Source organism: Ovis canadensis, chromosome 17, assembly GCF_042477335.2.
Source record: "Ovis canadensis isolate MfBH-ARS-UI-01 breed Bighorn chromosome 17, ARS-UI_OviCan_v2, whole genome shotgun sequence".
NCBI classification, from domain to species: domain Eukaryota; kingdom Metazoa; phylum Chordata; class Mammalia; order Artiodactyla; family Bovidae; genus Ovis; species Ovis canadensis.
Window position 1 is genome coordinate 48,600,835 of NC_091261.1, and position 72,089 is coordinate 48,672,923.

The window sequence follows — 72,089 nt, forward strand, 5'->3', positions numbered from 1 at the left end:
GGTTAATAACCATCCTACTACAGAATTAGATTTTTCTAAATCTTACTGTATAAGGTGTGTATAAAGAACACATCTTTACCAGTGTGTTTTATACTTCATGCGTTTATGCTGCTAATTACCATCTTGTTATTTCAGCTTGAAGAGCTTTTTTTTTTAGCATTTCTTGCAAGATTCGTCTAGCTGTCATGAACACTCTGAGCTTTGGTTAGTCTGTAAAAGTCTTTATTCTTCCTTTATTTCTCCTTTATATCTGAAGGATAACTTTACCAGAGTATTTCTGACTGATGACTTGCTTTTTTTTTTTTTTTACCTTTCAACACTTTAAACATGTCATTCCATTCTTTCCTATCTTATGGGGTTTCTGCTGAGAAATCTGTTGATGACTTAATGGACATTTCTCTTTAGATTATATCTTTTCCCATTGGCTTCTTTAGGATTCTTTCTTTGTTTTTTATTTTTTACAGTTTTATGATAATGTGTCTTGGAAAAGATTCTGTGGTTTTGTTTTCATTGAAATAATAGGGTGATATGCTATCTTCATGAACTTGTGTGTCAAAGTACCTCCCTATATTTGGGAAATTCAAGGTTCCTCCCTTCTTCCTTTCATCTCTGGAATCCCAAATGTTTTAATATTTTAATATTTGATGGAGATCCATATGCTGTATAGATTGTCTTGATTCTTTTTTATTCCTTTTTCTTTGTTCTCCTCTGATTAGTTCAAAGTTTCAAAGTATGTTCTATTTGATCTATTCTACTATTGATATTCTCCATAGCATTTTTCTTTTTTCTTTTTTTACTGAATATTTCAGCTCAAGAATTTTTTTAAGTTCTATTTTTTTTAATATTTCTAATATTTTCATGTTCCTGCTTTTTGTGTGTGTGTGTAATTTATTGAGTTTTCTCAAAGTGGGCATTTTTAATTCTCTATCAGCTGGATTTCAAAATGCCATGACTTTGAGGATTGGAGGATTATTATTATCTTTCAGTAATGATATTTTTCATTGATTTGTCATATTACTTGCTTTTCACTGATGCTCTTGCATGCACAGTAGCAGGCAACTTTACAAGTTACCTTCAGGTGGAATTAACTATGTTTGTCCTGTTACATCTGGTGTTTTATCTGACCTTGTGTAGATACACCTGCTCCACACTTCTCACTCTTTCTTATGGTAGAAATGTTAAGCTTACATGTCTCTTTTTGGTTCCTACAACTCAGTAGCCAGCTGTTAGAAAATTATTTTTGTTTTACAGAAAGTCATTCTACAGCTTAAGTTTGTGGCTTCTCACTTGCCCCCAGACTCTAATCTGTTTTTCCAAAAGCTGCCTATTTATTGGAGTTCACTTTCACCTGGGCACTTGGGGCCACACATAAAGGAGCCAGTTTCATATTTGAGGTAGTTATCGGTTTAGCACTGAGGTGGTAGGGATGCCCACAGGCCTTGTGAGAGAATCCTCTTGTTAGGTTCCCTCAGAGGCTCACGTGCAGACTTTTTGCCAAAGTCCTGAGTGAAGTCACCAGAAAATGGATCCCTTTGAAACTCTTTGATGTTTCTACCTGCTCCTTCCACATCTTCCTCCTTGTAGGCAGGGCCCTCTCATCTCTGTGTTCAGAGTGCTGCTGGAGTAGGGACACTGGGTCCTGCACAGTTGGGGATGCTGGACACTCACTCACTGCTTTCCCCTTCCCCAGTGTGAGAGGTTGTCATTGGCTACTTCAGTCCCACACCATACAGCCCTGGGGAAGATGCTCATCATCAAAGTTCCTCTTACCATCTCCAATAATTTCAGGTCTTGCCCCCTTCAAAACAGTGTTGCAATCTCCCCCTAGGAAGTGGGACTTTTACAAAGTCTTTTCCATTTGTGGATTTTTCCCAAGTCAGAACTCTCCATGTGTTTTCTGATCACGGCTGAGACAGGGGTAGCACAGGTCTTATGGGTCATGCTGATTTCAGACCCTGTACCAAGGTCTGTTCCTTATTGCCAAATTCAAACTTAAACTGAAGAAAGTAGGGAAAACCACGAGACCATTCAGGTATGACCTAAAGCAAATTCCTTATGATTATACAGTGGAAGTGAGAAATAGACTTAAAGGACTAGATCTGATGGACAGAGTGCCTGATGAACTGTGGACGGAGGTTCATGACATTAGATAGGAGACAGGGATCAAGACCATCCCCATGGAAAAGAAATGCAAAAAAGCAAAGTGGCTGTCTGAGGAAGCCTTACAAATAGCTGTGAAAAGAGGAGAAGTCAAAAGCAAAGGAGAAAAGGAAAGATATAAGCATCTGAATGCAGATTTCCAAAGAATAACAAGGAGAGATAAGAAAGCCTTCCTCAGCAATCAATGCAAAGAAATAGAGGAAACAACAGAATGGGAAGGGCTAGAACTCTCTTCAAGAAAATTAGAGATACCAAGGGAATATTTCATGCAAAGATGGGCTCAATAGAGGACAGAAATGGTATGGACTTAAGAGAAGCAGAAGATATTAAGAAGAGGTGGCAAGAATACACAGAAGGACTGTACAAAAAAGATCTTCATGACCAAGATAATCAGGATGGTGTGATCACTCACCGAGAGCCAGACATCTGGCAATGTGAAGGCAAGTGGGCCTTGGAAAGCATCACTACGAACAAAGCTAGTGGAGGTGACGGAATTTCAGTTGAGCTATTTCAAATCCTGAAAGATAATGCTGTGAAAGTGCTGCCAGCAAACTTGGAAAACTCAGCAGTGGCCACGGGACTGGAAAAGGTCAGTTTTGATTCCAATCCCAAAGAAAGGCAATGCCAAAGAATGCTCAAACTACCACACAATTGCACTCATCTCACACGCTAGTAAAGTAATGCTCAAAATTCTCCAAGCCAGGCTTCAGCAAGACGTGAACCATGAACTTCCAGATGTTCAAACTGTGTTTAGAAAAGGCAGAGGAACCAGAGATTAAATTGCCAACATCCGCCAGGTCATCAAACAAGCAAGAGAGATCCAGAAAAAAAACATCTATTCTGCTTTATTGACTATGCCAAAGCCTTTGACTCTGTGGATCACAATTAATTGTGGAAAATTCTGAAAGAGATAGGAATACCAGACCACCTGACCTGCCTCTTGAGAAACCTATATGCAGGTCAGGAAGCAACAGTTAGAACTGGACATGGAACAATAGACTGGTTCCAAATAGGAAAAGGAGTGTGTCAAGGCTGTATATTGTCACCCTGCTTATTTAACTTATATTCAGAGTACATCATGAGAAACGCTGGACTGAAAGAAGCACGAGCTGGAATCAAGATTGCCAGGTGAAATATCAATAACCTCAGATGTACAGATGACACCATCCTTATGGCAGAAAGTAAAGTGGAACTAAAAAACCTCTTGATGAAAGTGAAAGAGGAGAGTGAAAAAGTTGGCTTAAAGCTCAACATTCAGAAAATGAAAATCATGGCATCTGGTCCCATCACTTCGTGGGAAATAGATGGGGAAACAGTGGAAACAGTGTCAGACTTTATATTTTTGGGCTCCAAAATCACTGCAGATGGTGATTGCAGCCATGAAATTAAAAGATGCTTACTCCTTGTATGGAAAGTTATGACCAACCTAGATAGCATATTCAAAAGCAGAGACATTACTTTGCCAACAAAGGTCCATCTAGTCAAGGCTATGGTTTTTCCGGTGGTCACATATGGATGTGAGAGTTGGACTGTGAAGAAAGCTGAGTGCTGAAGAATTGATGCTTTTGAACTGTGGTGTTGGAGAAGACACTTGAGAGTCCCTTGGACTGCAAGGAGATCCTATCAGTCCATTCTGAAGGAGATCAGCCCTGGGTGTTCTGTGGAAGGACTAATGCTAAAGCTGAAACTTCACTATTTTGGCCACCTCATGTGAAGAATTGACTCATTGGAAAAGACTCTGATGCTGGGAGGGATTGGAGGCAGGAGGAGAAGGGGATGACCGAGGATGAAATGGCTGGATGGCATCACCGACTCGATGGACATGAGTTTGAGTGAACTCCAGGATTTGGTGATGGACAGGGAGGCCTGACGTGCTGTGATTCACGGGGTCACAAAAAGTCAGACACGACTGAGCGACTGAACTGAACTGAGCTGAACTGGCCAGAATTGCACGTGTTCAATTCTCCACCCGTGTTCCGTGGTGTTGGATTCTACAGCTCCCACATAGTCTCTTCTGATTTTGGATGGAGGCCTAATTAGTCATTAAGAAAGATAGACTAAAAAGAGGCATGCCTTTACACTGCTACAACACTGACCTCATTCTTCCTAGATTTATATTATTTTCATTTATCTCAGTTTTTATCTGAAGGGAAATCTAAGTAAGTTACAACTAGGTGCATATTTCAAAATGTTGCAAAATTCATTAAAAATCACTTTTATTTGTCTGAATATCTTGAACACTAGAGCCACTACTCTATAAATCCTGATACTTTCATAAGAATTTAGCAGTTTATTCATTCTTCCTATAATCTCTGTCTCTGAGGAAAGGCTACATGTTATGGACTGGCTATGCAAGTTTTCAATTCTATTTTGTCTAAGCATAAGTGTAAGATTGGTTTCATATAAATGTAGAGTGTTTATAGTCTGAGTTGTAATAGTCATCAAATATGTCAGATGAATGAATTGCTCCAATTTCATTATTATATGTCTCTCTTTTGGGTCCATGATGCTGCAAAAATACAAAGATCCACATGTGTTATAATTAGAAGATAATGATGGTAGTGAGGGCAAAACATAACTGGAAGGAATAAATTTATGCTGAACCTCAATTTTTTTTTCCCTGAGTGATATGTATCTTTTCCACATTACTTTACGCAAATGAAGAAACTGATTCAATAATCCTAGTTAAAATTGCAACCAGTGTGCTGTGTATTTTGCTGAGCTATTCCAATATAGCACTGGCTGTTTCCCAAACCATATTTTACCCAGTCAGACTTAAAATATTGCTCTGCTCTGCCTTTATTCCTCTGAAGTGACACCTTGAAAGTGATGCCTTGTGTGTTATAGAAGATGGACTAAAAGTAGATTCAATAAACTGTCTGTCTAATTTATACCACACACAACATCATCTGGGGACAGTGTGCAATAAGGCAAAAAGGGAAGAAATAAATAGTGCTTTTGGCGTTTCAGAGAGCAGTTGAGGTTTAGAAGCCATAGGGACTATATTTTGTTGGCTGTTTGTGCCTCAATTCCAAGAATTTCTCAGATTTTAAGTCTCTCCACCTACTTCAATTTGTACTACATCACAAATTCATCTTGAAAATATTTACTATTAAATTTCACCTTACTTTGTTTCCAACATTTCAAAACTGGGATATTCTTTAAATGATCTGTGGATTTAGAAAACAATGCAATGTTTTCTTTTAATATTAAGTTAAAGAGTCAAAGATATATTTTATTTAATGCACGTATAAAACACATTATAGCAATTATACATATTTGACTGGTTCTGAGATGAAAATATGGTACGTCAATATGTTATTCAAGTTTGCAATTCTCCCAGTGCTTTACAATGTATTGTCTCTGTTATACAGCAGTTTATTTATCAGTAATAAAAAATGATAAATGGTTATTTATCAGTAATGTTTTATTATATCAAAGAGAAACTCCATTTCAATCTGCAACACAGTATATAATCAATTTCATAATATTTCAAGAAATAACTCATCATTTTCCTGACACATTACATATCCAAGTAGAAGATACAAGTGAAAAAAGAGGATACTAAAACTAAGTAGTTTAATACTTTAATAATTTCAAATATTAAGAATGGCTAATTATATCAGTATGCACACAACCAATAAACAGATTTAGAAAACATGTTACTGTTCATATGTGATTTTTGCCAAAATCAGAAGTTATATTTTAAAGTACATAAATCTCACAAAAGCTTTTGATCTTACTACAGTCTTGTTTATCTAGGTTTTAAAAAATGGCCTCTATGTAAGGACTGTATTTCTTGGTATTTCCAATTGATTGAGGATTTACACTGGATGATAAATTTGACCTTTCTTTTTGAAGTGAGAAATGCTTTATGATTCTCATATTCACCTTCTGATACCAAACTGTAGCCATAAAATGGAATAGAACCATTGCCCTCAGGTAAATGTCATATTCTATGACCGCATTTTTAGAAAGTTATAAAGATGCTACAGGGAACATTGCAAAAATTTAAAGGATATATTTATTTATAGAATCAGTTTAAGAATTGATGCTTTTGACCTGCTATGTTGGAGAAGATTCTTGCGAGTCCCTTGGACTGCAAGGAGAACAAACCAGTCAATCCTAAAGATTTATTGGAAGGACTGATGTTGAAGCTGAACTCCAGTATTTTGGCCACCTGAAGCAAAGAGTTGACTCATTGGAAAAGACACTGATGTTGAAAAAGATTGAAGGCAGGAGGAGAAGGGGACAACAGAGGATGAGATGGTTGGATGGCATCATTAACTCAATGGACATGAGTTTGAGTAAGCTCCAGGAGTTGGTGATGGACAGGGAAGCCTGGTATTCTGCAGTCCATGGGGTAGCAAAGAGTTGGACATGATTGAGTGACTGAACTGAATTGAATGCTTTAATATGATCTATTTTATAATTGATATAACTGAAGATAATCATGCTCCTCTAATACTTTACACATTGTAAGTTTTTAAATACTTTAAATTTGCTAGCTTAGAAAGATTCTTCTCAGGATGAAACCAATTTAGAAATTATTTTGCAACATGTGAATTATAATTCATATGTGCTCATTCCTTTGTTAAGATGAGTGTTTGAAAAATGTTTAATGGTTAATAGGTTAAGAAATCATTTTATTTAACAGAAGTTATTTTTAATAAACTACTTAGATTTAGAAGGAAAATTGATTACTAAAACCAAGTAATTTTTGACTTTGTTATTTAAAGGAGTCTTTATTTCACAGCCAATTTGAGAGGGAGATACTGAGCTTTTCCATGTACCTACTGCTCCCTACACATGCATGCCCGCCAAGTACCAATATACCCCAACAATGGTATATTTTTAACAACTGATGGGCCTACACTGACATATCATTATCACCCAAAGTCCACTGTTCACATTAGAATTCAATCCTAGTGTTGTATATTCTACTATTGATTTGGACAAATGCATAATGACATATATGTGTAATTATTGTTTCTTATAAGATACTTTCACTGACCTAAAAATCTATTTAAAATATCTTAAAGTTTTTAAACTATTATTTATTCCTAAGCAGAAAATATTTCATATAAGAAAAGATTTGACGAAGTTCTTTATCAATGAACACCAACACATTAGTTTGTGTTGATAATATAATATCCTTCCACCCTCACGCAACTGACCTGGATTCCCCTGAGGTTGTTGGTAAATCTGATACTTAAGAATATCCAGCTAGAGTGGTTATTGCTAAAGAAGCCAGAGATAAAGCCTATAGAAAGCTGTTGACTCTGCAGTTATTGCCTTTGTGTTCTGAAGATGTCTCACCATATCTAACCGATAAAGCAGATCTTTTTGCTGCTTCGTTTTACCTCCTTAATCTTACACAACTTTAAGTGAACCCTAACCCACTGCTGTATTCAGAAGGGAATTCTGAAAAATAAAGTTTCAGCATAACCAAACTGAAATTGAAAAATCTAACACAAATGTAGTAGGATATAAACCTCATCATTTAAAACAACATTGTTTATATATTTAGTCAGTTTGTTGCTATCTTTTTTGGCTGTGCTGGGTTTCCATTGCTGCTCAGGCTGTTCTCTAGTTGCAGCAAGATGGGCCACTTTCCAGTTGCTGTGTATGGGCTTCTCAATGTGGCAGCTTCTCCTATTGCAAAGCACAGGCTCTAGTGTGCATGGGCTTCAGTAGTTTCAGCACATAGGCTTAGTAGTTGCAGCCTGCAGGCTCCAGACCACAGGCTTAGTTGCTCTGCAGCATGTGGGATCTTCCCAGACCAGGGATTTAACCCATGTCTCCTGCATTGTCAGACTGATTCCTTACCACTGAGCTAGCAGGGAAAATCTGAACCTCATTATTTAATACTCCCTCTGCCTTGATTTCTATTTATGGGCCAGTTCCCTCTGCATAATGCAGGGTGAATCTATCTACACAGAAGCTTTTGACTCAGTGTCCAACCAAGATTCTCACAGAGATAGAATGTGGGACTCTGAGTCATCCACCAGCACTTTGAATCAGAACTTGGGAACATGAAGGGGTACAGAATGAGAACATTATTTCAAGTTGAAATGGGCATGAAAGAGACGGTTGGATGAAACAGTGGACCCTGCATTACCTTTCTGGGTGCTGCAGACACAGAGATTATATCAACAGCTTTTATTGTGGAGTGCCTTGTCTCTAGCAGTAGACATGTAATCTGTGACTCCTATAACTAGAAATTAATTGAATTTCATTGAAAGATTAAAACTCCATCCTATGAACTTCACATGGATAATAAGGGCTACACAGCATGTTTTATTATGATTTACTTTAAAATAATTCATTTTAAATAAATTTAAATTATAATTTATTTTAAAATCCTTTTGAACCTAAAACTCTAACATTTTTATTTTTTAATTTCTTATTGAAGTATAACATCCATGCAAAAAAAAATGTACCTAACAAGAGATAACATTTTTCATCACTCACAACTGACACACAGGTCAGGAATAGAACTAGCATTACTAGTAACAACCACAATTCCTGTGGTGCCTATTCAGTATCTCCTGCTAAAAGTAAAAGCTCTGTGTAATTCTTATAACAGAGGTTAATTCTTCCAGTTTTTAAATTATACAAAATATGTGCTTCAGCATCTGGGTTTTTTCCCTCAGCACAATATTTTCAAGTTTTCCAAATTGTTGAGTGGCTGAAGTTAATTTATTTCCTTTGCCAAGTAATAATGAATTGCATAAATATATATTGCAATCATTTATGCATTCTATTCTTAGTGACCATTGGGTAGTTTACAGTTTCTTGCTATTAGAAATAAGTGAATATTCTAGTGCATGTCTTTGGTGGAAAAATATATATACATCTTCTACAGAGTATTTTCCTGGGAGTGGAGTAAAGAGGTGACAGGAAATGTGTACGTTGAGCTGTTGAACTGTAGTGCTTACTGCCAAGTCATTTTCAAAATTGATTTGTAGTGAGATCCACTTATGCAAGTTAGGTACACCTGGTTAATTATGTTCTTCAAATGCACTATATTCTCACTGATTTTTTTTTTTCTGTTTGTCCTATCAGCTATTAAGAAAAGTGTGTTAGGTTGCACCACTATCTTTTAAGTCCTGTCAACGTTTGCTTTACGTAGATTATTCTTACAGATTTATAATAGTGATTTCTTCCTAGAGGATTGGTTCTTTATCATTATATCATTTCTGTATTATCTCTAGCACTCCTCTCTTTTTAATGTAATCAGAAACTCAGCTATGTTCAAGAGAACTGAGCTACCAGGTGTTGGAATATCCCACTAAGACAATAAGCCAACATGAAATTAAAATTTAAGCCCTTAAGTGCTTTCTGTTATTGTCTGTATAAGCAAAAAGGCTAAATCAGAGGAAACATTGAGTCCTTCCCTCCCTCTTCTGTTCTATTCCCCTACACAGAATAGTGCAGTTTGATAAGCACAGACATGAGGTTGCCTCACAGCAGATGAAGTCCTAAACAAAGGGCTTCTGCAGTTTTATGGGTCTGAATGAAGGTTGGGAGATAGGGAAGGAGGCAGTCATAGTGAAGAGAAAAAACTGGTTACTGAGTGAAGAAGAAAAGCACCTTCCACTATACCCCTCTCCTGTAAAGACATCTAAGCAATGACACCCAAAGAAAGCTTCCTCCAAAGACACCAAGTAAAGAAGCCTCTACATGAAAATTCCTCAGTTGGAATTGCAGTGGTGTGCAAGAGTAGGGCTGGCTAGGAGATGCTGAGTCTTGACTGCAAGTCAGACCTGAGATGTGTGCTGGAAGTCTGATATACTTAGGGCAACTCTCCCAGTGGAGCCTGCCAGGTATAGCCTTTGTAAATGCCTGTGATCAGGCCTGAAACATTGCACATAAGGCTGGACTCCTCAAGGACACATTGAGTTAATATAGCTCCATGATGCTTTTTGGCTTTTGTGGGAGTTTTTGTTTATATTTATAACAAAGTACAGACCTGACTCCATATTGGATCTGTCCCTTTAGTGGTAACCCATGTGCTCTGTTGCCTGTGCTTAGTCCTGATGGCTCTGACCTTTGTGAAAGAATGTTGTCTACAGACTGAAATATAGAGGAGAACTCATTCTCCAGGCTCTAATCTTTAAATACATGAAACTTTTAACAGAGAGTAACATTTGTCTTCCTGGAGGTTTATAGGAACACCTTGAAATGATGTACATGGACACTTGCAAGAACAAGGGATTCCAGCACTAAGAAATTTGCAACAGCTACCACAACCCCTCCCCTTTTAGTATAAAAGAAGCCTGAATTCTACCTCAGGGAAGATGGTTCTTTGGGACAAGAATTCACAAATCTTCTTGCTCTACTAGCTTTCCAAATAAAATCACTACTTCTTGCCCCTCAAGTTCTCTCTTGATTTATTGTCCTGTCATGCAGGGAGTAAGTGGATCACAACAAACTGGAAAATTCTTTAAGAGATGGGAATACCAGACCACGTGATCTGTCTCCTGAAAAACTTGTATGCAGATCAAGATGCAACAGTTAGAACCAGACATGGAACAACGGACTGGTTAAAAATTTGGAAAGGAATACACCAAGACTGTATATTGTCATCCTGCTTACTTAACTTATATAGAGTACATCATGCTAAGTGCCAAGCTGAGTGAAGCTCAGGCTGGAATCTAGATGCCAGGGGAAATATTAATAACCTCAGATACACAGATAACACCACCCTAATGGCACAAAATGAAGAGGAACTAAAGAGCCTCTTGAAGAACGTGAAAGAGAAGAGTGAAAAAGTTGGCTTAAAAACTCAACACTCAAAAAACAGATGATGGCATCTGGTCCCATCACTTCATGACAAATAGTTGGGAAAAAATAGAAACAGTGACAAACTATTTTCCAGGGCTCCAAAATCACTGTGGATGGTGACAGCAGCTGTGAAATTAAAAGACACTTGCTCTTGGGAAAAAAGCTATGACAAACCTAGAGAGCATATGAAAAGGCAGAGATATCACTTTTCCAACAAATGTCCATCTAGGCAAAGCTATGGTTTTTCCAGTAATGATGTACAGATGTGAGAGTTGGGCCATAAGTTAAGTGAGTCCAGAAGAATAGATGCTTTTGATTTGTGGTTCTGCACAAGACCCTTGAGTCCCTTGGACAGCAAGCCGACCACAGCAGTCAATCCTACAGGAAATCGACCCTCAACATTCACTGATATTGAAGCTGAAACTGCAATACTTTGGCCATCTGATGTGAAGAGATGCCTTATTGGAAAAGATCCTGATCCTGAGAAATACTGGGGGCAGAAGAAGAAGGGGGCAGCAGAGAGTGAGATGGTTGGATAGCATCATCGACTAAATGGACATGATTTTGAGCAAACTCTGGGAGACGGTGAAGGACAGGGAAGCCTGGTGTGCTGCACTCCATGGGGTACAGAGAAATTCACTGAGTGACTGAACAACAAAATACAAAGAGATGGGAGAGCTTAGACTAGGTAATGTATTTATGTGGTATCTTCTCCCCTCAACTTACTTTCAATATTTCTGTGTCCTTATATTTGAAATATATCTCCTTTTCACTTCATTTTTATAAGTCCAATCTGACATTCTCATTGTATTATTTGTAGTATTTAGTTGAATTACATCTTGCATAACAATTGATGACATATGAATTGAGAAACATCTTGCAGTGAATTTACTGTCAACTTTATGCTCTTTATTTCAACTATAACTTTTATTGTTTCATTTTTATCTCTGTTAAACTATAGATTATACAGTGTTCTCTTGGAATCATGCTAGAGATTACAATCTGTGTCCTTGACATATTGCAATCTAATACAACAATTAATATTAATTATCCCTTGAAGAAAATGGGTATTTTTTACCTTTACTGCTTTTCTTAATTATTCACCTTGTCTCTAGTACTCAGCACTTCCATTCTGCTGTGCCTGGTGTGCTACTTTTTTGCAGCTATTCACTAGGTGTTTATTATGCTTCTTGAATTTGTATAAGTTGCCTCCATTTTGAAAAATGCTTGATTGTTATTGACTATTGTTTCTGCACTTTTCATTGTCTCTTCTCACAGGCTTTTCCAATCTTTTACACATGTCTCTCTCTGTATCTTTTTCTCTCTCCCACTCTCTCTCTTGTTTTTTAGGATGTGACTCTCTTTTCATTCCCACATAATAATGTTACATGTTACATTTCCTAATAACCTGTCTTACAGTGCAATAATAAATCTTTTGTTATATCTAATGTGTTCTTAAACTGTTTTAATTGGATGTCCTTGTTATATATTATAATTATACTTTCTAGAAGTTTCTGTTAGCTACATGTGTAGTTTCCAAGGCTTCCCTGATAGCTCAGTTGGTAAAGAATCTGCCTGCAGTGCAGGGGACCCCAGTTCAATTCCTGGGTGAGGAAGATCTGCTGGAAAAGGGATAGGTTACCCACTTCAGTATTCTTGAGCTTCCAATTCATTAAGCAATTATCCAGTTAGCAAATATATTTATAGATTATAAATCTTCCAATTTTCTAAAATTCTACATTTTTTCTATTTTCTCTAAACTTTTCTATATATAATGATTATGTTACTCACAATTCTCTTATAGTCCTAATTGTCGTTCAGTTGCTAAGTTGTGCCCAACTCTTTGCAACCCCAGGTACTGCAGCATGCCAGGCTTCCCCGTCCTTCAATGCCTCCCAGAGTTTGCTCAAACTCATGTTCATTGAGTCGGGGATGCTATCCAACCCTTTCATCCTCTGCCATCTCCTTCTCCTCCTGCCTTCAATATTTCCAGCATCAGGGTCTTTTTTAGTGAGTTGACTCTTATCAGGTGGCCAAAATATTGCAGTTTCAGCTTTAGCATTAGTCCTTACAATGAATATTCAAGCCTGATTTCCTTTAGGATTGACTGATTTGAGCTTCTTGCTGTCCAAGGGCCTCTCAAGAGTCTTTTTCAGCTCCACAGTTCAAAAGCATTGATTCTTCAGCATTCAAACTTCTGTATGGTCCAACTCTCACATCTGTACATGACTACTGGAAAAATCATAGCTTTGACTATATGGATGTTTGTTGGCAAAGTAGTGTCTGTTTTTTAATACACTGCCTCCCCCCCCCCCACCAAGGAGCAAGATTCTTTCAGTTTTGTGCTAATTTCAAAGTCTAGATAGTTTGTGAAATTCTTTATATTGTCTGTTTATACATTTAATTTAAAAAAATCAGATTCCTCTGTCATTTGGCAAGTCTAGTAGTTTATTATATAGAAATCATTGTTTATACATGTTGTGTTTATGCATACTCAGCTGTGTCTGGCTCTTTGTGACCCTAGGGACTGTAGCCCACCAGGCTCCTCTGTCCATGACATTTTTCAGGCAAGAATACTGGAGTGGGTTGCCATTTCCTACTCCAGAGAATCTTCTTGACCCAGGGGTTGAATCCATGATTCCTGTGTCTCCTGCACTGCATGTGGTTTCTTAACCATTGCGTCATGGGGACTCAAATGATAACCTTTCTCTTTACTTGACTGACTCTTCTGTTAAGCAGATAATGTGGTTTCTGAACTCTGTGATAAAATTGGGGACTTTGTTAAGTCAAGTCTAGGCTTCAGTTTTTGCCAAAATTCAGCAACTTTACTAAGGGAAAAACTACTAACATCCAAGAAGTTTCCTGATTTATTTTTTTCCAAAACTCTTCTGATTTCTCTTTCCCTCCATTGTCTATATGTGGTTTTATGCTCAGATCCTTTACTCCCTGCCCACACACAAATCAGAAAATGCCCCCAGGGTAAAGTGACTGCAAAAATCTGATTACTTCTATGAGGTTCTTTAGTTTTGTAGCACCTATAGTCCAAATCACAGCACTTTGGTATCAGTTAAAGTCAATATATTCTGTCTGGGGCATGGGCATTCTTCATTATTATTGACTAGAATACTTGACTAGTTTTCTGTGAGTATGGTTTCATTGTGTCTGCCCTCTGATCCCCTCTTGCAACACCTACCGTCTTACTTGGGTTTCTCTTACCTTGGATGTGGGGTATCTCTTCATGGCTGCTCCAGCAAAGTGAAGCCACTGCTGCTTACCTTAGACGAAGGGTATCTCCACACTGCTGCCCTTCCTGACCTCGAAAGTGGAATATCTCCTCTAGGCTCTCCTGCACCAGCTCAGCCACTGCTCCTTGGACGTGGGGCTGCTCCTCCCGGCTGCCGCCCTTGGCCTCAGGTGTGGGGTTGCTCCTCTCAGCCGCCGCTCCTGACCTCAGACGTCGGGTAGCTCCTCTCGGCTGCTCCTGTGTTGTGGCAACCTGGTACTCTTTGGCTGCCGCCCCTGACCGCTGATGGAGGGTAGCTCCTCTTAGCCACTCCTGCGTCATCTCAGCCTGGCATTCTCGGACGCTGCCCCTGACCTCAAATGTGGGTAACTTCTCTTGGCTGCCACCCCTCAGGCATGGGGTCCTCCTGGCTTCTGCCCCTGACCTCAGATGCAGTTGGCTGAGACGGTGCACAGAGCGTGGCTGAGAGAAGCTACCCCAAGTCCGAGGTCAGGCTTCTCTCTGGATCCTAACAAATCCACCTCTTACTGCTTTGTCTCTCAATGAATTTTTGCAATGAGACATCAGAGCCTGAGTTTCATTCGTTTTGGCTGGGCTTGAGTCCCCGGAGAGAGCTGAAGGACAGGAGGAAAAAGCAGTCAGAAAAACGTGCCAAGGAATCCCCTTCATAGCCCACCAGAAAATTTGTTAAATATCTGACCTGTGCTCACAATTTAATTGGCCTGATCCTTGGCACAGAGATGAGAAAGGACAGAGAACCCCCACCAGCTTGTGTAACAGCTACTGGGGCCCAGTAGATAGCGCCTTTGGGACATGCTGAAGAGTAGCCTCTCCAGAGTCCCTCAATTGTGCCCCCTGCCACCTGCCTGTTCGTGGGAGGTTCGAGGGAACAAGAAATGAGAGATTGTAAAGGAATTAAGATTTCATTAGGCATGTCCCTCCAGCCATAGGAGCGAAGACCTCTTACCTTAACTGAAGGTCTTCTGGAATCCGAGACAGGGCCGCTTGACCTGACTTGCCTCTTGAGAAAACTATATGCAGGTCAAGAAGCAAAAATTAGAACTGGACGTGGAACGACAGCCTGGTTCCAAATAGGAAAAGGAGTACGTTAAGGCTGTATATTGTCACCCTGCTTATTTAACTTATATGCAGAGTACATCATGAGAAACGCTGGGCTGGAAGAAGCACAAGCTGGAATCAAGATTGCCAGAAGAAATATCAATAACAGATGACACCGCCCTTATGGCAGAAAGTGAAGAGGAACTAAAAAGCCTCTTGATGAAAGTGAAAGAGGAGAGTGAAAAAGTTGGCTTAAAGTTCCACATTCAGAAAATGAAGATCATGGCATCTGGTCCCATCACTTCATGGGAAATAGATGGGGAAACAGTGGAAACAGTGTCAGACTTTATATTTGGGGGCTCCAAAATCACTGCAGATGGTGATTGCAGCCATGAAATTAAGACTCTTACTCTTTGGAAGAAAAGTTATGACCAACCTAGATAGCATATTCAAAAGCAGAGACATTATTTTGCCAACAAAGGTCCATCTAGTCGAGGCTATGGTTTTTCCAGTGGTCATGTACAGATGTGAGAGTTGGACTGTGAAGAAAGCTGAGCACCGAAGAATTGATGCTTTTGAACAATGGTGTTTGAGAAGACTCTTGAGAGTCCCTTGGACTGCAAGGAGATCTAACCAGTCCATTCTGAAGGAGATCAGTCCTGGGATTTCTTTGGAAGGAATGATGCTAAAGCTGAAACTCCAGTACTTTTGCCACCTCATGTGAAGTGTTGAAACATTGGAAAAGACTCTGATGCTGGGAGGGATTGGGGGCAGGAGGAGAAGGCGATGACAGAGGATGAGATGGCTGGATGGCATCACTGACTCGATGGACGTGAGTGTGAGTGAATTCCAGGAGTTGGTGATGGACAGGGAGGCCTGGCGTGCTGTGATTCATGGGGTCGCAAAGAGTCGGACACGACTGAGCGACTGAACTGAGCTGAGAATACTTGAATGCCACAAATCATTTAATCTCATTTGTAAATTAAAGTTCTCATCTAGGGAGCTTTATGGTGTCAATGTTTAGAGCACCCTCTTCTTCCATTAAAATCCAGGATTTAGCTGGCTGGTTTGGAGGATTCAAATTACTGTATTTTAAAATAATCATTCCTGTGATGCTCATCACAGATGTAGTAGATTCATGTGGTCACATTTTCACTTTCCTTTAAAATCTACCTAAAATTTTACATAGATCTAATTAAGTTTATAGATCTAGTTTCACAGAAAAAAATGAGTTTAAAATACAATGAGTTTTAAATCCTTTTGCCCAGTTTTGCTTTCCACATCACAATAAGCAAAAGTTATGACTAAGCAGCCCAACATTCAACTGAAAACTCTGTCTGAAGAGACAAGACAGTCTCTTCTAGATAAAGGTTAATCTTATTATATTTTATTTTTAAGCAATAGCACCATTACTTTTAGAACTTTAACCTCTGAGAAGGTATCAAGATATGGATGGATCTTTCAATAATTTTAGTATTGTTATTTTATATGTAACTTTTTGATATATCTACTGCCTTTACTTATGTATTTCTGGTTAACTTTTAAAATTTTATGATTTTGCCTGAAAATCAAAAATGAAATTTACATTAATTATAATAATAGTAACATCTGATGTTACCCTTAACTACACAGGCAATAAAAATGTTAATTTGTAGACTTTCCACGACCATTTATTTAAATATTCCTGATCAGTGAATAAATTGTATAATTCTGGGTGTTGATACCCTAGGTATGGATTTGCTTTTAATTTTCTTGCTTTACATTTATGACATGACATTTCTTGGAACACACAAGGTGTTTCTGATCGTAAATAAAAGTTTAACTTCTTGTTAACTTTATGGGACTATAATGTGCCTTCCATTATTCTTTGGAACTAAAATCTGTCTTATTCTCAACCGCTTGGCATGGAGCCTAGGAGTATTCTGCCTTGCTTTACCACATCCTTTCTCTCTCCTTTTCTTTCCCTCTCTGTCTCTTTTTTGTTAACTAGTCATCTTTCTCTTCAGATTTTTACAGATTCAGGCTACATTTTCCTCCAAATTGTATTAATCACAAGAAAATGTAACAGGAAATATGATTCAATACAAACTATTAATGGGAGTGATATCAGAAAGATTGAAGAATGAAACCAAGTGGGGCCCTTTGGGGCTCTCAGGCATAGAGTCTTTTCTGTACCCTATTTCTTGTAGGCAAGGCTCCAGCCTCCATGACCTTCCCTGAACTCCAAAGGGTGGATTCAAACAGTTGCTGATCAAGGGAGAAGCAGTGGAGAAACCACCTGAGACAAAATTAAAGGAATCAGAGCATCTCATCAAGACTAGGAGACTGACCACTTAACCCAAGATTAATGGAATGCAAGCCCTGCTCACAGTCTAATATTATCAGAGACCCTTTTGACCAACTGTTATAAAACCCCTCATTAAATTCTCTGGGAATCAGACACAGTTTCTTGAAGCAAAAGCCTGATTTTTCTCCTTTTTACCTGGAAAAGTAACAAAAATATGCTTTTCACTTCATTCAAAATTCTGTTTCCAAGATTTGATTTTATAACAGTGTACAGAGAGACATGACTTTCGATAGTGAGAATAGGAAACACTACAGTCTTCTTCAACCATGGAGATTAAATTTTGTGATTCAGCTGATTCAACAGCAACTTGTGGACCAAAATCCATTGTGAGAAATCTATGAAACAGTTAAGAGACTCTTGCACCTCAGGCAAGCATGAAAACAGCTGCATCAAAGCCAGTAGGAAAATTCATGGCAGTAAAACTTGCCAGAGCCCTTCAGCTGGCTCAGTGCCAACATAATCAATAAGGCAGAAACCCAATTCTCAGCATCTCCCTGGGGAGGGAAAAAGAAGACGTAAACATAAGTCTAACATTCAGACTTTTCTGGAAGTTTCCCAAGGGATCAGTTTCTATCTTGCTTGAATATAAATGCTCACAGGTAAAGGTGCCAGTCAGGGGCCAATGAAAAAAAAGAGGGCAGCTTGAACTATCATACACTGAGTCACCATTATCCCTCCTGCTGCTCAGTTCAGATCCCAAGGAAGAAAGCCTCAGGCTGAATGAAGCATGCCTGCAAGCAATTGTTCAGCTTCAGGGAACGCTGCCAAGGAGCTGGTTTCTGGCTTTTCTGTCTCAGAGTGCTGACAAACTTGAGTATGTGCTGATAGTAGAGTATGCTGACATACCCTACATGCTTCAGAACATACAACAACAACAAAACCGGGCCACTTATGTTACTCCAAGGAAACCAATGTGCAGCAGCCAAAGGCTGATACAGATTGGTTGCTTCTCCGGTAGACAAAAAAGAGAAGAATGAAGCACTCATCATTCCAGCTATGGGTGACTGCCCAAGTGACTGCTTTTATTTTATTTATGTTGTTTTCTTTTTTTCCTCTCACCAGACTCAGAGCACTGATGGGTCCAGGCATGCTTTAGATATCTGGGTCTTCTGGGAACCAAATGTGCTGGGAGTTTTTAGGAAGCTCCAGAGAGCATGCAGTTCTGCACACAGACATCAGAGAGAGCAGGAGATACAGGGTTCTGGGGAAAAAAAAAAAAAGCTAATAAAACTTCTCTAGTTAGGAATTTACAGGTAAAACTGCAAGGAAGACAAATACACAGAAAAATGTGGGACATCCTCACATTTCTGGTGAATATCTTCCCTTTTAAAAATATCCAGCAAACCTGGAAACTGTAGCTGTTTTTTTTGTTTGTTTGTTTATTTTTTAAATGTTCAGTCCCCAACACGAAAGTAACAGGGCACATAAATAAAGATGGAAACTTAAAGTAACAAAATAAATCATCAGAAATTGGCCATAAAGAAGCAGAAGTATATGCATTACTTGGAAAATAATTAAAAATAACTGTCATGAAGATGCTCAAAGAACTCTGAAAAATTAGGCAGGAATTAAATGAGACTATCAACAAAGAGATAAAAATAATAAATACAGCCAAACAAATTTTTGTGTAGGCAATGAAATAACTGACTTGAAAAATTCACTAGGGGAATTAAACAGTGGACTTGATCAAGCAGAAGAATCATCAAGTTAAAATATAAACCATCTGAAATTATGTAATCAGAGGAAGAAGAAATAAAAAAGAATGAAGAGAGCCAAAGAGACTTACAAGAAAGCAAACCATTATGCACATTATAGGAGCCCCAGAAGAAAGAGAGAGAAAGTGGCAGAAAGTTTAATTGTGGCTGGAAACTTCCTAGATCTGTCAAATGAAATGAACATCCAGATTCAAGAAGCCTGTGTGTGCATGCTAGGTCACTTCAGTCATGTCTATCTTTTTGTGACCCTATGGTCTATAGCCCACCATGATCCTCTCATGGGACACTCCAGGCAAGAATACTGGAGTGGGTTGCAGTGCTCTCCTCCAGGGATCTTCCCAACTCAGGGATCAAACCCTCATTTCTTACATATCCTTCATTGGGAGGTGGGTTTTTTACCACTAGCACCACGTGGGAAGCCCTTAAGAAACCCAGTAGAGCCCAGTTATTGTGAATCTAAGGAAGAACACACTTAGTTATATTGTAATCAGTTTATCAAAAGTCAAAGAACAAAAAGTAAATTTTGAAAGCAGCAAGAAAAAAACAACCCATCATAAATAAGGGTGTCCTCATAAAAACTGTCAGTGGAATAGAAGGAAATTATTTCAATATAATAAAAGTGATACATAAAATCCCTACAGTTAATATTATATTCAACTGGGAAAAATTAAAAGCTTTTCCACTAAGATAAGAAATGCCATGAATGGCTACTTTGCCATTTTTATTTAATATCAGTGTTAGAATTTCTAGCTAGTGCAATTAGGCAAGAAAAAGGAATTAAAGATATACAAATTGGAAAGAAAGAGTATTTATCTCTGTTCACAGATGGAATTGTCCTATAAGTTAAACAAGGAAACCAGCTAAAAACACAATAAAGAGAACTAATAAAATATCAGCAAATTGTCAGGATAAAAACTCAATGTACAAAGTTATTTGCATTTCTATACACAAACAATGAACAATCCAAAAAAAGAAATTAAGAAAACAATCTAATTTATGATAATATAAAAAGAATAAATTATTTTAGAAAAACCAATTGAGGAAGCAAAATACTTGTACACTAAAAACTACAAAACATTGCTGAAAGCAATTAAAAAAGGTTACCAGAAAGACATTCCATATTCAATGGTTGGAAAACTTAATTAGCACTCAAGCTTCAGAACTGAAAATTATATACAGATTCAATGCAATTCCTATTAAAATTCCCATTGCATTGAAGAAAATCACAAAATTCTAAAAATAAATCAATTAGATAAAACAATTTTCAGAAAGAAAATCAAAACTAGAGATGTCATATTCCTGACTTCAGAATATATTGCAGTGCTATAGTATTCAAAACAAGATAATATTGATATTAAGGCAGACACATAGAATAACTGAACAAAATAGACATCCCAGAAATAAATGTTTGCATATATTGTCAACTGATCTGAAACAAGGTTGCCAGGACTAAACAGTGGGAAAGAACAGTATCTTCAACAAATAGTACTGGGAAAACTGGATAGTCACAAATAAAAGAATGCTCGTAAAGCCTTGTCATACACCATACACACAAATAAACTCCAAATGTACTCAAGACTTGAACATGAGTCCTGAAGTTATAAAACTCTTGGAAGAAAACACAGGCATAAAACTTCATGATATTCATCTTAGCTATGATTCCCCATGTATGATACCAAAAGTACAGTCCATATAAACAAATATAAAGTGGAACTACCTAAAATTAAAAAACTTCTATGCCACAAAGAAAACAGTCACAAAGATTGAAGGACAATATGTAGAATGGGAGAAATATTTGCAAATCATATATCTGATAAAGAATCAATATCCAGAATATATAAACAACTCATATAATTCAATAGTAATAAGCAAATGATTACTTATTGAGCATTTAGTACCATCACTTCATGAAACAATGAAAACAGTGCCAGGCTTTATTTTCTTGGGCTCTAAGATTGCTGCAGATAGTGACTGTGGCCATAAAATTAAAAGATGCTTGCTCCTTGGAAGAAAAGCTATGACAAACTTGGACAGCATATTAAAAAGCAGAGATATTGCTTTGCTGACAGAGGTTCATCTAGTGAAAGTGATGGCTTTTTCCAGTAGTCATGTATGGATCTGAGAGTTGGACCATAAAGAAAGCTGAGAGCCAAAGAACTGATGCTTTTGAACTGTGGTGTTGGAGAAGATTCTTAAGAGTCCCTTGGACTGCAAGGAGATCAAACCAGTCAGTCTTAAATATTCATTGGAAGGACTGATGATCAAACTGAATCTCTAATATTCTGTCCACCTGATGCGAAGAACTAACTCACTGAAAAAGACCCTGATGTTCGGAAAGACTGAAGAGTGGAGGAGAAAGGGACGACACAGGATGGGATGGCTGAATGGCATCACAGACTCGATGAACATGAGTTTGAGAAAGCTCTGGGAGTTGGTGATGGACAGGGAGGCCTGGAAGGCTGCAGTCCATTGGATTGCAAAGAGTTGGACACAACTGAAGGACTAAGCTGAACTGAACTGAATAAGCAAATAACCTACCTAAAGAATCTGAGCAAAGGACTTGAATAGACAGCTCTTCAGTGAAGACAGGGAAATGGCCAACAGGTGTATGAAAATGTGGTCAGCATCCCTAATCATTAGGGAAAGAAATACCAAAACCTCAAAGATTTAGCATTATTAAGGTGACCATTGTAAACAAACAAACAAACAAAAATCCAGAATGCAAAATGTGTTTGCAAGATTTAGAGAAATTTGTACTCTGTGTACTGTTTATAGGAATATAAAATAATCAGCTACTATCTAAATAGAATAATTCCCCCCACCCAAAATTAAAAATAGAGCCACCATATGATCCAACAATTCCACTTTTAGTTATTTATTTAAAAAAAAAACTTAAAACACAATCTTAAAAATATATCTACACTCCCATATCATTTAAACATTATGTCCAGTACAAGTGGAAGAAACTACATAAATATGCATTAATTCATGAAGAAGTAAAGAAAATGTGATATATACTTAAAATTAACTACTATCTAATCTTTAAAAAAGATCAAAATCCTGTCATATGGTACAACTTGTATGAACTCAAGGACTGTAAGCTAAGTGAAATAAGCCAGTTACAGAAAGGAAAATACTGCATGATCTCACTTATGTAAGGTATTTGAAGTAGTCAAACTCATAGAAATGTAAAATAGAATGATATTGTCCAGGGTTGAGGGGAGGGGAAATGGAAGTTGCTGTTCAATGGATACAAAACTTCAGTCATGCAAGATGAGAAGATTCTAGTTATCTCTGTGCAATAATTCACATATGGTTTATAGGACTGTTTTGTACACTTAAAATGTTAATAGGGCAGAAATTTCATATTTTAATTATATTTGAAGAATTAATAGTTATTGGTATAATATCTCTGATCTCTATTCATACAATGTTTAGTTTTAGTCACTATAGGATTACAATCAAGTTCTGGTCAAGTCATCTTGACCAAAGTCATCTTTTTTAACATAAGTTCAATAGTGAATTAACTTTTCTTAGTTTTTGCCAGTGGTTTTCAGATTTTTCTCCTTACCCACTGGACAAAAGATGGGCTTATAGTATGCTTGATTGTAAAATTTCTCAATAATAAAACTGAGGAGATAGTAGATGCTATATAGGATATATGAATTTATTTATATATACAGAACTCACTGTCTGAATGTAATTATCTAGTCTTTGCATTTTTAAATTTACCGAGAAATGTAGTCTGAAGAGACTTATAAAGAGAAATCCCAGAATGAAAGTGACTTCGGAACTTACTTTTTTACCTCTATCTTGAGATTATTAATAATAAACGTTTAATTTAAAAGCAACCACTGTCTAAATTGCATTACAATTTCTAATTTTGTACCTGTATGTTTCAAGTTCTCCAAATGCCAACACTTCTTTTATCCATTCATATCATAAATTTACCTGTGTGTATTCATTTCGGGTGTCTCTACACAGATGGCATATTAAAAAGCAAAGACATTACTTTGCCAACAAAGGTCCATCTAGTAAAGGCTTTTGGTTTTTCCAGTAGTCATGTATAGATGTGAGAGTTGGACTGTGAAGAAAGCTGAGTGCCGAAGAATTGATGCTTTTGAACTGTGGTGTTGGAGGAGACTCTAGAGAGTCCCTTGGACTGCAAGGAGATCCAACCAGTTCATCCTAAAGGAGATCAGTCCTGGGTGTTCTTTGGAAGGACTGATGCTGAAGCTGAAACCCCAGTACTTTGGCCACCTCATGCAGTGTTGACTCATTGGAAAAGACTCTGATGCTGGGAGGGATTGGGGACTGGAGGAGAAGGGGACGACAGAGGATGAGATGGCTGGATGGCATCACCGACTCGATGGACGTGGGTTTGGGTGAACTTCGGGAGTTGGTGATGGACAGGGAGGCCTGGCGTGCTGCGATTCATGGGGTCGCAAAGAGTCAGACACGACTGAGCGACTGAACGGAACTGAACTGATTCTGCTTCATTCTTCTGTACATCTATATTCAGTGTCTGTGTCATAATTTTTTATGTTATTTTGGAAAGTTGCAAAACAGTTAATCCTATCCTATTAAATTTATCCATGTACTTAATGTAAGCTGGTAAAATCATCTGCAATTATAGCAAACACTATTTCTACAATATAAAAAAATGTGATATATATGTTCATCCTACTTTGAGGATTTTAGCATATTTTCAAACTTTGAACATATTTTCTTTGTCAGAAAACATATATCTGTGTAATTATAAGTGATCATTTCTGATGTAATCCAGCTGAAATTTTACTAAGCATGACAATTTTTTATATAAATCCTCTGCACAGAAAGTATGTGTTTGTAGTTTGGCATTTTGAGCCTATATTCCAGAGTAAAAGAACTAATCATTGCAAAATAGAATAGATAGATAGTGTCTATCACAGCATATAGAATATATGATTAGAAAAGAGAAATATACAAAATTAAAATCTGAATAAAATAAATGTCTATATATGTATAACTGAATTCCTTGTTATACATTATACCTGAAACTAATCTGTTGTTATTGTTCAGTTGAAAAATCTTGTCCACCTCTGTGACCCCATGTACTGTAGCATACCAGGCTCCTCTGTCCTCTACTATCTCCTGGAGTTTGCTCAAATTTATGTCCACTGAGTCAGTGATAATATCTAACAATCTCATCCTCTGCTGCCTTCTTCTTCTTCTTTTGCCTTCAAACTTTCCCAGCATCTAGGTCTTTTCCAGTGAGTTTACTCTTTGCATCAGGTGGCCAAAATAATGGAGACTCAGTTCCAGCATCAGTCCTTCTAATGAATGTTCCGAGTTGATTTCCTTTAGTATTGACTGGTTTCATCTCCTTGCAGGCCAAGGGACTCCCAAGAGTCTTCCCCAGAACCACAAGTCAAAAGTATCCATTCTCTGGTGCTCAGCACCTCTCACATCTGTACATAATTACTGGAAAAACCGTAGCTTTAAATAGATGGACCTTTCTTGGCAAAGTGATATATCTGCTTTTTAATATGCTGTCTAGGTTTGTAATAGCTTTTCTTCCAAATAGCAAGTGTCTTAATTTCATGGCTTCAGGAACCATCTGCAGTGTGTATGGTCCCCAAGAAAATAAAATCTGTCACCACTTCCACTATTTCCACTTTTATTTGCCATGAAGTGGTGGGACTAGATGCCATAATCTTAGTATTTTAATGCTGAGCTTCAAGCCAGCTTTTTCACTCTCCCCCTTCAGCCTCATCAAGAGACTCTTTAGTTCCTCTTTACTTGCTGCCATTAGGGTGGTATCATCTGTATATCTGAGGTTGTTGATGACTGCCCTGGCATTCTTGACTCTAGCTTGTGATTCATCCAGCCCGGGCTTTTGCCTGATGTACCCTGCAGACAAATTAAATATGGAAGGTAACAATATACAGTGTTGTACTTCTTTCCAAATTTGGAACCAACTAGTTGCTCCATGTCCCATTCTAACTTTTGCTTCTTGACCTGCATTCAAATTTCTCAGGACAGTTAAGGTGGTCTGGATTTCCATCTTTTTAAAAATTGTCAACAGTTTGTTATGATCCAGAGTCAAAGGCTTTAGTATAGTCGATGAAGCAGATGTAGATGTTTTTCTGGAGCTCCTTTGCTTTCTTTATTATCCAACAGACGTTGGCAATTTGTTCTCTAGTTCCTCTGCCTTTTCTAAATCCAGCTTGGACATCTGGAACTTCTTGAATACTGGAATACTGCTGAAGCCTAGTTCACTGATTTTTAGAGTGTAATTTCACTAGCATGCGAAATGAGTGCAATTATATGGTAGTTTGAATATTCTTTGGCATTGCCCTTCTTTGGGATTGGAATGAAAACTGACATTTCCAGTCCTGTGACCACTAATACATTTTTGAAATTTGCTGACATATTGAGTGTAGCACTTTATCAGTATCATCTTTCATGTTTTTAAATAGCTCAGCTGTAACTCCATCACTTCCAATAGCTTTGTTTATACTAATACTTCCCAAGGCCCACTTGACTTTACACTCCAAGATGTCTGGCTATAGGTGAGTGACCATCTCATCGTGATTATCTGGATCATTAAGACCTTTCTTCTCAGCATTCTTGCCATCTCTTCTTAATCTCTTCTGCTCCTATGAGTCCTTCCTTACACTTTCTATCCTTTACCCTGCGCATCCTAGCATGAAATGTTTCCTTGATAGCACCAATTTTCTTGAATTAATCTCTCATCTTTCCCATTCTGTTGTTTTCCTCTATTTCTTTGCATCTTTCATTTAAGAAAACCTTCTTATTTCTCTTTGCTCTTCTCTGGAACTCTGCATTCAGTTGGATATATATTTCCCTTTTTCCCTTGCCTTTCGCTTCTGTTCTTTCCTCAGCTACTTTTAAAGTCTCCTCAGACAACCTCTTTGCTTTATTGCATTTCTTTTTTGGGGGGATAGTTTTGGTCACTGACTCCTGTACAGTGTTGCAAATCTCTGTTCTTTGTTCTTTAGGCCTCTATCTACTGAACATAATCACTTTAATCTATCTGTCCCCTTCACTGTATAATCATAAGGGATTTTATTTAGGTCATTCCTGAATGGCCTAGTGCTTTTTCCTACGTTCTTCATTTTAAGCCTGAATTTTGCAATAAGAAGGTCATGATTTGAGTCACATTCAGCTCCAGGTCTTGTTTTTACTGGCTGTATAGAGTTCCTCCATGTTTGGCTGCAAAGAACATTATACATTTCATTGCAGTATAGACAATCTGGTGATGTTCATGTGAGTGGTCGTTTCTTGGATTGTTGCAAAAGGGTGTTTGCTATGACTAGTCTGCTTTCTTGACAAAACTCTGTTAGCTTTTGTCCTGATTCATTTTGTCCTCCAAGGCCAAACTTAATTTTTATTCCTGATATCTCTTGATTTCTTATTTTTGCTTTCTAATCTCCTATGATGAAAAGGATATATTTCTTTTTGAGGGGGCGTGTTAGTTCTAGAAAGTGTTGAATGTATTCATAGAACTAGTCAGCTTCAGTTTATTCAGCATCAGTGGTTAGGGCAGAGACTTGGATTACTGTGACACTGAATGGTTTGCCTTGGAAATGGAATGAAATCATTCTGTCATTTTTGAGACTTGACCCAAGTACTACATTTCAAACTCTCTCATTGACTATGAGGGCTATTTTATTTCTTCTAATTGATTCTTGCTCACAGTAGTGGATATAATAGCTATCTAAATTAAATTTGCCCATTCTAGTCCACTTTAATTCACTAAGATATCAATGTTCACTCTTGATATCTCCTGCTTGAGCACATCTAATTTACCTTGATTTATGGCTTCCCAAGTGGTGCTGGTGATAAAGAATCTTCCTGCCAATGCAGGAGACACGAGAGATGCAGATTTGATCCCTGCTTGGGAAAATACCCTGGAGTAGCAAGTGGCAATCCACTCCAGTATTCTTGCCTGGAAAAGTCCATGGACAGAGAAGCCTAGCCAGATACATTCCATGGGGCTTCAAAGAATCGGACACAACTGAGTAACTGAACGAACACACAGTAGACCTAACTCTCCAGGTTCCTATGCAATATTATTCTTTACAGTATAGGGCTGTCATTGGAAGAACTGATGCTGAAGCTGAAGCTCTAATACTTTGGTCACATTGTGAAAACAGTTGACTGCTTACTTATTGAAAAGGAGCCTAATCTTGGGAAATAATGAGTGCAGGAGAAGAAGGGGATGGCAGAGGATGAGATGTTTGGGTGGCATCATCAACTCAGTGCACACGAGTTTAACCAAACTCCAGGAGATAGTGAAGGAGAGGGAAGCCTGGTGTTCTGCAATCCATGTGGTCACAAAGAGTCAGACACAACTTAGCTACCAAACAACAATGAATGCATTATTAATTCTTAACAACCTCAAACTTTGAGCACCAGACACATCTACAATTTAGTGTTGTTTCTGGTTTGGCCCAGCCCCTTCATTATTTCTGGAGCTATTAGTAACTGCCCTCTTCTCTTCCCCAGGAGTATATTAGACACCTTCCAACCTGGGGTAGGGGCTCACCTTCTGATGTCATATCCTTTGTCTTTTCATAATGTTTATGGGATTCTACCAGGAAGAATACTGGAATGGGTTGCCATTTCCTGTTCCATTGTATCATATTTTGTCAGAACTCTTCACTATGACCCATCCATCTTGGGTGGCCCTGCAGGGCATGGCTCATAGCTTTGCTGAATTATGTAAGCCCATTTGCCACAGGTTGTGATCCATGAAGGGGAAAACTGATATAATTTTGTAAATCAACTATACTGCAAAAAAATTTTAAAATACTAGAAAGGTGGAGAGCAGCAGCATTAATGTCACTGCCAGCTTTTTATGTCCACAGTTTGGAAGAAATCAAAACATATATGGAATCTAGAAAGATGGTACTGATGATCCTATTTGCAGGGAAGCAAAGCTGAAACTCCAATACTTTGGCCACTTCATGCGAAGAGTTGACTCATTGAAAAAGACTGATGCTGGAGGGATTGGGGGCAGGAGGAGAAGGGGACAACAGAGGATGAGATGGCTGGATGGTATCACTGACTCGATGAACATGAATCTGAGTGAACTCCGGGAGTTGGTGATGGACAGGGAGGCCTGGCGTGCTGAGATTCATGGGGTCGCAAGGAGTTGGACACGACTGAGCGACTGAACTGAACTGAACTAAAAGGAGAAACAGACATAAAGAACAGACTTTTTATCACAGTGGAAGACGGAGGGAGTGGGAAGACTTGAGAGAGTGATATTAAAAAATATACATTACCATAAGTAAAATTGATAGCCTGTGGGAATTTGCTGTGTGATTTAAGGAACCCAAAGCTAGAGCTCTGTGACAACCTAGAGGGGTGAGATTGGGGAGGGAGGTGAAAGAGAGGTTTAAGAGGGAGATGACGTGTGTATTCCTATTGCTAACTCATGTTAATTTATGACAGAAACCATCACTATTTTTCAAAGTAACTATCCTCTAATTATAAGTAAAATAAAATGTTAAGAAAAAAATGAGACAGAGAGGTTAATACTACCTTTGAAATGCTTAAATATATTAAGACTCAGGAGTCAGACACCAAAGGTCAACGGGATGTCTGGATTGAAAGGTAGGAAAATAATTGTGCTCAGACTAGAACCAAAGTATCACAATAATTAAGCACTCCTAGTATTTAGTGAGATGATGTCCTTGCTACTTAAATCTCTCTGGGATACTCACACAGAGAGAGATGAAGATGGATAGAGCTTATTTTGCAAAACTAATGTAACAATGATATCCAAAGTTTAGTAAGATTGTAGCTGCATATAATAATTAATTATAGACGAATCTCTGATGGTAGCACATATATTCTTTTAGTTTCCTCAAATCTCCTTTAAATTTCACAGGTTTTGCTAATGCTGTTCTCCTTGGAATTCTCTTTCTTTCTTTTTTTTTTTTTTTAGTTTTTTATTATTTAAATTTTAAAATCTTTAATTCTTACATGCATTCCCAAACTTTTATTCCATAACTAACTCCTTAAAACTCCTCATGCCTCATTGTTTTTCATTAAGTGAGACCTTCCCCAATTCTGCCAAACAAGATTAGTTGTTCCCTTTCTTATGAATATTACAATTGAAATTAGATAACGGGATTTTTGTTAATATCATCCCCTTTCTTAGTTAAATTTAAATCACGTGGGTTTTGCTTATAGCCTAATCTCAGGTACCTAAGCCAGTGTCTAGAATATAATTGGTGTCATAATATCAAATAAATTTTGAATAAATCAATTGATTAATGTGAAACTAAGTAGAAAACACTAACAAACCATGCATACTCAAAATATGAATTGGTCGCAAAATTATGTGTCCTTTCTCTAGTTCAGTTCAGCTCAGTTCAGTTACTCAGTCGTGTCCGACTTTTTGTGACCCCATGAATTGCAGCACGCCAGGTCTCCCTGTCTATCACCAACTCCTGGAGTTCACTCAAACTCATGTCCATCGAGTCGGTGATGCCATGCAGCCATCTCATCCTCTGTCATCCCCTTCTCCTCCTGCCCCCAATCTCTCCCAGCAGACCACCACTATCATGGCAAGTATATTAATAGATGAATTAATTAAATTACAGATGATAAATGAGAATGGAAGGAGAGAGGAGAAATTAATATGGAAGGAAAAGGAAACAGAAAATAAATAATTTAGCAAATTTTTATAAATAGATGGCAGTTGATTCAGTAGCAATTTATAAATGTGTAAGAAAAAGACAATGCATGTTGCATTTAGAACCACATACTTTTAAAGTCACTATTAGTGGAAAGATTGTAAAATGTTCCTTAGTCTGTATAAAACTTTTCAATACTATGCAAATTTTTGTGTCCCTTCTGAACCTTGAATAAATTATGAAGGAAAACAGGAAATGGAAGTTTGCTAATGTTACAAAATAATAGTATTTTACATTTCAGTATCTTAGAGGAAGAGCTTGGCAAATGAATTAAGTTGATTTAACTCTGACTTACTCACTTCTGTCATTCAATATCTCCTCACTTCAAAGCAATTATTTGACTTTAATGTTGGTAGATAAACAAACCAAAAAGTTTTGTAGATTCAGCATAGTCGTCTTTTGCTTGAACCACTGATCTCTGTTATTTACTACACTGATATTTAGGGCTATGAATTATAATGCACCAGGATTAAGCACGAGATTCTACACAAGATTCTAAGAGGTGAAGACTTTAAGGATTTTCCAAAATATGCTTTTATTTATTATTATATTTTTAATGTTGGATTTTCTAATATGTGCTGTTAAAAGAAGGAATGCTTCTTAAGAGATATACCAAGTGAATCAACCCACAAATCTGTGTTGCATTACAAAAGTTATTTCTTTCTCTTTATTTTGCTTTCAATCCTTTTCAATCCAAGCTGAGAAATAGGCCCTAATTTAGATGTTTTATTTTCATGGTATCAGGTAAAAGAAAAAGAAAATGGAAGACCACACATTTTATAAAATTTTGGTGGCATGTATCAGCTTCTCTCTCACTCCATTAGTGAGCAATTTGTACTTCCAAATGAAGTCAAAGGGGAAGGCATGTGTATTCCCTTTATAGATTAGGTCAGCAAATAAATTGGGAAAATAATCCACATCAACCATAAAAATATACAAGACTGCATGGATTGTTTCTATACTTTGGTTATTATGGATAATAAACCTATGTAAATTTGTAAGTTATTTTACTCTTTTGTTGCATATTTACATATCTTTAGGATAATAGTAGTAGTGTTAGCTGCTCAGTTGTGTCTGACTCTTTGTGACCTCATGGACTATAGCCCACCAGGCTCCTCTGTCCATGGAATTCTCCAGGCAGGAATACTGGAGAGGATTGCCATTTCCTTCTCCAGGGGATCTTCCCAACTCAGCAATCAAACCAGGGTCTCCTGCAATGCAGGCAGATTCTTTAACATCTGAGCCACCAGCAAAGCCAAAGCTGGAACAATTTCAACAACATGATATTGTAGATTTGAAATATAACCTCAAAAATGCAGCAAATATGTGTGAGTCCATAGTGATACAAATTTTGAAAAAGCAAAAGAGAGAGGGGAGAAAAATCTTCCTTATAGAAGAATTCTAAATAATATGTATAAATACTCCCTATGGGAAGGGGGTTTAGTTCATGGGTTTACTCCATGAGACTGGAAAAATTTAGTTACTTGCTTCCAAAAAATATATATTAAAGAAAGAGGAAAACAGCAACTTTGCAGTGGAGAAATCTGGCAATACTTTCTTGTCCAATCAATGATGACTAATGTCACTGGTGGTGTCATGAGAATATCATGTAACCTTTGGCATGATATGACCAGAAAATCACTTCACTTCTGCTGTATTCTTTCAAAAATTTCATCATAGAACTGTTACTAGAAAAAGGTAAGACAGACTCAATCTGAAGGTCTACAGGATATCTGGACAGTACCTTCAATTTATTTCAAAGTCTGAAACAGAAAGAAGACATTAATACCAAAAATTTTAAAAAGTAAAAACTGTTTGAAATTCAGTGCAGCTCTGGAGTTTAGGCATCAACAATGCAGCAATGTCTTTTTTTAAGTTTTGCCACATAGAACATGACTATAATTTGGATTTGTCTGTTTTCGAGGGAAGTACTACAAGTTTTGCTCATGTATTTTGAAGCTCTATTATTAAGTGCATGGTACATTAGTTTATAATCTTTTATTGTATTTATAGTGTATTTTCCATTAACAGGAGATATGTGGTCTTATGTTTTGATCCAATCTGACAATCTTTTCTTTTCGCTTTGGCTCCTACATCATTTACATTTCATGTTGTTTTTGATATTTTGGCATTTAAAGTCTCACTTCAGTATTTGTTTTACATGTTTTCCATGTATTTTTTATCGTTCTTTCTTCTTTGTCTATCTTCTTTTGAATATTTTCACTTTTTGAATTTATTTTGTTGTTACATTAGCCACAAATTTTTTTTAAAAAATTTATGCTGCATATGATACAGCATGCTTGGGGCTGGTGCACAGGGATGATCCAGAGAGATGTTAGGGGGAGGGAGGTGGGAGGGGGGGTTCATGTTTGGGAACACATGTACACCCGTAGTGGATTCATGTCAATGTATGGCAAAACCAATACAGTATTGTAATTAAAATAAAGTAAAAATTAAAATTAAAATAAAAATTAAAAAAAATTATGCTGCATATACCACACTATGTATTTTTGTTTTTAAAAAGCTCTAAAACAAATAATTCATAAAATGTCATATATTAACCATGTATTTGCTATTTGTGGTCCTCTACTTCCTTTTTTTAAGATTTATATTTTACTCCACTATATTCTTTCTTCTTGCAGAATGTTATTTTATATATCTGTAATGCAAGTCTGTTGCTGGTGAAACTGCTCCCACATTTGGATGTCAGAAAAATTATTTATTTTCACATTTTTTATGAAACTTATTTCCATTAGGTTTACAATTCTTGGTCACATTTTTTCCCACTCAATATTTTAAGGTGTTCCTCTACTCCCTTTGTTTCCAACAGGGTACCTGCTTTCATCACTATCTGCTTCTCTGTATCTTTTTCCTTTGGCTCCTTTTAAGATTTTCCTTTTATATATTTTTTTTTTAGTAATTTGACTCTGTCATGCCTTGATATAATTTTCTTCTTATTCATTGCATTTGGGGTTTGTTGAAATTATTGGATTATTTGTGTTAATAAATTGGAGTACATTCAGAAAAAGTATTGACCTTTGGCCATTGTTCATATTATTTTTTTTTCTACCTATACCACCCCTATTTTGGTAACTCCAAATGCACAATATTAGGCTGCTTGACATTTTCCCACAGCTCAGTGATATCTTGTTTGTATTTAAAAATACTCTATTGTCGGGCTTCCTAGGTGGTCTAATAGTAAATGATCTGCCTGTCACTACAGGAGACATAGGTTCAATCCCTGATCCAGGAGGATCCCACATGCTGCAGAGCAGCTGAACTCATGTGTCAAAACTATTGAGCCTGTGCTCTAGAGGCCAGGAGCCACAGCTACTGAAGCCTACCTGCCCTAGAGTCTGTGCTCCTCAAGAAAAGAACACTGCAATGAGAAGCCCTTGCAGAGCAACTAGAGAGTAGCCCCCATTCTCTGCAGCTAGAGAAAAGCCCATGCAACAATGAACACCTACCACAAGGCAAAAATAAACAAATAAATAAACAGAATTTTTAAAAATACCCTCTTCTCTGTGCTTTCCAATTAGGATACTTTATATTTTGTTGTCTCATTTTCATTAGTCCTTTTTTCTCTATTGTGTAATCTGGGAACTTTTATTAGAGGCTAGACATTATGATTATTTTCTTGCTTGGTGCTAGTCATTTTTATATCACTTGGTGAGCAAAATGCTTCCATAGGCAAAAAGGGTAGAATCTTTTGAAATAATGGTTAGATTATACTTAATTAGAGACTGAGATGGTCTATGCACAAGAAGAGCAGTGAAGACATTATGTAAGGCTTAAGAGGAAAATTATCAAGAGACATTGTAATAACACATGTAGGAATTTAATCTACATTTTATATTTTCTTATTTAAATACATAACTGTCAGGAAGCATTTAACAGGAGGCTAAGCAACTTATCAGGGTGACAAGTACCCTCTTCCTTCTTGTGAACCATATGGTAAAAGTGATTGTTTACAACTCTCTCTCTCTTTAATATGGATTGCTTATGTTTTGTAAGTCTGGAATTTTAATCTTTATCTTTGCTGAGAATAACTACCTTGTAAGACAGTATATAGGCCCACACCATGTTGATTAAAACATCTTTGCTCCATCAGAGCTCTGGTCCCGTGTCTTTCTTTCTCTTTCTTTCTCTCTCTCTCAGGCTATTTCTTTGGAGCGCAGAGGCCGTCTGAGTTCACTTTTCTGCCCGGGCTTTTAAGACCCTCTTGAGAAGGTACTCTGTGCCTTCACCCCATCAAGAAGGCACCTGAGGCCTCCGTGAACAGACCAAGCCCTGTGCCAGGGGCTTTATTGGCTTTCTGTGCAAACCAAGGAGTAGCAGTCTCATTCTCCTTTACTTTCTTGTTGTCGACTCTGGACCAACAGGTTCTGGTCCATTAAAGGACCTCAACGCATACCAAGATCATTATGTGATGTTATAATAAGAGGAGAAAGAGTGAAACATAAATTTAGAAAAGTGGCACAGAGCCTGTGCTTAAGAAAAAACTTGTATGGTGCTGTGCCTGTTAGATCTCATTAGTCTTGTCCAACTTTTTGTGAACCTGTGGACTATAGCCCACAGAGCAACTCTATCAGTGGGATTCTCTAGTCAAGAATACTGGAGTGTGTTGCCATGCCCTCCTTCAGAGGATCTTCAGACCCAAAGATTGAAATGTGTCTCTTACATCCCCTGCATTGGTGGGCAGGTTTGTGGTTGTTGTTGTTGTTGTTTTTACCAACAAGGCCACCTGGAAAACCTCAAGGTGTCCCACAAATATCCATATCTACCTAGTACTTTTGACTGTGAATTCATCTGGAAATAGGCATGTTATTTTATTCCATAATATAGAAAAATCTGAATGAAACTTTCGGCCAACCCAAAACAAAATTAGTTGTACTAAGATAATGTCATACTGGATTCAGTTCAGTTCAGTTCAGTCACTCAGTTGTGTCCGACTCTTTGCAACGCCAGGTCTCCCTGTCCACCACCAACTCCCTCAGTTCACGCAGACTCACGTCCATCGAGTCAGTGATGCCATCCAGCCATCTCATCCTCTGTCGTCCTTTTCTCCTCCTGCCCCCAATCCCTCCCAGCATCAGAGTCTTTTCCAATGAGTCAACTCTTCGCATGAGGTGGCCAAAGTACTGGAGTTTCAGCTGATTACGGTGATCCTAATTCTACTAAGACAACCTGTTCACTCACTCAATCATGTCCGACTCTGTGACTCCATGGACTGCACTGTGCCAGGTTTCCCTGTCCTTCACTATCTCCTGGAATTTGCTAAAACTCATGTTCATTGTGGCCATGATACCAGCCAACCATCTCATCCTCTGTCACTCCCTTCTCCTGACCTCAATCTTTCGCAGCATCAAAGTCTTTTCTAGTGAGCTGGCTCTTTGCATCAGGTGGTCAAAGTATTAGAGCTTCAGCTTCAGCATCAATCCTTCCAATAATTATCCAGTGTTGATTTCCTTTAGGATTGACTGGTTTAATCTCCTTGCTGTCCAAGGGTCTCTCAAGAGTCTTCTTCAGCACCCCAGTTGAAAGCATCAATTTTTTGGTGCTCAGCATTCTTCGTGGTCCAACTCATATCTATACATGACTACTAGTAAAACCATAGCTTATGACTATGCTGACCTCTGCCAGCAGAGTGATGTCTCTGATTTTTAATATGCTGTCTAGCTTTGTCATAGTTTTTCTTCCAAGGAGAAAGCATCTTTTAATTTTATAGTTGCAGTCACTGTCCACAGTGATTTTGGAGCCCAAGAAAATAAATTCTGTCACTGTTTCCATTATTTCCCCATCTACTTACCATGAAGTGATTGGACTGGATACCATGATCTTAGGTTTTTGAATGTTGAGTTTTAGGCCAGTTTTTTCACTCTCTTCTTTCACCTTCATCAAGAGGCTCTTTAGTTTCTCTTTGCTTTCTGCTGGTAGCTGATGATGAAAGGTAAGTACCTTTCACCAAAGGTGTTGGATTCGTGATCTCCGAAGAAGAAGGTTTAGCTTTGGGACCAGGGACCAGACTTGATCACTCAAGACCTTTTGTGTAGCAGAGTTTTATTAGAGTATAACAAGGGACAGAGAAAGCTTCTGACATAGACATCAGAAGGGGGATAGAGAGTGCTCCTCCTTGTTAGTTTTAGCAATCTGTTTTATGTCTGTTCAGTTCAGTTCAGTTCAGTCACTTAGTTGTGTCCAACTCTTTGCGACCTCATGAATTGCAGCACGCCAGGCCTCCCTGTCCATCACCAACTCCCGCAGTTCACTCAGACTCAAGTCCAATGAGTCAGTGATGCCATCCAGCCATCTCATCCTCTGTCGTCCCCTTCTCCTCCTGCCCTCAATCCCTCCCAGCATCAGAGTCTTTTCCAATGAGTCAGTTCTTCACATGAGGTGACCAAAGTACTGGAGTTTCAGCTTCAGCATCATCCCTCCAAAGAAATCCCAGGGCTGATCTCCTTCAGAATGGACTGGTTGGATCTCCTTGCAGTCCAAGGGACCCTCAAGAGTCTTCTCCAACACCACAGTGCAAAAGCACCAATTCTTCAGTGCTCAGCTTTATTCACAGTCCAAACATCACATCCATACATGACCACAGGAAAAACCATACCCTTGACTAGACGGACCTTAGTTGGCAAAGTAATGTCTCTGCTTTTGAATAGGCTATCTAGGTTGGTCATAACTTTTCTTCCAAGGAGTAAGCGTCTTTTAATTTCATGGCTGCAATCACCATCTGCAGTGATTTTGGAGCCCCCAAAAATAAAGTCTGACACTGTTTCCACTGTTTCCCCATCTATTTCCCATGGAGTGATGGGACTGGATGCCATGATTTTCGTTTTCTGAATGTTGAGCTTTAAGCCAACTTTTTCACTCTCCTCTTTCACTTTCATCAAGAGGCTTTTTAGTTCCTCTTCACTTTCTGCCATAAGGCTGGTGTCATCTGCATATCTGTGGTTATTGCTATTTCTCCCGGCAATCTTGATTCCAGCTTGTGCTTCTTCCAGCCCAGCATTTCTCATGAAGTACTCTGCATATGAGTTAAATTATGTTTGTTAGAAAGTTATTAATCAGATAAGAGAGACACCTCAAGGCTGAAGGAGTTTCACAAGGCCCTTCTCCCACAATATTCATGTTTGAGATAGGATAGCATGAGGTATGTCATCCCCCAGCCATAAAACGATTAATATGAATATGATTTTGTTGAGCTATTATTAGCCCAAGATTTGAGAAAAGGAAAAAAAACGTTAGTCTTAGGTGGAACCATTTTGAAGAAAGGCAAATTCCAAAGCAAATCCATAGTTTCATTAACAGAGCTTAAGAAAAGCATTTCCATAGAGAAACCTCCTTTTGAGGAAAAAAAATGTGACACTTGTAGTTTGTTTCCTCCTGCTGCTTAAGGGAGAGATTAAAAAATGTCTGACATTGCACCCTATTTCCTCCATTTGGAGACCCCTGGCCTTCCTGCCTGTTACCCTCTCACTGCCATTGTGGCGGTGTCATGTGCATATTTGAGGTTATTAACATTTCTCTCAGTAATCTTGATTCCAGCTTGTGATTCACCCAGCCCTTCATTTTGCATGATGTTCTGTGCATAAGGCTTCTCAGGTAGCTCAACTGGTAAAGATCCACCAGCAATGCAGGAGACCCCAGTTTTGTTCCTGGGTTGGGAAGATCCCCTGGAGAAGGGAACAGCTATCCACTCCAGTATTCTGGCCTGGAGAATTCCATGGACTGTATAGTCTATGGGGTCAAAGAATTGGACATGACTGAGTATAGAAGTTAGATAAGCAAGGTGACAATATACAGCCCTGATTTACTCCGTTTCTAATTTTGAACCCGTCAGTTGTTCCATGTCCAGTTTTAACTGTTGCTTATTTACCTGCATACCAGTTTCACAGGAGTCAAGGTGGTATGATATTTTTGTGCTTTTAGAACTTTTCACAGTTTGTTGTGAGTCACACAGTCAAAGGCTTTAGCATAGTCAAAAAAGCAGAGGGAGATGTTTTCTTGGAATTCCCTTGCTTTTCCTATGATTCAATGAATGTTGACAATTTAATCTCTTATTCTTCAGCCTTTTCTACATCCAGCTTTACATCTGGAGGTTCTTGGTTCACATACCGCTGAAGCCTAGCTTGAAGGATTTTGAGCACTACCTTTCAACTATGTGAGATGAGTGAAATTGTGCAGTAGTTTCAACATTCTTTGGCATTGTGCTTCTGTGGGACTGGTATGAAACTAACCTTTTCAGTCCTGTGGCCACTGCTGAGTTTTCCAAATTTGCTGGTATATTGAGTGTAGTACTATAACATCATCATCTTTTAGGATCTGAATTGACTCTGTTGGAATTCCATCACCTTCACTTGCTTTGTTTGTAGTGATACTTCCTAAGGCCCAGGATGTCTGGCCCTTAGGTTAGTGATCACATCATCATGGTCATCCAGGTCATTAAGACCTATTTTTATAGTTCTTCTGTGTATTCTTGCCACCCTTCTTAATCTCTTCAACTTCCATTAGGTCTATACCGTTTCTGTCCTTTAGTGTGCTTATGTTTGCATGAAAAACTCTCTTGGTATCTCTAATTTTCTTGAAAATTTATCTGTCCTTGCTTTTCTCTGGAACTCTGCCTTCAGATGGGTGTATCTTTCCTTTTCTCCTTTGCCTTTTGCTTTTTCTCAGCTATTTGTAAGGCCTCCTCAGGCAAACATTTTGCCATTTTGCATTTGGGGATAGTTTGGTCACTCCCTCTTGTACAATGTTGTGAACCTCCATTCATAGTTCTTTAGGCACTCTATTATATCTAATCCCTTGAATCTATTTGTCACTTCCATTGTATAATTGTAAGGAATTTGATTTAGTTCTTGAACTGTGGTGTTTGAGAAGACTCTTGAGAGTCCCTTGGACTTCAAGGAGATCCGACCAGTCCATTCTGAAGGAGATCAACCTTAGGATTTCTTTGGAAGGAATGATGCTGAAGCTGAAACTCCAGTACTTTGGCCACCTCATGCAAAGAGTTGACTCATTGGAAAAGACTCTGATGCTGGGAGGGATTGAGGGCAGGAGGAGAAGGGGACAACAGAGGATGAGATGGCTGGATGGCATCACGGACTGGATGGATGTGACTCTGAGTGAACTCCGGGAGTTGGTGATGGACAGGGAGGCCTGGTGTGCTGCGATTCATGGGGTCGCAAAGAGTCGGACACGACTGAGTGACTAAACTGAACTGAACTGAACTGAACTGAACTGAATGGCCTAGTGGTTTTTCCTACTTTCTTCAATTTAAGTCTGAATTCTGCAATAAGTAGTTTATGATCTGAACCACTGTCAGCTCCCAGTCTTGATTTGGTTGACTGTCTAGAACTTCATCTTTTCCTGCAAAGAATGTAATCAATCTCATTTTAGTATTGATCATCTAGTGATAGCCGTGTGTAAGTTGTCTCTTGTCTTGTTGGAAGAGGGTGATTACGATTGTCCTTATAAAGAGGGGGAAATTTGGACAAATAAATACACAGATATAGAGAACGTTATATTATAATATAAGCAGAAACTGGAGTTATATCACAGGAAGCTAACAAATTTAAGGATTTTCAGCAACCATCAGATGCAAGGAAGTAGTTATGGAACAGGTTCTCCCTCAGAGTCCCCATAACAAGAACCAGCACTGAAAACACTTTACTTTTGGACTCGCTGACTTCAGAACTGTAAAAGAATGAATGAACATCTGTTGTTTGAGGTCACCCAATTTGTGTTAATTTGTTGTAGTAATTCAGGAAGCCAATACATTTGCTGAGAAGCACTAGGAGTGTAATAGGTCATGATAATTGTATTATTATTTCCCACCAGATAAAGATGTATTTTAAACATAGAGTAAGCAGAGATTTGGCACTAATCAGGATTGGAGTTTCAAGTTTAGTTCAAAAAAGTGGCAAATTAATTGTTGATAAATGCAAACTTGTGAATATTCTGATTGACAATTAAATTAACTGTGCAAAGTAGATTTGGACATATATAAATTGAGAAAGAGACAAAGGTTATAGGATGATTACATTTTAGGTGGGGTTTTAAATATTGAAACTGGATTACTATCAAAAGTGTGATAGACATATAGATGGTAAAATGATTTAAATTGATTATGGAATTTGATGCTTTCAAACTGTGGTGCTGGAGAAGACTCTTGAGAGTGCTTTGGACAGCAAGGAGATCAAACCTGTCAATCCTAAAGGAAATCAACCCTGAATATTCATTGGAAGTAATGATGCTGGAGCTGAAATTTCAATACTTTGGCCACCTTATGTGTAGAGTTGACTCATTGGAAAAGACCCTAATGCTAGGAAAAATTGAGGACAAGAGGAGAAGGGGACTATAGAGGTTGAGATGGCTGGATGGCATCACTAACTCAATGGCATTTGTTAGAGAAACTTCAGGGTGATGGTGAAAGACAGAGAAGCCTGGCATGCTGCAACTCATGGGGCTGCAAAGAGTCAGATACGACTTAGTGACTGAAAAATAACATGAAATTTGATTACATTTATTGCTTTTGCCTCTCCTGATCTACCCTCTGTCCTTCATGTTGATCTCTTTCCCAGGAGACTCACCTCCATGAATAACATTTATGCTCTTCCTTACCTTCTGGGTACAAAGTAAGTCTAGATAACTCAAATTAAAACTCACACTGAAGAAGATTAGGAAATGTAGTCTATGAACTCCTTTCTCCGTGACCCCTTTCCCTTACAGTCTTTGTTCCTCAACCCAAGGACACTGATGTTTCTAAGAATCTTGTCTACATAACACCTTCTTCTTCTTAGAATATCCCTTGAGATCTATGGATCTATCCATCTATCTATAATTTTATTTTTTATAAAGTATTGTTTCTTATTATAATTGAGGCTCTGCTACTTCCTTCCCATACTTTTTAATAACTGTCATTTTACAAATAAATCTCCTATTAATTGTGTTAATTTTAATGAGATTTCTGTTTATTAGGACCCTGAATGATACAAAGAGTTTATTTTTATTGCTAAGGACAAAGTCTTAGAAGCAAATAAAAAAAGTAGGATGAAGATTAGTGGTGGACAGAAGTTCTAGGAGATAAGTAGACAGCATGTTAAGGAGGAAACTGTGGAGCTACTGAATCACCCAGAAATATATGCTTCCCTGGTGGCTCAGTTGGTAAAGAATCCACCTACACTGTGGGAGATCTTGGTTCAAGCTCTGGGTTGGGAAGATCCCCTGGAGGAGGGCATGGCAATCCCCTCTGGTATTCTTGCCTGGAAAATCCCCATGGAAAGAGGAGCCTGGTGGGCTGCAGTCCATAGTATCTCAAAGAGTTGGACACAACTAAGCCACTAAGCACAAGACATATATCAATGAGAAATATTAAGAAATCACGGAATGAAATGGATGCTGAATATGTGTGTAGCGAGTAAACACAGTCAATGAAAAAATACATCTAAGGAAGAAAAAAAAAGTCTGGAACTAGCAATAAGAATGAAGCAAGGCATTTGGCCACTGCAGTACTCTTGTCTGGAAAATCCCATGGACGGAGGAGTCTGGTAGGCTGCAGTCCACGGGGTCGCGAAGAGTCGGACACGACTGAGCGACTTCACTTTCACTTTTCACTTTCATGCACTGGAGAAGGAAATGGCAACCCACTCCAGTGTTCTTGCCTGAAGAATCCCAGGGACGGGGGAGCCCGGTGGGCTGCCATCTCCGGGGTAGCACAGAGTCGGACACGACTGAAGCGACTTAGCAGCAGCAGCAGCAGAAAAGATCAGTGTGAAAGAAAGGAACCATGCTTTTGAAGGTTTCTGAGTAACATCTTTCCTTGAAGAAAGCAGATTCAGAAAGGATGATAACATTCAAGGGATATTTTAGAGCTCAATGGAAATATTTCGAACACTGAAGTGGTGAGGTGTTGTCATCGCAGAATGTATGAATCTTTATCTTATGCTGCTTAGCATTTTTATGAAAAGTATGCTAAATGTCTAGTACAGTACCTGACACACAAACAAGAGATAAGTAACTGCTTAACTGTGAATAAATTTCCAGAAAGTTAACCGATAAGCACACAAAGAAATGCCTAGGAATAATCTTAATAGGAGACATAATTGAACCATCAGAAGAACAAATCACAATTATCTGTAGCAGTAATGAATAAATTTTAAATAAATGGTAAAATATACTACTTTTAGGTGGAAAGATTGGATATACCTGGAAGAACTTATATGTTTAATGCAGTTCCAATAAAAAAACTAGTATAATTCTTTTAAAATTGAAGAAGTTTTTTGTGGTTATCTTTGCAGGAAAAGCATAAAGGAAATAAGAGCAATGATAACAATATTTATAACAAAAGAAAAACAAGTCATACTTTGAATAATGATTCTCAGATTCATATAAATGAAAAAATTCAATGATACAGTATTTGGTAGTGTGATAAAAAAGAGTTAGTGAAAGAATAAAAAAACAAAGTAAGCTATTACAGATTTATGTAGCAAAGATGATTATTTCAATATAAGAACATAACATTGATCATGGTTTATGGCTTTTTAAATCTGTGATTCATTGTGAATATCTTTAATAAATACTTTATAAAAGATGACATATATAATGATCAGAATAACCACACATGAGACATTATAAAGCCTGACATTTATAAGGTTCAAAAAGATTATTTCTTGAAAGATAGTGGTAACCCATCTTTTAGGCAAGACCAGATTTATTTTAAGGGCAAATTTTTTCTGTACACCTCATGAATAACTTATTACCTGAATAAATATATTTGCTATTAACAAATGTTTATGTATTAGAATGCATAATGTCAATGAGCTTAATACTTAATAGCTTTATTAAAATTATTTGTGTCTTGTAATGTTTCCTAAATATATTTTCAGGACTCGTTCTAGTACAAGTTTGTAGTAAGAACCAAGTCTTGCATAGAAAATTCTAAAAACTGAGTGTTGTTAATGAGGCACTATGTGAAGATCATTGATTAATAAAATTCAGTATTTTCTGGAATATTTATTTCTAATCCAGAATATCTTCACACTATTTTCACACATTGCATTTTAGGTTCAGCATAATACTGTGTTTTCATCACCTGGAAACATTTCTGCATATATCTATCTTCCTTACAGTTCTGTGGGATAGGAAGAGAAGCTTTGCTTCAAGAGCAGACTTGTAGCCCAGTCGAAGAGATTCTCTTCGAAAGTCTTATTCTGGGGTCCAGACTGCAGGAGCAGGAATGTTCTTTTCTTGACAGAGTTAGAAGCTCCCACAGAGATGAACTTTTAATGAGATCTTGGGATCAACTGACTGTCACTTCTGCTGAAGCTGGTCACTTGGAAAAGCCCCAAGTCAGTGAGCTGGGGAGATATTTTTTTTCTCCAGAGGTGAGGCAAGAAAAAATGAAAATTTGATTTAAAATACATAATCTTCCACAGTTATCTCATCAAATATAGTTACTTGGGTTTAATTGAGTAATCAAGGTGAAACCAACCTGTCTTTCCTGAATAAGAAGTTTTTCAAAATCAAATTACATTAACACAGATAAGGTGTGCTTAAATAATGAAATTTGTTCAAGTAGTATCAATGAATAATCTTACTGTTTTAAAGTAACTTATATCAGTAAATATACCTTACATATTGTTAGAAATAGAATACATTAAAACTATTTGGGGGAAATAATTTAGGGAAACAAATTGGAAAGGCCTCAAGGTATATTTGAGAAATTCAAGGACTAATTGTACTTAACTATGAAAGGGCTTTTATATATGACATTACCAGCAGACCTTGGATTTCCAAGTGGCTGAAAGGGTAAAAAATCCACTTGCAGTGCAGGAGATACAGGAGATGCAGGAGATGTAGGAGACACAGGAGACTTGGACTTGTTCCCTGGGTAGGAAGATACCCTGGAGGAGGATACGGCAATCCACTCCAACATATATTGCCTACACCTTCCTCTGGATAGAGGAGCCTGGCACACCACAGTCCATTGGGGCACAAAGAGTTGGACACAACTGAAGCAACTGAGCATGCATGCATGCTCTGGCAGACCATAAAACAACTATATGAGCATTTTTCACAATTATTCCCACTTATTACATACCTGAAGAAAAGTTACAATTGTATTATTTTATTTGTTGCTGTTATCTGGAGACAAAAATCTGATTGTATACTTCCAACTTTATTTTCTGCATAGTGTGTTCAACCAGAAAGGCACCAGCTCACTATTCATGGCAGATGAGAGAGCCAGAGCATGTGGCTATAGCCTCTCTCAGCCCTGACAGATCTGAAGATGGAAGGCTATTGACAGAAAAATCAATCCCATTAGCTTCTCCATTTGTGTGAACATTGATAAACATTTGAGCTATAATAGGTTCATCATGCAGATGGGATAACAATCAAGGATTAGAATGTGGCCCCCTCTCTTCTAAAACATCTATTAAATTTCCATTAAACATTTCCTGTGGCACTCTCCAATTCAGCAACATCTTCTCCTTAATACTCTTTCCTTATGCTGTTTGAATGGTAGTACAAATGTTAAAAGCAGATAAGCTCTGTCAACTATAAATCAAAACAATTACAATTTGAGAATTAAAGACATTACTTCCCTCCAAAAAGAAAAATCAAATACATAGCTGATTTACAGACACAAAGGACTGGAAAATAGATGATGAGAATTGTGTTCCTTTTTCCATATTTAAATCTTAGCTCTTTACAAGTTGTCTAAATGCATATATTTTCAGCAAAATTGTATAAAGAATGTCATTGGATTACCATAAGAAAACAATAAAACTAAGTTTTTAAAATATGGAAGTTGTTTTCTTTATCATAGAGAGGATCTTAGAAACCCAATAAATAAAGTGACTACAAAATTGTTTTGATATTTGTCTCTATTTTAAGGCTTTAGACTATTGAGATTTTATAAATGAAGAATACACCATTTGTATTGGGCTTTCCTAGTGGCTCAGACAGTAAAGAATCCACCTGCCATGCAGGAGACCCAATTCCTTGAATTGGGAATTACTATATTTTAAAACCTAAAAGAAACCTGACCATAAATATATAATATTACAAAACAAATTTAAGCAGTGTTAAAGTATTAAATTAATTTTCAAAATTAACATTCAAAAATATACATAATTACTCAGGAACTTGAAAAACATCAATCTAAAGACATATTCAATTAGAAATTAATTACAACTATATCACATACAGAGCTTCCCAGGTGGCACTAGTGGTTAAGAACCCACCTCTCAGTGCAGTAGATGCAAGGTTCTATCCTTGGGTCAGAAAAATACCCTGGAGGAAGGCATGGCAATCCACTCCAGTAATCTTGCTTGGAGAATCCCATGGACAGAGGAGACTGATGGACCACATACAGTTCATGGTATTGCAAACAGTCAGACACAATTGAACCAACAGCACAGCACATATCACATACTGTTTATAATGTGTATATAAATACATATATTAGAAAAATAAAATAAAAGTGAGTAATATAGTAATCCTACCAAAAAGAAAATAGAAGAAGAACAAAACAAATAGATGGAAGTGTGAGCAGTTAAAAATGTACAACTTTTTAAGATAATTCCTTAAAATACATAGCAAAATAAAAAATTACACATATACACTAAAGTGAAGAAAGAGAGGCTTAATATTTATTTTATAAGATATATTTTTGTTTTTCATTAAAATATTTTCTTTAAAAATATTTCTATAAATTGTAAAAGTATCTCTTAACCGATTACATAATGGCTCTGTATACCTTGTTATAGGGATTTTATTCACTTAGTGCTATTCAAGGAACCATCAATCAATTAATGTATGAACTAAGCAATTAATTATCTACTATTCAGAGTGGACAGGCATTAAGAGTTGAAAAAAATATGTCGAGGGAAACTTGATTGAGATCAGGGAGTTGCAGAAACATGACTGACAACATGGGTCTAAGGAGAAGTTTTTTGGTGAGGATATCCACATTCACGTAGTGAAGATGGCTTAAAGTTGCTGGAAATATTTTATCTTTACTGTTGAATCTTACATGTCTTTCTGTTTATTTAACCAGGTTATTTTTTGGGTGTTAAGAAATCAATTCTAAAAATTGTATGAGAAGAAAGGTGAAGTGAAGTCTCTCAGTTGTGTCCGACTCTTCGCGACCCCGTGGACTGTAACCTACTAGGCTTCTCCATCCATGGGATTCTCCAGGCAAGAATACTGGAGTGGATTGCCATTTCCTTCTCCAGGGGATCTTCCCGATCCAGGGATCAAACCCGGGTCTCCCGCATTGGAGAGAGATGCTTTAACCTAAAGAGACCCAGCATATCCCCAACTATATTAAAGAAGAACAAAGTCAGAAGATAGACACCACCTAACTTCAAGATTTACTAAAAGCTACAATAATGAAGATAGTGTAGTATTGCTAAAAGAATTGAAAATTAGATGAGTAGATCAAAATAGAGACCCTAGAAATATCGACAAAATAATTTTAATCTTTTTTCCTATGACATGCAACTTAAAATAAGACTTGGTCTCTAGTTGGTGAGAACTTTGTATTATTAGTTACATCCACTCTTGTGTTTAAAATGGAAAAAAAATAAACTATTTCGATGTAGTTATGTTTGTTTTGGATCTCTCAGACTTTATTGACTCTGTGTGATTTCTTCTGAATTTTCTGACTCAAGTCTGTAATGCCATGCCCTCCATCAGTACAAAAGATCATCCTTCTTAACTCTTTTTATTAACTGTTTTGATTCAACAGAGGTTTAAAAAAAAAAAAACTGTAACCATTATGAAATCTTACAGTGTGCTGGGTATCGTTTCAAACACTTTGCATGTATTATTAATCAACTAGCTAGAAAAACTCCATGGGATAAATGTTATTGTTTTTTCTCCATTTTATTAAAAAAAAAAACTAAAGGAATATCTGCAACTTACTTGAGATTGAATGCATTTTCATTGACAAAGCTTGATTGATATTTCTTGTACCAGTTTTGACACTCTTAAGTAATTTGTTATGGAGTGTTATGCAAGATGAGACAGTACTTACTGAGATTATGGGAGTCAAGGACAATACTGTATCACATATTAGAACAGTTCTCATATGTATACAAAAGCTCAAATACATAAATATATTCATATGGAAATGTTATATTTGACATAACTGAAGATTTATGAAAGTGTGTTTATGTTTCATATTTTTTAAAAAAATCTACATCAGATAGTCTAATCTTATATAGAGTTTCTTCACTTCAGTTCACTCAATCGTGTCCCCATGGGCTGCAGCACACCAGGCTTCTCTGACCATCACCAGCTCCTGGAGCTTACTCAACTCATGTCCATAGAGTCAGTGATGCCTTCCAACCATCTCATCCTCCATTATTCCCTTCTTCTCCTGCTTTCAATATTTCCCAGCACCAGGGTCTTTTCCAATGAGTTAGTTTTTCTCATCAGGTGGCCAAATTATTGGAGCTTCAGCTTCAGCATCAGTCCTTCCAATGAATATTCAGGACTGATTTCCTTTAGGATTGACTGGTTGGATCTTCTTGCAGTCCAAGGGACTCTCAAGAGTCTTCTCCAACACCACAGTTCAAAAGCATCAGTTCTTCAGGGCTCAGTTTTCTTTATAGTCCAACTCTACTGGAAAAACCATAGCTTTGACTAGACTGATTTCTTCAGAAAGTGCAAAATATTTTCCAGTATCTGAAGCTCCGTTTATAAATGAGGCCAGTGTGGCCAACATGGATATGAACTTGATTAAGGCACACACTATTTTTATATCCTGTAGCAATATACAAAGTTGATTATATACTTGGTTGCTTTATCATGCTATAGAAAGTGAAGTGGCTCAGTCGTGTCCGACTCTGCAACCCCGTGGACTATAGCCTCCATCCATGGGATTTTCCAGGCAAGAGTACTGGAGTGGGTTGCCATTTCTGTCTCCAGAGGATCTTCCCAACCCAGGGATCGAACCCGGGCCTCCCGCATTGTAGGCAGATGCTTTCCTGTCTGAGCCACCAGGGAAGTCTTATCATGCTATAGGTGCAACTATAGATAATTAGGAATAAAAGCTCATGCTTGTATGTTTTCTTGATGATAATATAACAAGTCTGAATGCATCAGAAGCCAGGCTTGTGTTTTTTCTTAATATTTTACCCCTGTCTTCCCACATCACTCAGGTTTAAAATGCAACACTCTTGCATTGTCCTACAAGATTATCACAATTAAAATCCTCCAACACATATTAATACCAATTGAATATAACCTATCATCTTCCCTTTCTCACTTCTTTCAGCACCTTGGTATTCCTTGCTGTTTGTCCCTCACTATCTTGCCTGGAAAATCCCATGGACAGAGGAGCCTGGTAGGCTGCAGTCCATGGGGTCACTGAGGGTCGGACACGACTGAGCGACTTCACTTTCACTTTTCACTTTCATGCATTGGAGAAGGAAATGGCAACCCACTCTAGTGTTCTTGCCTGGAGAATCCCAGGGATGGGTGAGCCTGGTGGGCTGCCATCTATGGGGTCGCAGTCGGACACGACTGAAGTGACTTAGCAGCAGCAGCAAAATACTGACTCATTACCTAGGATAAATGGTCTTCTTTAAATAGCTGTCTACTTGGCTTCCATTCTCAATTCCTTTACTTCTTTGATAGACTGTCAACTGCCCAGTGAGGCAACCTCTGATCACTCTATTTAAAATTGAAAGTGGTCCCCAACTTTCAATATCGTCCTTGGCTTGAATTTTACTCTTAGCACCCATTGTTTCATTATTTTATTGTTTATTACATTTATGTTTGTCTTGATGTACTAAAGTATAAGCACCATGAAGACAAGATTTACTCCTTTTCTACTTTGTTTGCTATTTATTATTAATATCTTGATTATGTCTAGTACCAATATTTAGACATCTATGAATTAACACATTATTTAATTCAATCCACAAAGAACATATTTCAGAAAAATCTTAAAACTATTTTAAGGTGTGAAATGAGTATTAATACGGTCATTTTGCCAATTAAAATATACCAAAAACATGCTATTTTAAACAGCAATACATGTTTAGAAAAAGATCAATATTATAATATAAAAGCTATGACTTCTTTGATGTATTTATGGGTTTATGCTATTAAACAGAAAGCCATATAATAGATGAGAAAGATTACTTTTAACAAGTGTAGAGGTACAACTGAAGCAATATAAAATCACAATCATTATTAAATATAGCAAATATTAAATCACTATTAAATATATTTAATCACTATTAAATATATTTTAAAAGAAAGAAAATATTATAGTAAAACCTGAGCAGTTGGTGGATCTTTTCATTAATTGGTTAACAGTTTAATTTTCCTTAATCTCTTTTTATTGGTCTATCAGGTAAATTGGAGTAATTCTAGTTGACTATTCCTTAAAGACATCTGTTAAACCAATATTACATTTTGAAAACTAATTTCTAAAAATCTATCATCATTAAAAATCAAGGCACTGACATATTAGTACTTACAATCCGTTTTTCACCATTGATACCTCTTCACAAATTCTAAGCAAAAATTTTTATTTTAATGATCATTGAACAAGAGTGTTTTGTTTTTAATGTTGTTGAGTAAGCAAAAAAAAATTTAAATGCAGAACTTACCAAGACTTTTCTAAGAAATTTTTACAATAATTATGGATGTACATTTGGAAGTGGCCAAAGCAGATTTTCCCTGATTATAATATATTGATACAAAATTACATTTGCCTTTTTTTTAACATTTCAACTTTTAATAACAATCTTCTTGTAGGAATAGTTTGCCCTTATTTATTTTGTTTACAACTTTAGTATTTGTGATCAAAACAGAAAATTCTGTTTCTTTAAATAATAGCAATGAGAATATATTTTATGATGTTGTTTAAAACTTTCTCAAATAATATTTTTAAATACTAATTTATAAAGTAAATTATCTATATTTTAATTCTATGCTTCCTCTTGATTTTTATTTTTAGGAGAAATTATATTTAATAATGGAGGGGAAACATGTCTTACGTTTCTTTTCTATTTTCTCATTCACGTTAAAAATTTAACACTAATCTTGGTGCCTAATTGGAAAAGAAAATTCTCAGCCAAAAATATGAAGATGCTTTGGGTATGAATATTTCCATTAGTAAATTAAAGATAAAATAAATAATTTCAGTGGAAAATACAAACTAATTCAGAGTGAACAAAATGCTGGCAATCTTGAGGGCTGTGCAGGTCTTTGTTTAGAGGTAGCTGTTTTTAATTGGAATGGACCATATCAAATATACCTCCTACAATTTTTTTTTATTTTTTCAATCATAGGTGGTAAATTTTTCCCAAGCCAATTATATTTCCTTATCAAAAATGAATTTCCTGTTGCATTTAGCAAATTCTGATCAGTTTGTCTTCTGAAATGTTGATGTGTATTTGATGTGAATTCAAAGCACTATTTGAATATTTGTTCATAGTCATCCTTGAGGTTCAAAAACTGCCATATACATCAAATATTCTTTGAATAAAGAATGATGTGATAATGAGGGGAAAGTGCGCTTACCAAATGCACAGGATATAATAGCATTTGCCCCCTGACCTGCATCAAACAATAACAACAACAACAAAAAAGGACTAAAACAAGATTGAAAAGAAACTGCCAAGCATTAGATCAAAGGAGTTGGTTCCCTTGGTAAGTAAACAATTTAGAGCTTCTCATTACTTCTCAGTGTATGTTCTCATGTTATTTTCTACAACAGTTCAAAGCTGATTTTTGTGACTTCTCTGACTAGATATCAAAGTACCAGACAATATCATTCTTTAAAATTGCTTGGACTATTGATAAATCTGTTGGACATAAACCATGCTGCAACTTTTTGAATTTGTGGTGCAGAGGTTTTATCAGACCTACACATCTCACGTACATATCCCAAAAATAATGTTTTACAGTTAGAGAACAAATCATCTTCCCAATTTCAACCTATGATTCTATGATTAAATAAATCTCATTATTTTGGAAGTTAAGAAACTTTCTTTTCAGGCATGTTGTATACAGAAAACAGGTTGGGGAAAGACAGATTGGTTAGAATTTTTGGTTGGAATTTTTATTCTTTTATATATTTAGTTTATGAAATTCTGTTTTGTCTCTTGTCTTACCCAGTTATCATCCCTATTTTTTGAATTTTTTGTGAAATGTTTATTTGCAGCAGCTGCTGTACTCTAGATTGTCACTGCAAATTGCTATTATTTATACCTCTTTCCATTTTCAGATTTATTTGCCAACTTTAATTAGAATCACTACTTCCAAGAAAGTTTTAATTAAAATAAATAAGAAAAAAACACACCTGTTCAGATTTTAGCATTCTGAATATGCTTAAATACATGCAAAATATTCTCAAATATTCAAGCCTATATAACTCTTTGGGAGCCTTGTCAGCCTTTTACAGTCACCTTGTTCACCTTGTTCTCTTAATCCAAATAAAATTATTACACTTTTCATCCCAGGTCCTATTGGGAATGTCCCATTACCATTATCAATACTTCTGATAATGCCCGAAGTGTCAGTTATGTTTTTCTATGACTTCTCTTCCCTAATATCCCTTCCCAGATCTAGATTCAATTATCACCTTAAGAACAGTCTTCTTTCCCTTCTGTTCTGCCCAGGTGTTTATTTTTCTTTAGCTTCAATTTCTCCAAAAATGCAAGTTTATAGCAATAGCACTTTGACTAAAAGTTTCAGAATAATACGAATATAGTCGGGAAGAATGCATTAAAATGCAAGTCAGAACAAGGACCCTTCATCTGTCATTCTTGCCAATTTGTTTCTTACCATTTGTGAGTCTCCCCAGATTCAACCTTTCCCTTATGTCCTATATATCTCTTACTCTAAACAGCCATTTCCAAATTCCTAAAAATATCTTTTCTTCAGAGTTTTAAGATGCCAATTCGTATATACTTAAATAAAGTGACAGAAATCTTAAGCTGCTTTACTTCTCTTAGAATACCTTCTCTCTCCACCCAAATAAATGACAAGGATAAAACAAACAAATAAGTAAAAGCCATGAACGGTGTTTATCTAAATTAGTCCGAGAAATGGATCACCTTATAATAATCACTTATAGTGTTAAAATGGAGGAACTTGGAACTTATCCTAAACTATTTGAAATTGTTGAGATGTTGGCACAGCAACTTGTCTTTCAATCAGTTGGCAAAGTGATGATCAAAACCATGTAATATATGATAGTCACCTAAATTAGTAGTATCCTCCTTAGATCTATTGTTTAAACAGCCTATACATTTATTTATTTTATTTTTTTAATTTAATTTTATTTTTTTTTAATTTTTGTTTTTACTTTATTTTACTTTACAATACTGTATTGGTTTTGCCATACATTGACATAAATCCACCACGGGTGTACATGAGTTCCCAAACATGAACCCCCTTCCCACCTCCCTCCCCATAACATCTCTCTGGGTCATCCCCGTGCACCAGCCCCAAGCATGCTGTATCCTGCGTCGGACATAGACTGGCGATTCGATTCTTACATGATAGTATACATGTTAGGATGCCATTCTCCCAAATCATCCCACCCTCTCCCTCTCCCTCTGAGTCCAAAAGTCCACTATACACATCTGTGTCTTTTTTGCTGTCTTGCATACAGGGTCATCATTGCCATCTTTCTAAATTCCATATATATATGTGTTAGTATACTGTATTGGTGTTTTTCTTTCTGGCTTACTTCACTCTGCATAATCGGCTCCAGTTTCATCCATCTCATCAGAACTGATTTCAAATATATTTTTTTTTAAATGCTGAGTAATATTCCATTGTGTATATGTACCACAGTTTTCTTATCCATTCATCTGCTGATGGACATCTACGTTGTTTCCATGTCCTGGCTATTATAAACAGTGCTGCGATGAACATTGGGGTACATGTGTCTCTTTCTATTCTGGTTTCCTCGGTGTGTATGCCCAGCACTGGGATTGCTGGGTCATAAGGCAGTTCTATTTGCAATTTTTTAAGGAATCTCCACACTGTTCTAAAGAACTAAATAGACATTTCTCCAAAGAAGACATATGGATGGCTAACAAACACATGAAAAGATGCTCAACATCACTCATTATTAGAGAAATGCAAATCAAAACCACAATGAGGTACCACTTCACACCAGTCAGAATGTCTGTGATCCAAAAATCTGCAAGCAATAAATGCTGGAGAGAGTGTGGAAAAAAGGGGACCCTCCTACACTGTTGGTGGGAATGCAAACTAGTACAGCCACTATGGAGAACAGCCTATACATTTATGTATGTTTTATCTCCTAAGCAATTTTCACATTTGGAATCATTTTCTGTTGTTGCTGTTTAGTCACTAAGTCAGGTCCAGCTTTTTTGTAATCCCATGGACTGTAGCCCACCATATTCCTCTGTAATGGGATTTCCCAGGCAAGGATACTGGAGTGGGTTATCATTTCTTTCCCCAGCGGGCTTTCTGACCCAGTGATTGAACCCACATCTCCATCATTTCAGGCAGATTCATTACCGCTGAGCCACCAGAGGAAGCATAGAACTCTAGAATTTGTTTCTGATTTTTTTTGAAAGATTGTGACAATAAATAACAATTTTGATAATTGCAATTATATAAGTGAAATTTTTCAATAAAAATGATACAAGAAATCTTTATCATTTGTAATCCACCACATGATATGTATACATAATTTACACTAAAAATAAAAAAGTGAGTTGTTGACTACAGTCTGAATACCAGGAAATCTACTATAATCTATACTTAATGTAAATTTATTTAATAAATAAATCAAATGCTGAAAATATATAAATACTACTGTAAAACTTATTGAGGTGATTGCAAAATTCAACAACCACAAGTCATTTATTAAAATTATTTTTAAGTTAGTAAAGATATTTGACATGGGAAATATTTAACATAAGTTAGAGATAAAAATGCTGTCAAAGTTAGGTACAATTCAAAATTTTTCTTGTAAGAAGAAACATCTGAAAACGATTAGTCACGATGGATAAAAATCTTTCAATAAAACACATATATATGGAATTTAGGAAGATGGCAATGACGACCCTGTATGCAAGACAGGGAAAGAGACACAGATGTGTATAACGGACTTTTGGACTCAGAGGGAGAGGGAGAGGGTGGGATGATTTGGGAGAATCACATTCTAACATGTATACTATCATGTGAATTGAATCGCCAGTCTATGTCTGACGCAGGATGCAGCATGCTTGGGGCTGGTGCATGGGGATGACCCAGAAAGATGTTATGGGGAGGGAGGTGGGAGGGGGGTTCATGTTTGGGAATGCATGTAAGAATTAAAGATTTTAAAATTTAAAAAATAAAAAACTAAAAAATAAAAAAATAAAAAATTTAAAAAAAACCCTCTTTATTCAAATTTTTGAATGACAAATTATCTAATTAGGTAAATTTTTTAAAGTATCTACTGCAATTGATAATTTGGGAATTGTTTGCAATTGTTTGTGATTTTCAATGAACTATAATTGTCTAGAGAAACCAACTATAATCCCATAAGAATATAGCATGCCATACAATGTCAATGCATGAGTTTTTTGTGTTTTTTAAAAATTTCTGTTGCACTTTGTTCCATACTTTATTTTATTTTATTTATTATTATTATTATTTACTTTGCAATATTGTATTGGTTTTGCCATGCATCAACATGAATCTGCCATGGGTGTACTGCTACTAAGTTGCTTCAGTCATGTCAGACTCTGTGCGACCCCATAGATGGCAGCCCACCAGGCTCCGCCATCCCTGGGATTCTCCAAGCGAGAACACTGGAGTGGGTTGCATTTCCTTCTCCAATGCATGAAAGTGAAACGTGAAAGTGAAGTCACTGAGTCGTGTCCAACTCTCCCGGACCCCTTGGACTGCAGCCTATCAGGATCCTCTGTCCGTGGGATTTTCCAGGCAAGAGTACTGGAGTGGAGTGTCATTGCCTTCTCCAAGAGTACACGTGTTCCCAATCCCAAGCCCCCATCCCACCTCCCTCCCGCAACACCATCCCTCTGGTCATCCCAGTGCACCAGCCCCAAGCATCTTGCACCCTGCATTGAACCTAGACTGGCAATTCGTTTCTTATATGATATTATACGTGTTTCAATGCCATTCTCCCAAATCATCCCACCCTCTCCCTCTCCCTCTCCCACTTAGTCCAAAAGACTGTTCTACACATCTGTGTCTCTTTTGCTGTCTCACATACAAGGTTATCGTTACCCTTTTTCTAAATTCCATATATATGTGTTAGTATACTGTATTGGTGTTTTTCTTTCTGGCTTACTTCACTCTGTATAATAGGCTCCAGTTTCATCCACCTCATTAGAACTGATTCAAATGTATTCTTTTTAACAGCTGAGTAATACTCCATTGTGTATATGTACCACAGCTTTCTTATCCATTCATCTGCTGATGGACATCTAGGTTGCTTCCATGTCCTGGCTTTTATAAACAGTGCTGCGATGAACATTGGGGTACATGTGTCTCTTTCAACTCTGGTTTCCTCAGTGTATATGCCTAGCAGTGGGATTTCTGGGTCATAAAGCAGTTCTATTTCCAGTTTTGTAAGGAATCTCCACACTGTTCTCCATAGTGGCTGTACTAGTTTGCATTCCCACCAACAGTGTAAGAGGGTTCCCTTTTCCCCACACCCTCTCCAGCATTTATTGCTTGTAGACCTTTGTATTGCTGCCATTCTGACTGGCATGAAATGGTGCCTTATTATGGTTTTGATTTGCATTTCTCTGATAATGAGTGATGTTGAGCATCTTTTCATGTGTTTGTTAGCTATCTGTATGTCTTCTTTGGAGAAATGTTTATTTAGCTCTTTGGCCCATTTTTTGACTAGGTCATTTATTTTTCTGGAATTGAGCTGCAAGGGTTGCTTGTATTTTTTTTTTTTAGTTTTTTATTTTTTAAATTTTAAAATCTTTAATTCTTACATGCATTCCCAAACATGAACCCCCCTCCCACCTCCCTCCCCATAACATCTCTCTGGGTGCTTGTATATTTTTAACATGATTCTATCTTCCACAGAGATGATAAAGTGAGAATTTTAAAAAATCAGATGAGTTGCACATCTCAGACGAACTCTAAATGGTGTCATTTAAGTGTTTTCTGAGCATTGTCACCAACATAACACACAGAAGTATGAAATGGAGGAGCTGACAGTCAATTAGATATGAAGGACACTAAAATGGGATAGATGATGGGCAGTCTTAGTGTTGATGTAGAATAAGAGGTTGATGCATAAATGTGATGGAATGACAACTGTTTGAAAGAAATTTTCACTTCAGTCTTTAATTTGTGTCAGTACAGTCAGAAAAAGAGACACTAAGAAATCTTTAAACCACAGAACCCTGTAGGATGTATATTAACTACTTGATTGTAGAGAGTAGAAAATTCAGCACCATGAATGGTACCTGATCTATTTGCACAAAGAAAATTTTACTCAGTGTTTTTTTTTTTCTTAAGGCATTATAAAAGTAAAAGTTTATAATTAGGATAAATATAGTGATCTATCAAAAAAAGTGACTGTTACTTACTTGAAGGAAGCAGAGACATTAGGAAGAAAAAAACTCTGGCAATATTTTAACTGTAACACATAGAAGACACACACAGTCTTATAAAAGGACAGGACATATTATTTGATGAATGATTCAAAGGTGCCTTTAAAATCCAAATGCAAACTATTATTGCCTCAATGATCATACTTGTTTACCCCCTAAGGTAACATATGTTTTATTACTATGTAATATAGTCCATCTACAGTTGCTAGTGATAATACATGAACTGATACTTAAAGAGAAAGTAGCACAGCTGGCATACAGTGTTGATAAATTTAGGGAATTTTAGGAAGATGAAACAGCATTTATGAAGATAAGGAGTTATAGAGAAATGGGCATATTTTGAAACAGTTGGAAGATAGGATCAAGTTAAGGTAGAAATATAGGCTTTGTAATCTAAGAACTGATCAAAGTATATTTTGTTTGTGTGTATCAGATATGACATTATTTTCCTTTAAAAAGTATAAAGAAAAAATACATTTTATAAGATATTTTACACAACAAAGATTGAATATAGAATCATATTTCTTAAAGCTTAGATGGAAAGTAAGACCATGCAGATAAAAAGAGCAGTTAAAAAGAGATTAAATTATCTAAGCTATAGTTGAATATATGCTGGGTGAAGGCCATAAATAGGAAAAAGTGATGCATTTATGAGACATTTAAGATGACTCGTTAGTCAGTGATATATTAGGAGATATATTAGGAGGAAGTCGTGATTACAATATTTTTTTTCAAATGTTTATGACTTTGTAGTAATATGACAACAAAATAAATATAAGAGAAACAAACATTTTAAAAAAGGAAAAATTATTTCAGTATTGAAAAGGTTTAAGTTGTAAGTGGGTATACACTTGGAGATAAGCAAATAATAAGAATTTTAGGAGAAAGCTTATAAGAGAAGAAAGACCTTGACAGTCATTATTATATATGTGTATTTTGAAGTTTCTTATTTTGGTTAAATTTTGCTATATAATAAATGGTTTTAGAACAACGGAGCAGTTGATTACTTCATGTGTTTGCAGGTTGGCAGAAAGTGGTGGTTCTTTTGGACAGAAGCATCCCTAGCCAGTCTCACCTGTGCACACTCCGGTATCTCTGGCAGCTGTTGTGTTGGCTATGGCTGGCTCATTCATAAATGTCATTCATAAAGGAAATCTTGCAAAGCTTGCGCTGCTGCTCCTCTGGTCTCCCCCTCCAGCATGTTAGCCTAGATTTGTTCGCATGGTTTCAGGATTGTGAAACAGAGAGTAGAAACACACAAAGCCTATTTCAGTCAAGGCTAAGAAGAAGCATACCACTACTTTCACCTTATTTTATTTGCCAAAGTCCAGTCCAAACTCAAAAGAGTTAAACATACTCCACTTCCTGGTGGCTTGGAAATGTTTCATAGAGGAAAAGGACAAATATGGGGCCATATAGAATAAATTCTCATAGAAAATGTATAATTTAGGAATTTTTAAAAGGTGGCAAAAAAATTGAAAGACATTTTTGATGTTATGTGACAGGTTTAAACAATAAAAAAACTGATTAAAAACAGAAAAGATCAAATGCATAGTGGGAAGGCTATAACATTATTTAAATAATTATGTACCAAAAAACAAGGTATTGTGACAGTTCTTATTTCTGTATTTATTTTCTCCATTATCTACATGTTAGTTGTGAAAAAAGTAAATGATTTTGAATAAACATAAAAATATATTTAAAAAATACATTCTGTGTATTGGAGCTCACACACATAAGTGTGTGTGTACTAGTCCATAGTGGACTAGTGTGCTCAGTCGTGTCTGACTCTTTGTGACCCCATGGTCTATAGCCCATGAAGCTTCTTTGATTATGAGATTTCCCAGGCAAGAATGCTGAGTTGGTTGCCTTTTCCTACTCCAGGAGATCTTCCTGATCCCAGGGTCAAACCTGTGCTCTTGTGTCTCCTTCATTGGCAGGCAGGTTCTTTACCACTAGTGCCACCTGGGAACCTCCAGCCTTGGGTGATGCTCTCCATCATTCTGTCTTTGCTTTTTTAATTTTTTTTTTTCATTTCAAAAAAAAAAAAAAAGTGAAAGTTTTGGTCACTCAGTCGTGTCTGACTCTCTGTGATCCCATGGACTGACTCCAGGCTCCTTTGTCTGCGGAATTCTCCAGGCTCCTTTGTCTGCCGAATTTTCCAGGCAAGAATGCTGGAATGGGTAGACATTCCCTTCTCCATGGGATCTTCCCCACCTAGGAATCGAACTTGAATCTCCTGCATTGCAGATTCTTTGTTGTATTAGGCATCAGGGAAACCTTTCATTCAGTAAACTACTGTGGTAATCAATCTGCTTTGTTTAACTCTTGGCAGTTTTCTGATGGAATTAATTTTACTTCCAATTATATAAGCTTTTATTATATTCATTTTCTGAATATACTATTTTAAAAATATCATTTAATATAATTTAATAGATTCTACATTTTTGATCATCCTTAGGTTTGCAGGAAAAAATGAGTGGAATGTGCAGAGACTTCCTATATACTCCCTCTACTCCCTCACACAGTTGCTTCTTAATATCTTGCATTAGTGTGGTACACTTATTACAATTAATGAGGCAATACTGACACATTATTATTAACTGAAGTGCATAGCTTCATTAGGAGTCAATCTTTGTGTTGTACATTCTAGATTTGTGGGTTTTTTTTTTAATATATAAATATGTAGCATATATCTACCATTGCAACGTCCTATGGAATAGTCTTGCTGCCCTAAATGTCCCTTCTGCTCCACTAACTCATCGTTCTCCCTCTCTCCCTGAATTCCTGGCCAATGACTGTTTTATTGTCTCATTAATTTTACCTTTTCTAGAGTGTCATATAGTTGGTATCATAGAGTCCATAGCTTCTTCAAATTGAATTATTTCACTTGGCAATATATATTTAAGCAGCATCCATATGTTTTTATAACTTGATAGGTTAATGCTGAATAATATTCAACTGTCTGGATAGTTCATTTATTCATTCACCACCTGAAAGACATCTTGGATAATTCCAAGTATTAGAAATTATGAGTAAAGATGCTGCAAATATTTGTGTGCAAGTTTTTGGGTCAACGCAAATTTTAGTTCATTTGTGTAAACAGGGAGGAGTGTAACGCTTGGTCATATGTATGACTATATTTACTTTTAAAAGAAACTGCCAATCTGTGTTCCACAGTGGCTGTGCCATTCTTCATTTCCTCTAATGAGAGTTTCTATTGCCGAATTATGTTTTCAGCATTTTTTATCTTAAATATTCATGCTTTTTAACTATCAAAAGCATGTTGGGGAAGACCTTGAGAATTGCTCAGACTGCAAGAAGATCAAACCAGTCAGTCATCAAGGAAATCAATCCTGAATATTCCTTGGAGGGACTGATGCTGAAGCTGAAGCTCCAATACTTTGGCCACCTGATGTGAAGAGCTGACTCACTGGAAAAAACTTTGACCTGGGAAAGAATGAAGGCAGGAGGAGAAGGGGATAGCAGAGGATAAGATGGTGGGTTTGCATCAACAACCCAGTGGAGGTTAGTTTGAGCATGCTCTGTGTGATGGTGAAGGACAAGGAAGCCTGGAGTGCTATAGTTTATCGGGTCAAAGAGTTGGTCATGAGCAAACTGAAGGCAAAGAGCAACTGAATAATAACAGTCTTAAATATTATCACCACACTGAAAGAAGGTTACCTAGTTTTTCTTCCAGATTTTCTTCTTGGAGTTTTATAGCTTTGTGCTTTACATTTTACATATTAAAAAGTAATTAACTATTCCATGTGAAACTTGTTGCCTATAAACTTGCCATAATTGTGCATTATATCCAGAAGTGTTTTTTATAGATGTTGATTTTTTAATGATTTAGCTATCAATGTTATTTTTTCATAGAAAATTGTATCATCTTCCAAAAAAAAGAAAAATTTATTTCTTCCTAATCAATAAATGTTTATATCTTTTTCTTGACTCATTGTACTAGCCAAGACTTGTGTTTGAGGTCTAATAGGAGTCATGAGAAGGCAGACAGCTTTGCCTTAGACCTCATCTTAAGCGGAAAACTCTACCTTCTCACTTTTAAGTAGAATGTAGGCTGTATATGTTTTGTAGCTGTTCTTTATCAGTTGAGAAAGTTCCATTCTGTTTCTATTTTATGGAGGGTTTTTATCAAGAATGTGTGTCTGTTTTTTTTTTTTTTCTAAATCTATTGATGTGATTATACAAATTGTCTTCTTTGGTTTATGGCTGTGATTTTTTTCATTTTTTTCGTATATTAAAAACACTTAATATGAGCTCTACTCTTTTAAGATTTCTAAGTGTACAGTATAGTACTGTAAATTTTAGGCACCATGGTGTACAGCAGATGTCGAGAATGTATTAATCTTGTATATAGTAATATAACATACTATTTTGGCTTCTCTTTTCAGATTTCATTAAGTAATCAATACTATGGGATTAGGGAGAATTGAAATAATCTAATTTAAGGATAATTATAGATTGGTCCCTAAATTATGCTGAATACTATGGAGAAAATGTGATATAGAATACTTTTGGACTTATTTTGGAGTTAGTACTAATAGGACTTGCTGATGAATCTGATGTGATAGTTAAGAAAAAGAGAGGAATGAAGAAAATATTTTATAATAACTTTAGCGAAGTCTGGAAGAAAATAAAAATGCTTCAAGGAGGTGAATTTACACGTTTATCTTGAGTGTTATTGGCACTTTGAGTTTCATACACTGAGTTTGGTCTATCATATTTGATTTATCTCTGTGTTATTTTCACTAGCGCTGTTACTAGTAATAAAAGTCCAGTTCTAGTAACAAAAGAGAAAAAACAGATCTGTTAAATAATAAAATATGTATAATTATCAAAATAATAATCATAATAATGGAATTATACATTGTTATGGACTGAATTGTATCACCTCAAATTCATATGTTGAAGTCCTAACCCTCAATATCTTAGGATACAAACATATTTGGAGATGATGTCTTTAAAGAGGTAAGTACATTAAAATAAAGCCATTAGAGTCGTTCCATAATCCAATGTAATTGATGTCCTTATAAGAAGAGAAAGAGATACCAGTAGTGTGTGTACAAAGATGGGTTACCATGTGAAGAGGCAGCGGGTAGATGACCATCTACAAAGAGAAAGATTCAGAAGAAGCCAAACTTTCCTGCACTTTGTTTTTTTGTTTATTATAATTTTTTTTCAGTAGACCCTTGTTAGTTATCTATTTTAAACATAGCACTGTGTACATGTCAGTTCCAAACTCTAAATCTATCCTTCCCCACACCCTTCCCCCCATGGTAATCATAAGTTCCTTCTCTAACACTGTGAAAGTGTTTCAGTTTTGTAAATAAGTGCATTTGTATCATTTTTCACAGCCCACATATAAGCAATGTCATATAATATTTGTCACTTTCTGTCTGACTTACTTCACTTAGTATGATAATCTCCAGGGCCATCAGTGTTGCTGTGAGTGTGGCATTATTTCATTTTTTATGACTAATAACCCATTATATATATGTACATATGTATGTTTTATTATGTAAAACTACTTATAACTTTGAAAAGATGAACTAGAATTAATTCACTCATAAAGTATTCTATATTTCAAATATGTATATTTATTCTATAGTTCAAAGTTCATTGGGTATTTATCTAAAAAGTTAAAAAATGTAAAAAAGTATTTTATCTTATGTATAATCCATTGCAGGTATAATCCATTGTAGGATACTTAGGTTGCTTCCATGTTTTGGCTATTGTAAACACTATTTCAAAGAACATCAGGGTGCATGTATCCTTTTAAAACATGATTTTCCCTGGGTATATGCCCAAAAGTGGGATTGTTGTATCCTATGGTAACTCTATGTTTATTATTTTAAGAAATCTTTGTCTTGAATTTCTAGTCTCCAGAAATGTGAGAACATAGATTTCTATTGTTTAAGGCAAACAGTTTAACATCTCCTTAACAGAAGCCATATTAAACAAATACACACATATGTTCTGATTTTAAAATATATTTTATTTACATGTAAAATATTCCTTAGTTGTATTAGATCTCTCACTATGTAGTTGTGACTAGTTAAGCAAACCATTAATCTTTCTGCTTAGTGGTATAATGAAGATGTCAGAAGATACAGATGTGTACAGTTATATAACGGAGCTTTCATAAATCCAAGAAAGACAAATGCTCGTCATGTGCAAAGCCATTGACTACTTAGAACTTGGTCATTAAAACGATGAAGAGAAACTCAGTAAGAGTTATTGTATGATAAATTCTTCAAAAGATACTCATTTATAACTAGAATGAATAAAAGAGGCCATTGAGAAATTGACTATGTCCTCAACATTTGGGGGGAAATTAAATAATTTATGGTCAGGTAATGAAAGTTCAATGTGAAATGAAAAAAGATATGCCTTTACTAGTGTTGTCCAAAGACCATCAGAAAATTCAACATGTGATTCATAATTTAATTATTTAAATATTTATCAAATTTTAATAACCTACAATGGATTATACATAAGATAAAACACTTTTTTTACATTTTTTTTTTTACTTTTTAGATAAATACCCAATGAACTTTGAACTATAGAATAAATACATATTTGAAATATAGAATATGAGTGAATTCATTCTAGATCATCTTTTCAAAGTTATAAGTAGTTTTACATAGTAAAATATAATCTATGTTTGTAGAGTTTGGTCAACCTTTCCTCTGGTTATCTACAGAATTTTGTATCTATGAATTAAATAGAAAGATATATGTGTCTATTTTGGATACTACCAAAATAAATTGATTAGAAAATAATTATCATAAATAGTTATAGTTATTCCATGCATCCATATAAGATGCCACTTATGGAGTCATACTTTTCTTGAAATGAGTATAAATTTTATTACAAATATTATTATGTTAACTATTTTGGAACTCATTTAGGTCAGCAGAGCTAGAAAAACATTAAAGCTATATTTCTTTTTTAATACCAGTGATTTTTAAAAAAAATTTTTTTTTTAGTTTTTTTATTTTTTTAATTTTAAAATCTTTAATTCTTACATGCATTCCCAAACATGAACCCCCCTCCCACCTCCCTCCCCGTAACATCTCTGTGGGTCATCCCCATGCACCAGCCCCAAGCATGCTGTATCCTGTGTCAGACATAGACTGGCGATTCAATTCTTACATGATAGTATACATGTTAGAATGCCATTCTCCCAAATCATCCCACCCTCTCCCTCTGAGTCCAAAAGTCCATTATACACATCTGTGTCTTTTTTCCTGTCTTGCATACAGGGTCGTCATTGCCATCTTTCTAAATTCCATATACACGTGTTAGTATACTGTATTGGTGTTTTTCTTTCTGGCTTACTTCACTCTGTATAATTGGCTCCATGTTCATCCATCTCATCAGAACTGTTTCAAATGAATTCTTTTTAACAGCTGAGTAATACTCCATTGTGTATATGTACCACAGCTTTCTTATCCATTCATCTGCTGATGGGCATCTAGGTTGTTTCCATGTCCTGGCTATTATAAACAGTGCTGCGATGAACATTGGGGTACATGTGTCTCTTTCAATTCTGGTTTCCTCGGTGTGTATGCCCAGCAGTGGGATTGCTGGGTCTGATGCCATTTTCAGGCAAGTAGTCACTTAAAGAAGTTTTTTTGTGTAAGTGCTATGTAGCATGATTCACAGTTTCTATAATAAATTTTTCCACTTAAAATGCAAAATGGATGATTTCTGTCTGTAATACAATAAGCAAAATGCTCTGTAGAATAAGAAGCACAATTATTTTATAAAAATAAAAGATGGCTGCATTATATTTCAGAAATATTTTAAGACAAAAAAAATCAAACTATCAAACATAGGTTTTAATGATGTAGGAAAGATAAATTTCTATTTCTTATAATTAGTTTTTATTATGTTAATAATTTTTAATTAAAAGAAAATGCTATTGCTTCCAAGAGGAATCATTATTTTGTGAAGTTTGTAGAAAAAGTTTTTAAAAATCATGCAAAGAAATTGTGGTATCAGTTTACTTTAGTTGCTTAGCCATGTCTGAGACCTTGTCAACCCATGGACTACAGCAAGCCAGGCTTCCCTATCCATCACCAAGCTCTGGAGCTTACTCAAACTCATGTCCATAGAGTCACTGTTGCCTTCCAACCATCTCATCCTCTGTCATCCCCTTCCACTCCACCCTCAATCTTTCCCAGCATCAAGGTCTTTTCCAGTGAGTCAATTCTTCTCATAAGGTGGCCAAAGTATTGGAGTTTCAGCTTCAGCATCAGTCCTTCCAATGAATATTCAGAACTGACTTCCTTTAAGATGGACTGGTTGGATTTCCTTGCAGTCCAAGGGACTCTCAAGAGCCTTTTCCAAAACCACAGTTCAAAAGCATAATTCTTTAGCCCTCAGCTTTCTTTATAGTCCAACTCTCACATCCATGCATGACTACTGGAGAAACCAGAGCCTTGACTAGACGGACCTTTGTCGGCCATATAATGTCTCTGCTTTTTAATATGCTATCTAGATTGGTCATAACTTTCCTTCCAAGGAGTAAACATCTTTTAATTCCATGGCTGCAGTCACCATCTGCAGTGATTTCCGAGCCCAGAAAAATAAAGTCTGACACTGTTTCTGCTGTTTCCCCATCTATTTGTCATGAAGTGATGGGACTGGATATAGTGATGTTAGTTTTCTAAATGTTGAACTTTAAGCCAACTTTTTCACTCTCCTCTTTCACTTTCATCCAGAGGCTCTTTAGTTCTTCTTCACTGTCTGCCATAAGGGTGGTGTCATCTGCATATCTGAGGTTGATATTTCTCCTGGCAATCTTGATTCCAGCTTGTGCTTTATCCAGCTCGGACTTTCATATGATGTACTCTGCATAAAAGTTAAATAAGCAGAGTGACAATATAAAACCTTGATGTATTCCTTTCCCAATTTGGATCTAGTCTGTTGTTCCATACCCAGTTCTAACTGTTGCTTCTTGACCTGCATACAAATTTCCCAGGAGGCAGGTAAGGTGGTCTGATATTTCCATCTGTTTAAAAAGTTTTCATAGTTTGTTATGATACACACAGTCAAAGGCTTTGGTGTAGTCAATAAAGCAGAAATAGATGTTTTTCTGGAGCTCTCTTGCTTTTAAAATGATACAATGGATGTTGGCAATTTGATCTCTGGTTCCTCTGCCTTTTCTAAATCCAACTTGAACATCAAGGAATTTTTTGGTTCATGTACTGTTGAAGCCTGGCTTGGAGAATTTTGAGCATCACTTTGCTAGTGTGTGAGATGAGTGCAACTGTGTAGTAGTTTGAACACTCTTTGACATTGCATTTCTTTGGAATGTAATGAAAACTGACCTTTTCCAGTCCTGTGGCCACTGCTGAGTTTTCCAAATTTGCTGGCATGTTGAGTACAGCACTTTCACAGCATCATCTTTTAGGATTTGAAATAGTTCAACTGAAATTCCATCACCTCAACTAGCTTTGCTTGTAGTGATGCTTCCTAAGGCCCACTTGACTTTGCATTCCCGGATGTCACCAATTATAAAAGTGCTTTAATTATACAGACATTAAAATATGAAAGAATGACCTTTACAATTACATTATAATTTTATTCTTTTTAGTATTGAAAGGTTGTTGTTGAATCACGACGCCAGGATTCTTGGCCCCCGGAGGAGAAGAATTCAATCCCGGGCCAGAGACGAGGCTTGATCCCTCAGAGCTTTTGTGTAATAAAGTTTTATTAAAGTGTAAAGGAGATAGAGAAAGCTTCTGACATAGGCATCAGAAGGGGGCAGAAAGAGTACCCGCTTGTTAGTATTAGCAATGAAGTTATATACTCTCCAATGAATCCAAAGAATGTCTGGAGGTTGTAAAGACCTCAGCAGACCTACTCTCATAATTTACATTTTAAGATAACAGAATTAGCCAGAAGGTTTAATCCAGAGACTGTCCTCAGGCAGAATACATTATTGTTATATAATCCTAAGGAATGTAGAGAAGGGAACAAGTTTGTCCTTTCTTCCTCCTTGAGAATTCCAGACCCCTCTCTCCTTGGGGACTCCTAGACTTCTTATCAACCTGCCTAGGAAATGACTCTCTCATTCCCCCCTTCCTTTTAGGAGAATTATGTTGCCAAGGGAAAAGGGGCGTCATTCTCATTCCATAACTGCTTCTGAGCTGAGAAGGGGCATTGTCCCTAAATTGGCAAGGCAACATATTCTCCTAATCCTCATATTGAGGATATCTGATCCAGGGACCCCAAATAGTAGTTGGAGGAAGGTGCAGCAGTAGCAGGAGTTTGAGCAACTATTTGTAACTTAAAAGCTTTCATGCGGCTAGAAACAAATTTAGTTACACAGTTACAGATGCAGGGAGCAAACAGTAAAAACAAAACAATCAGATTCAAAATTAAAAGTCACATTATATCCATAGTGAAAGTACAAAGTGTTGCACCAGTCCATTTTAGGGTTGGTAGATGTTGTCAGATGAAGAAGAGGCATCACATGTGATTGTTGTCGAAGGTATTCACAGACTTGGAGAAAGTCCTTTCCTTGAAGTGGAGATGTCCACCACAGGAAGCCTTCCACTGATGAGGAGAATCTTTATTAACCTCCTTAACCTATTCATTAAGACAGAGAAAAGCCTCAATCCATCCAGTGAAAGTATCTACCCAAACTTGCAAGCAAGAATATCCATTAGCTTTTGGCATATGAGTAAAATCAATTTCCAGTCCTCTCCAGGATACTTCCCACTTCGTTGTAATCCAGAAGGGGAGAGATTTTGCTTCCAAATCCTGTTCAGCAATCACCATGGCATAACCTGCTTTACGCTTTCCATCCCAAGCAAAAGAACTGCCATCTGTAAATATTTCCATATCAGGATTGTCTAATGAGGTATCCATTAGATCTTCCCAAGATGCATAGTTTAAAGTTAGGAATTGAGAACAATCGTGATCAGGTGTTTCATTTTCCTTCTCAGGATGGAAAGTGGCAGGATTTAAATTTCCACAAACTTTAAGCTTAGTTACTGATCCTTCTAACAACAATGACTGATATTTAAGAAGCCTACTGTCTGTCATCCAAATATTAACCTTAGAATTTAAGATTCCACTCACATCATGAGAAGTCAGTACAGTAAGGTTTCATCCAGTAATTATTTTTAAAGCTTCAGGTGCTAATAAAGCCACTGCCCCAATTTCTCTTAGGCAGTGGGGCCACTCACGTGAAATTACATCTAATTCTCTGCTTAGATAAGCAGCAGGTTGCTGGTGAGGCCCTCAAGCTCAGAGCTGGAGCTTGCAGGAGAGCAGTGTGAAGAACCTTAAAAGCCTTTTGAGTTTCTGGAGACCAAATCAGTTTGTCAGTTTGGGCCTGTTGAGTTTCAGCTATAAGTTTATATAAAGGCCGGGCAAGTTCACCATAACCCGGAATCCAAATTTTTGATTTCCCCAAAATCCTCTCAATTGTTTTAAATTCATAGGTAGGGGATGATTTAGTATAGGTTTAATTCTCTCAGGGCCTAAGGCCCTAGTCCCTTCTGATATGATTAGGCCCAGATATCTAACTGATTGTTGACACAGCTGAGCCTTTTCTCTTGATGCCTTGTAACCACAGCCTGCCAGAAAGTTTAAGAAACCTGAGGCTCGTGAACAAGCTTCCTCTGTCTCAGCACAGAGCAAAATATCATCTACATATTGTAACACCACCGCTTCAGAGCTATTAAAGTTTTGTAGATCCCGAGACAAACTTGGTCCAAATAAGTGAGGACTGTCACGAAATCCCTGGGGCAAAACTGTCCAGGATAACTGAGAAGCTGGCTGCGTAGGGTCTTCAAAGGCAAATAGAAATTGACTTTCCTCTGCCAAAGGCACTGAATAGAAAGCACTTTTTAAATCAATTACTGAGAAATATTTGGCTCGTTCAGGAATTTCAGACAATAGAGTATAAGGATTAGGCACCATGGGGTGTAAAGGAACTACAGCCTCATTTATTCTACGTAAATCTTGAACTAGTCTCCATTTATCATTTGATTTCTTTATACCCAAAATAGTGTTGCAAGGACTGTTACAGGGAATTAATAGTCCCTGTTCCTTTAAATTTTCAATGATAGGTTTTAACCCTTCCTTAACCTCAGGTTTCAGAGGATACTGCTTCTTATGTGGAAATAAGTATGGGTCTTTGAGTTTGACAACTACAGGAATAGCATTTTGTGCTCAACCCACAGATTTTCCATCAGCCCATACTCTATGATTTATATTTTGTTCACCTAGAGGGAGAGAAAGTGAGGGCTCCATATTCATGAAAACAGAGGCATGGACCTTGCTAAATATATCCCTCCCCAAAAGGGGTGAGGGAGATTCTGGCAGGATCAGAAACTCGTGTGAAAATAGCACAGAATCCCAGCTGCAAGATAAAGAATAACTGAAATACCTTTTGGCTCATCCAGACAGTCCCATTACAGAAGTGGATCAGGAAGAAAGTGGGCCAGGGGCTTCAGTAAGCGCAGAGTAAGTTGCCCCAGTATCTAAAAGGAAATCGACGGACTGGCCCCCCACAATTATTAATACCTGGGGTTCCTCAGGTGTAATTAGGATGGGAGCTTGTGTGGGGACCCCCAGGCACCTTTAGTCCTGATTGTCTTGAGAGTCCGACCCCAGAGACCTATGCCTCTGGGGGCAGTCTCTCCTCCAGTGTGGTCCTTTGCAGACCGGACATGGAGCCAGGGGCGGCTTAGATGCCTGAGGGCAATCCCGCTTGGGGTGCCCCTCCTTTCCACAGTAATAGCAAGCCCATCCCTTTTCACCTGGGTCACTCTGGGCATTTTTCTTCGGCTGCTTAAGAGCATTTTTCATAGCCATTGTGAAGGCTTCCGCCTTTTCCTTTGTCTTTGCCTTTCTTTCTTTTCCTCATATTCCCTACCGTAATAGACCATCTGAGCCAGTTGTAACAGAGTATCTAAAGACTGATTTGGTCCATACGCCCATTTTTGTAGCTTATGGCAGATATCCGGAGCCGACTGAGTGATAAATCTATCTTTTAAGATCACTTTTCCTTCTTCACTTTCGGGATCAATCTCAGTGAATCTGCGAAGAGCTTCTCTTAGTCTATCTGGGAATTTACCAGGAGCTTCCCTCTCCTCCTGTTCTATGTTTGCCAATTTGCTATAGTTTAAAGGCTTAGAACGCGCCTGCCTGAGTCCTTCAAGAATACATCTGACAAAATGACTCTGATCCCATCTTCCTTTAGCTGAGTTGTAGCCCCAGTCTGGTTCTAGAGTTGTTGGGATCGCCTGATTCCCAGTGGGGAGGGCCGCTATCTCGTCCTCCCTCTTCCCTACTGATTCATTACCAAGCCATTCATCTCCATAAGCAATGCTTTTCCCAAAACTCAAGTATTTGATTCGGCAGTCAGTGTTTGTCCAAAGATATACATCACATCTTTCCAAGTAAGGTCATAAAGCAGAATAACACCTTTAAAAACTCTAATATATTTTTCTGGGTCTTCTAAATAGTCTCCCAGATCCTCCTTGATTCTTTGTATTTCTTGATAAGAAAAGGGCTTATTAACTCTCAGACTGATTATTTCTCCCGGTGGGTGTTTCATAAACAGGCAACAGCTTGTGTGGCTGTTCCTCAGTCTCTCTGGCTGCTCTGCGCATATGGTCCCAGGGATAGACTGGAGAAACTTGTTCTCTAACTTCGATGGTCTGAGTTTCTACTGAAACCAGAGTAGTCTGAGGTCAGTCGTACTGAGACAGGAGTTGTTTGGACCTCCATGTGAGCAGTTTGAATCTCAGTTTGGATTTCCACTGAGACAAAGGCAACCATTCTAAGTTGGGGGGGGGGGGGCGGGGGAGCGGTGGTTCTCTGGTTTTCAGTTTGCTCAGCTTGGAGCCCCAGGTACGGGGGCAAAGTAAGAGGACAGGAGAGAACTGAAGGTTTTACGCCCAAATCTATACCCTTAGGACATAAGTCTGGCATATTTTGCAGAGAGAAAAAGGTCAACACATATGCTACTTTTACCCACTTCCCTTGTTCCTTACAGAACCGGCCTAATTGTAAAACAGTATTATACTTAAGAGATCCTCCAACTGGCCACCGTTCGCCGTCCTCCAATGGATACCGTGGCCATGCAGTATCACAAAGGAAGACCAGGTGTGTCTTCTTTAAGCCCTGGGGATCAAATCTATCCCAGCTTTTCAAGATACAGTTCAAAGGAGTGAGGCTGGAATTGTTAGCTCCCATCTGTAAGAGAGAAAAAAAGCGACCAGGGCCATTTTTCTACCGGAGGCATCCCTCCCTGCTCTAGACGGGGGTGTAGACAGACTTTACACCAAAAGCTTTTCCTTCCTGGTCGGACTTAGTCTGTCCCTTACCGACGCAGGTGCCATCTTGACCCTCCCGGTTCTACCACCGAGATGGGGTGGGGATGTACCAGGGGTAGACCTGATAGCATCTCTATCTGATGCCCAGCTCTTCACCTTTAACCTTGCTTGCCTCTGATGCCAGCCGGGGTGCAATCAGAGTAACCTTCTGGAATGCCTCCCAAGCCAAGACTGCTGGGGGAAACGTTTGTCACCTGAGTGCCTGTGCACAACCCTGAGTATATGTCTGACCACAATAGGACCGATATGAACATAAAGCTGGGATGTTCTTTTCAAGCAACACCACACCAGTATGAGAGCCTCCTCTGGTTCACTAAGAGCCAGCGTTACCAAAGGAAAAAACTCACTGCAGCCCCAATCTGAGTAACCTTTAACCTCAGAGATGTTCTTGGAGTTAGAGCTCCATCTAGTTTCCGAACTTCCCATTCCTAGTGAGGCTAGACGCTTTCTTGACTACCAATCCAAGTTTGCCACAGTACACAGTAACAGTATAGATCACAAGTCCCTTGAAAGTCTATGATCCGATAGATAAGGTTAGTACTTCTAATTCCCAAGGAGTTATGAAATGGTCAAAGAGACCGAAAGGTTTGACCGAGAAAGGTGAGTTCGGTCCACATGCTTTGCCCATTTCTGGTCGGTTCCCAAAAGAGACATTGGATGTCTCTTGGCCTTGGCAGATCGGTAGAAACCCCCAACAGGTTTCTGCCATAAGCCGTATGAGATCACCGTGGAACTGCAGAGCAGGGCTCCGCACTTGCTTCACGCAGGGCATGTCATTCATTCACACAAGCACACCGTAGAGTTAGTTAAGCACAACAGAAAACGTGTTTGCTAAGAGAACAAAGAACTAGAGCTCCAAGCATCCTTACCTTGTTCTGAAGGATCCCGGAGGAGCCCCCAAGATGAAAGGTTGTTGTTGAAACACGATGCCAGGATTCTTGGCCCCTGGAGGAGAAGAATTCAATCCCAGGCCAGAGACGAGGCTTGATTGCTCAGAGCTTTTGTGTAATAAAGTTTTATTAAAGTGTAAAGGAGATAGAGAAAGCTTCTGACATAGGCATCAGAAGGG